Source organism: Capra hircus, chromosome 10 (assembly GCF_001704415.2).
Source record: "Capra hircus breed San Clemente chromosome 10, ASM170441v1, whole genome shotgun sequence".
NCBI classification, from domain to species: domain Eukaryota; kingdom Metazoa; phylum Chordata; class Mammalia; order Artiodactyla; family Bovidae; genus Capra; species Capra hircus.
In genome coordinates this window covers 50,587,895-50,659,983 of record NC_030817.1, presented here as the reverse complement: position 1 = coordinate 50,659,983, position 72,089 = coordinate 50,587,895, and the positions used below count along the sequence as shown (strand labels likewise).

The window sequence follows — 72,089 nt, the reverse complement described above, 5'->3', positions numbered from 1 at the left end:
GAAGGTACTGGAGCAGGAAATGGTAAGCAACTCGAGTATCCTTGCCTGGAGAACCCCACGGACATGGGGATCCTGGTAGGCTACCAGAGGTCCATGCGGTTGCAAAGAGTCAGGCACGACTGAGTGCACACACACACACACACTGGAAGGTTTCCTATGTCCTTCAGATCACACGAGAGAACCAACAGCCTCTATTGCCTACATAGAAGGCTGACCTTAAACAGAAAATGACGTCTTCTCCCCTTATAATTTACCTATGTAGTGGAAAGACACTGCTATAATGAGAATAAGTACAGGATCTAGACAGAAGGCCAGGAGAGCAGAGGGTCATATAGGCTGTGTCAGGAGGAAGAGCAAGCGGGGTCCTGTGCTCCACTCACCAAGACTTGGCTGGACTGCAGAGCTGCATCCACACGGACTCTCAGCAGCCCTGGTTCTGGCGCTTGTGTACTGCGTAACCACGATTTCACAACTTTACCTCAAACTCTACCTCCTTCCCTTCAAAATGTGGTTGAGAATAACGCCTTCAGAGAACTGAATGAGTTAACAGATACATGCTTTCGGAGCAGACATTATTATTTTTATTAGCATGTGAAGATACTTTAAAAGGGCCTCAATGCCCAAGGGCTGTGTTCTGTTTATGTACTATCAGGAAGAGATTCAGAATTGCATGTTAGAAATGCCCTAAATCCACGGCTAAAAGAGAGCCGACCCGGGAGGGGAGAGCAGTCAGAAGAACATGATTTGCTACAGGATATAAAAGTTACATTTTTCAACACAGAATCAAACAGAATCTCTTCTCCTCATCTTTCCGCCTTAATTTTTTAGGGCTGTATCCAAAGGACTGAGGCGAAAGAACAAGTTTGACAAGCCAAATTCCACAAGTGCATCTGAGGGATGAAGTGGTGATGGGGTGGAGGAAGGAAGGTGGCCAGAGGCTTTAAGAAGGTTGTGAGGCTCAGGCTGACTTTGGAAAGACAGGAAAACACGCTTGACGAGGGAAATAGCAGAGGAAAAGCCTGGAGGTAGCAAACTCTGGGGGTGCTGCCTAGTTGGACAGATAAAAGAGGGGCAAGTCTTGAGTTGGCTGATAGTGGTGGGCAGAGATCTGTACAGAGAAGAACTTGACTTTCTTCAGGGGCTTTCCAGCACCTGTGCTCTGAACCATCCTCCCAGAGAGAACAGGGATTGACAGAGAAGCTGGAGCCTCTGCGAGATTCTGACCTGAAATACCCAGATCTGTGCTCTGAGGAGGACAGGAGTCTTCTTCAAAACCCATATGGTTCTCACCTACAATTCTGAAAACCAGTCAGTGGGAGCATTTCTATTATAGGGGAGGTATCAAGTAAGAATTCATCAATTTTAGGGCATTTTCTCTAAGGAAAAGTGGGATATTGTCCCACGACTTCAGTCAAAAAGGATATTGAGAAATCAGTGCTCAGGAACGGCCCACAGGTCCAAGACGTCATATTAAACAAAGAACTTAGCGTATCTTATTAGCAAATGTTTTATATTGATTATATGTTAAAATGATAGTTTTGAATATATTAGGATAATAAAAATTTTTTATTTCACCTAGTCTTTTTTGGAGTACTTATTAAAAATGTGGTTACTAGAAAATTTAACATTATAAGTATGATCTATGACAGTCAAAAGATGGAAACAACCCAAATGTCCATGGATAGATGAGTGGATAAGCAAACTGTGATGCTACTGTGTATAAAATAGATAACTAATGAGACCATATTGTATAGCTTGGGGGAGTACAATCTTGTTTGTAGGACATATATTAACTGTAAAAATACATTCCAATATACATTAGGTGCAGATCAATACTGTTTGATTCCACTTACATGAGGTTTGTAGAATAGCCAAATTCATGGAATCAGAAAGCACATTGGTAGATGCCAGGGTTGGGGAGGGGGGGAAGGGAAAACTAGTGTTTAATAGGGACAAGGTTTCAGTTTAAGAAGGTGAAAAATTCAGACGAATGATGGTGAGAGTTGCACAGCAAGGAGAATGTAGTTAGTGCCACAGAACTAGACAGGTAAGGATGGTTAAAATAATACTTTCTATTATATGACTTTTACCACAATAGAAAAACATTATAAAAAGTGGTGTGTATGTGCAATGGAATGTCATACAGCCTTTTAAAACAAGGAAATACTGACACACTGCCACATGGAGGCACCTTGCCGTAGTGAAATAGGCCAATCGTAAAAGGATAAATACCATGTGATTTCACTTACACAAAGCACTCAGAGTGGTCAAATTCCCAGGGACAGCGCAACAGTGGCTGCCATGTGCTGAGGGAGAGGGCAGGGGGAGTTATTGTGTAATGGGCTTGTTTCAGTTTGGAAAGATAAAGTTCTGGAAATGGATGGGAGTGGTGATGGTTGTACACTTCAATATGGTTAAAATGGCGAGTTTTATGTAATGTATATCTTGCTGCTGTTGTTTGTTGGTGTCACTGAGTCACATCTGACTCTTTGCGACCCCATGGGCTATAGCCCGCCAGGCTCCTCTGTCCATGGGATTTCCCAGGCAAGAATACTGGAGTGGGTCGCTACAAGGCAAAACAGGAAAAGGAAAATATAAAGAATACAGTAAACTGAAAGGACTTTTAGTGAGTTCCAAGAATAAAGGAAATCGTCAGTAAATTAAATCTTTAGTTTTCAAGTCAATTAAAATGTTATTTCACTGTTTCTTAGACTTCAGCTCAAGAATCTTTCTACATTTAAGGGAGTCTCTCACTGATACGAAGCAGGGTGTTCTCCATGGTCCAGGCAGGAATCCCAAGGTTTGGTCTGCCTCTGGAGGCATCGGTGAGGCAGGGAAACCTGGATGTGACTGAATGAGTGGTGATCCCCATCTGAGGTTGGGGGAGGGGTGCTCTGCTGCCAACTGCGAGGGGTATTAAGAGAAAGAGGTGAGAAGCAGGAAGGTTGTCCTGTGGGACACATTCCCTACAGGGCTCTCGGGACTCCAGACAGGGAAAGGAGTTGGGGCTTCTAGAAGGAAGAAGCTGTTGTCAAGAGCAACTGTATGACATTTAGCAACAGCAGGGTCACTCTGAGGCCCGGGTGAAAATGGAGCATGGAGGAGGGGAGAGGTGTCTTCTCCGTAGCCTTGGGCACACAGACAAACGCTGGTGAAAGCAGCTGGGGAGCAGAGCCTCCTTGGCACAGAAGCTGGCATTGCCACCAGCAGCAGCGACTAGCAGGCAGTAGAGGGAGGACCAGGGCAAGAGCCACATGGTGACTAAACACAGACCGTTGGTTTGCGGCCCGTGGGGGGTTTCTCTGTAAGTCACAGAAATATTTGGAGAGGCTTTGAGGGAGGCTGAAGCCCTCCTATCAGCATGTAGGGGAGCAGGAACAGGAACTCAAGAGTTATTTACATGAATATGACTAAATTTTTACCCAGACTGGTGAGGCCTGGGAGAGAGGTTATATTACATGTGAGCTGCAAGGGTGCCCCAAATTCACTCTTGAGGGAAAATACCCCCACAAAGGTACAGAGAATAGCTTGGTAAAATAAAGTTCCCTGAACAAACAAAAATCCAAAGGCAGAATGATTTAATTCAGTTTGAAAGACTATAATGAATAACAAGGAAGAAATCCACTATCCAGAGGGGATTCTCCTGAGAAAAGGCTCCAAAGCAAGAAACTGTGAGTACTTTCCCCAGGAAGAGATGAAGGTGGACTTGAACATTTTCTAAAGTAGTTAGACCACAGGTGCCCTGCACGGACCACGGACAGTAGAACCGAAGACACCCGCTTCGTCTAGCACTAGAGCAGCTGATCCCCCCAAACCCATGAGCTCTGGCCCAACTTGAAAAATTATCAGGAACAACCATATTGCAAATAATGCAAATACAGAACAAGCACTTAGTTGAGGACTGGAAGCAAAAGTATATGCTTGGAGTTACACGATTATAGAACCAAAGGAACTCCCTCCATTCCTCTCCCCATATTCTCCTCACTCTTGCACAGGAGGAGATACAGCTTGAACCAGACTTCGAGACACTGACTGGATCGTGTTTGCTAGAGACCTCATTCCTGTGTGTCAGGAGGGCATTGCACCTGACTCAGCCCTTCCTGACTTGCTCCCAGGAGAAGTTAAAATGAAAGTCACTCAGCCGGGTCTGACTCTTTGTGAAAAGTTAAACAGGGGCTTTTCCCAGCATGAGAAGAAGTCTTATGTTTAAACTTTTCCTCTTCTGCTTGGGGCATTACTATTCGTTTGGTCTCCTAATAATGTACAGAAAATTAATGAATGCAAGTAATTATTAAAAGCAATAAATCAAGATAAGTTTTGAGGGCACTACTGTTTGGGGGCATTAATATCCTCTTTGTGATTATCATTATGGCCCTTAACAGACGTAAACTGAAAGTCCCCAAATTGAATGTTTGCCTCATGAGATGCTTCCAGATGAAAGAGAAAAGCAAGGTGGTCAGAAGGAATTCAGACACTCTGTTCATCCTAGAGAAGGATAACAGCCAAAACGTCCGTGTATCATTGATACCCACTGACGCCTATTATGTTGGCCCCACAAAATCATGAAGGCTTTCGGAATCATTAAAGAAAGCTTGGGACATGTCTAGTTTATTTGTTTAGTGTTAAGTGTATTTCCTTGTATTTGAATTCTTTGTGAATTTGTAATCTGTCTGTGGTAACTGGGTTATTCAAGGATGGAATCTTCACATTAAGCCAACCAAACCAGATAAACTTTGATTTTGACCCAGACCACCTGAGCTTTCATGTCCAGCTGCAAAGTCCTCCCTGTTCCTGAATTCCCGAGGCCCAGTCACGCGATTCAAGGGTGGGTCCTCCTAACAGACTTCGTCAACATGTAGATCAAATAAGAGCAAAGCCAGTTCCATGGATAGCGTGGGTGTACATCAAAGCCCTTTGGGAAAACCAGGGCAACAGCACATTGGTTTCTCCAAGTGGGATTCATGGCCCAGCTGCAGCAGACCTGCTTCATATGCACAGCTGGTATCTACCATGTACTGGGGAGGAATGCAAGAGCCCACCCACCCCTCGTAGGAGTCTGTTATTTTACTTTTTTAAAAGCTCCTCTACTTAAAATAATTTGACCTCCCAAAGTGTTCAAAAATAGTACAAAGAATTCCCGTACACTCTTCATCCAGATTCCCCAAATGTTAATATCTTATCTAACCATAGTAAAATGATCAAATAAGAAAATTAACACTGCTGCAAGACTTATGTACACTACTGACCTCGTTCAAATTTCATCGGTTATCCCAAAGATGACAATTTCATCATAGGTCCAAGATCTAATCCTGGGTCACACATCACAATCAGCTGTCATGCTTCCTTAGTCTGGTGGACCCTGTGATTGTCTCCTCACTTTCTTGCTCTGGGGCCTCAAGGCAAGTGAACATTCCCCCTGCACAGGGCATCAACAGCAAAAGGTCTGTCTCAGAGCCTGGCAGGGCAAGTGCTGAAGGGAGAGAGTCCTCATGTGCAGTGGGTGGTTAGGATACCCTTGCCAACGGACATCAAAGGAGAAGATTGATTTCCACTAAACACTCCTATCGCCACACCGTGCGGCAGCAAAATTCCATCAGTGGACCCTGTGGAGTGTGGTGAGTCTGGGGGAAATCGTTAGGATTTTCATTCTCCTGGCTTTCACAATTCTTTCAGAATATATAACTACTTTTCCTTTTTTTTGGTCAAATAAGTTGGATTTACCACAGAGAAATTACTCACCCTTTAGCAAAGCTGTTTAAAGAATAAAGATTGCTTTTCTCCAATATTTCCTCAATCATAGTCAGAATATAATTGTGCCAAAAATTTATACTCTCCCTTCACACTTATATACACACACATACATGCATACAGTCTTCTGAATGCATCTTTTATTATTTTTCGTATTTATTTATGTATCTGGCTGCACCAGATCTCAGCTGTGGTACACAGGATTGTTAATCTTCTTTGTAGCGTGCAGGGTCTTTAGTTGCAGCATATGAACTCATAGTTGGGGCATATGGGATCTAGTTCCCTGACCAGGGATCAGATCTGGGCTCCCTGCACTGGGAGCGCAGAGTCTTAGCCACGGACCACCAGGGAAGTCCCTGAATGCATATTAATGTTTCGGTTATCATAAAAAGGCAACATGACAGAGTAGTTCAATGGCACATTCTGGAACCAGACAGTCTGAGTTGAAAACCCAGCTCTGTCCCTTACCAGCTCTGCAACCTCAGTTCTCATCAAGCAGGGATAATAATAGTGTAGATATATAGTCAGTTAGAAGGAATGCATGTTTGCAAAGCATTTAGAACAGTTTCTGGGATATATTAGCACTACATGGGTGCTTGTTAAACACATTTTTCAAAAAAGAGGCCAATGAGACTACTTTAACAAATTAGCACCCTTTGTATTTACATGCTACTAAATAAATCTTCCTGAAATGTAGATGGATCATATCACTTGCCTCATTTAGGCTCTATGGTTGTTGGTAGTGGTCTAAACTGGCAGTTCCCAGATGGCGTCCAGTGTACAGATGTGTGTTATGTGTACGTGTGTTCTGCACGCACATTTTTTTCACTTGTTTTGAGGTCAACATTTAAAATGAGAGATTTCACAGAAAGTGAATTTCTGATGTTTCTCAAAAGTTCATTCTTACCCAAATGGAAGTTCTATTGCCCCAGATAAGCAACTGCAAGTGGAGCTCAAGAGGCAGATCCCTTTAGGGAGGGGCTGGAAGGTACAGTCAGCCACAGTCCCCACCACTCCCTAAAGTCTCCCTGATGCTGAAGTGGCAGTGACTTGCCAAATATGATCCCATGTGCACAATTGTTTTTCACAGAGTGAAGAAATAGATCTTTTTACCTCTATAAAGAGTAGAGTAAAGAGTTTAAAAGGGCCACACATAAAGAAAAACATGAGAATATATAGTTCTTTTCAGTAAGACCGTTTTTCTTACACATTTTATAAGCAAACTGTGTCAGAGTCAACAGAGCATAACCAAAGATGCCATTTCTTACACTGGACTGCTTCACTCTCTTGCTTCATTCATTGTGGCACGGTCAGAGCAGGTATTCAAATTGGTGACCCCTGATCCATAGAATATATCACCAATATCTGGCATAGTATTTCAGGCCTTTCACGACTTCATCCCTGTGACTCCCTTCAAGTTCACCTCCCAGTGCACGCATATCCTATATTCAGCAATTTTGAACTTTTTGGTAATGTGACTCCATGTCTTTTATTTTCCATTGATGTGTTACAAAAGGAACATCTAGCTACAAAATAGAAATTTTTAGTCTGGTGCTAGACCTTAAATCGCTGGTATTAATCAGTATTACTCAGCCCAAAATATCCATAAAAAAAAGGGACAACATTTGGTTTAATCACATAACCAAAGCCATCTTGATGATAAATCAAAGCTAGATCATCAAGAACCAAAAGTACCTACAAATCTTCAAGCATAATTCATCCTGACTACAATATAATAAAAACATGCATAAGGAGTGCAAATACAATCCCATGTGCCACACAGCAATTTAATCAACTGACATAGACTATTATGAATTGAAAAATATATGTGGCAGTATATATTTTGAATAGTATCAGTAACATGCTGACATTTCCTCCTGGAGGATCAGACTGTGTATATATTACCAGAATCATCTTAACCCAAACAAAATTGATCCTGGTTTAGGAAAGATCTTTGCTTGGTGGAGAGTTCAGAATAAGTGGAGAGAGTGCTGAAAAGAATTTTTTACATAATGATATCTGTGGGAACAAGAGGATGATTACTAATGCTGTTATCCACATGTCAGGCCCTTCAGGCAATGGAAGAGGCCCCCAAATCAGGGAGGGGAAGGCCAAAGGAGGGGTTTTTCATCTAGACCTTGGCAGCTTGTTAGCTTAGCAAAATGACAGAGGATGATGAGATCTGTGGAAGCTTTATTCAAAGTATGTATGTATTGATGGACATATATTATTTTTAAATTCTTTTATTTGGATGTGGAAACTGAGTCCCTGAGAGTGTGACTTGCCTGAAAACCAACAGCTGGTAACTCTTATATCTGAACTCCAAGGGCTCTGATAACTAACCCACAATTGCTTCCTCTTTTGCCCTACAGTAAAAGATGACATTTCAAAACTTCAATGTTTTACTAATTTTTTCTCATATCTTAAAACCTATTTCAGTGCTAGAAGTCTCTGCTTCCTTCTTGCTTGGATGACAGATGATACAGACATAACTTTCATACATCTCACATATGTAAATAATTATCCTCATCTATTGAGTGGCTCCTATGTGCCTATCACTGTATACACGTTGTCTTATTTAATTCTCACAATACTATGAGGTAAATACTATCTTCATTTTACAAGTAAGAAAACAGGTTTAGAGTAGTAAAATAATTATGTCCATGGGACTTAATAAGTAGTGAAACCATAATTTTTCCAGTTTTTCTGGCTCCAAAATCTGTGCTCCTCACATGGCACTGAAGTGCCTCTCCAGATGAGAGCATAAATAATCATGACTCTTCATTGATATGTTCAGGCCAGGCTCTAGGCTAGATGCTTTCCTCCGGCTCTCAAACGATTGTTACCACAGTGGTAGGAGACACACATTATTGCCTGTTTACATGTAGGGAACAGACCTCCTGCCTGAGAGAAGTTGACTTGCCAAGGTCCAGCGTCTACATGTGAACAAGGGTCTGTCAGGGTCCAAAGCCAGGCTTCCCCCTAGAAGTGCTCCAAGCCTTCGATGGAACATTCCAAACATAGCAAGTAAGTTGTCTAGACAAGTAGCTCTGTCTCAAACTTGACTGCATTTAGAATAAGCTGGTCAGCTTTTAGAGTTCCACCACCGATATTGTTTTTTAACTATTTCTCTATTTTTGATTGTGCTGGGTCTTGGTGGCTGTGCATGGGCTTTCTCTAGTTGCCGTGAGTGGGGGCTACTCTAGTTGCATTGCGTGGGCTCCTCATTGTGGTGGCTTCTCTTGTTGTGGGGCACAGGCTCTGGGCGTATGGGCTTCAGCATGCGGCTCAATAGTTGCTGTGTGCAGACTCCAGGGTGCACGTGCTTCAGTAGTTGTGGCACACGGGCTTAGTTGCTCCAAGGTACGTGGGATCTTCCCAGACCAGGGAAGATCCCTGTGTCCCTGCATCAGCAGGAAGATTCCTATCTCCTATACCACCAAGGAAGTCACTCATATTGTTTAATGGGTACAGAATTTCTGCTCAGGATGATGAAAAAGTTGTGGAAATTGAAAATAACAATGATTATTCAGCCTCTAGGTCTCAGCTTCGACATCTCTTTCATTCAAGTCCTTCCTGGCCTTCCCCCTCTATCTGCTTCCCTGAGCTCTAGTTAGGGACCAGCCATGCCCCCACACTATGGTGGCAGTTAGCACGCTGAACTGCAGCCACCAACACTCAACTCTTTCTTTGGGGCCAGGAACTGACTTTCATTCCCAACTGAATCTTGGGCCCTGATCTAGTGCCTGAAACAGACAGGGTACTCAACATAAGTTCACTAAATTGTTCAAATTCTGAGCTTCCAAGGTCCTGAGGAGGCATGATAACGGATCTTACCTGAGGTTGGTTGGCTGCCCTAACCCTGTCCACCAGCCTCCATCAGTGAATCCCATAAGGAAAAAGAAGGGAAACTTTGGTCTCTGGGGCTTGGACAAGCAGCTGTATTCTACCCATAGCCATTTTCGCCTATACCTGAGTCACTCCCCTGCTCAAACACATCAGGAACAAAGCTCCTCAAACAATAAACTCCATCCTTCGTCCCCTAGATCAGGTCCCCATCCCCATCAACTTGTCCCCTACACATTTCTGCAGACTTTGCCCACTATTCCTTTCCTATCCCGCACAGTCCATTTTGCCTATAAACAGTCCAGCAGCTTCCTAGCTGCCCAGCCTTCCAGTGCAGTGCCTTCCCATTGCCCCAGCTCGCGCTGCAGAAGTCCAGCCTTTCTTATTCCTCATCCCTGTGTTACCTCCTCACGCGATCCTCTGGGATTCTCCAGGCCAGGAACACCAGCTCCTCCCTACTTGCCTCTCTCACGTTAGTGTTCATTTCTATCTGCCTTATACTTCTCTGTATATCTTTCTTGTCTCCTACTAGACCCTGGGTGGGGAAAAGCTTTAGCTGCTTCACAGGATGGAGCCTTGCACATGGCAGGCTCTAAGATATGTATATTGAATTAACTCGTTAACTAGGTGAGCAAGCTAAATAGTAGGAGTATAGACTGTGAGGAGGGAGTACATAACATAACAATCACAGCTACCATCATGCCTTCTATTTGTGGAGACTTCACACCTTACACAGCACTTTGACCAAGTTTAGGTCAGGCGGTTCTCATAAACATCTTTAGGGCCAACAGGGTAAATTCTATTCTCCCTAATTTACAGGCTGGGAATAATTCTCTAGGGGGCTCAGTGATTTGCCCAACGTCCCACAACTGGACAGGATAGGACTGGGATTGCAACCAGGTCTTCTAAATTAAAATCTCACCCTGTTTCATTAAACCATGTCGCATAAATAATGACATTTGGGTCCACACTTACCTTTTTAGTGAAAAAGAAAAACTACAAGTATACTTTTCACAATTTCCAATTTAAGCTAGCAGGAGGGCTCAAGGGCAGAAGGTGGCCCTCACTGTGGGGTCTCTTGGCCCCAGCATCTTGGTCTGACTAAGCCTTTCTTTTCTGCCACTGGCACTGCCAGTCCTGGCTCTGGGCCGGGAAGCACGCCAGCTGGGTAATTGTCCCACTCTGGACAGGATTAGCCCTCTGTCTCACACTTCCCCCAGAGCCTGCGTAAGACAGGGGTTTTTTTTGTTTGGTTTTTTGTTTGTTTTTTTTTTTTTTTTTTTTTTTGCACTGTCTGTTTTCTACTCCACTTACCAAAAAAAAAAAAAAAAAAAAGTCCTGTTTTTGCTTAATTTTAATCCTGGAAATGAAGAAATACAGACTGTTTTTGGTTTCTAATCAAAAAGGCTGTAGGAGTTCAAATCAACTGAAACCTACTAGAAATCTAGCATTTCCTTCCATCAGTAATCCAAACAGCCCGAGTCTGCTCTCCCTGGCTTGCATGCTGAGGCTCCAGATCCAGCTCACCTTCCAAGGCTCTGGTGAATTTATTCAGACCCTCCCATCACCACTCTCCTTCTTCTAGGAAGCCTACTTCCTTCTGAAGACAACGGAGTGAGGCAACATTGCCCATCTGGGAACCCACTGGGCCTCTGAGAAGCCCCAAGGGCCTTCTCTACTGTAAATGAGCACCAAAGTTGTCCTCCCAGGACCACCCACAGTTAGGGGAAGGCAAGTGAGATATACTCCTCATGCAAAATTTAATGGAAGCACCAAGACAAAGTCAGTCATCAAGACATATAATACTTAAATGCAATATCAAAAAATCAAAATTAAGGGAAAAAATCCATGAGGAATAAAATATCAAATTTTAAAATAAAAACAGGAAGAGGATTCGTAATTTTTCTTTTGCCTCAGGCTTCAGTATGATTTCACTAGGCACTAATACTGATCTTATCATTTTTAAAAATATATTTATTTATACTTGGCTGCACTGGGTCTTACTTGCAGTTCGTAGGATCTTTAGTTGCGGCATGTGGGATCTAGTTCCCTGCTGCTGCTACTGCTACTAAGTCACTTCAGTCGTGTACGACTCTGTGCGACCCCATAGATGGCAGCCCACCAGGCTCCTCCGTCCCTGCGATTCTCCAGGCAAGAACACTGGAGTGGGTTGCCATTTCCTTCTCTGATGCATGAAAGTGAAAAGTGAAAGGGAAGTCGCTCAGTTGTGTCCAACTCTTCACAACCCCATGTACTGCAGCCCACCAGGCTCCTCTGTCCATGGGATTTTCCAGGCTAGAGTACTGCAGTGGGGTGCCATTGCCTTCTCCCTAGTTCCCTGACTAGGGATCAAACCCAGGTCTCAGTACTGGAAACGCAAAGTCTTAGCCCCTCGACCACCAGAATCAGAAAGTTCCAGTACTGTTCTTGACTTTATTAAAAGGTTTAATATTTTGTGCAGTGTGAATCATTTGCATTAACTTTTATTTTTTAGTATTGTATTAAAATCTCAGATGGTAAAGAATCTGCCTGCAGTGCAGGAGACTAAGGTTCAATCCCTGGGTCAGGAAGAGCCCCTGGAGAAGGGAATGGTGACCTACTCCAATATTCTTGCCTGGAGAATTCCTTGGACAGGGGTCGCAAAGAGTCAGACACAACTGAGCAACTAACACTTTCACTTTCTTTCAAAATCATATGTTGAATACTGTGGGTTTGGGTACCCCCCTAAATCTTGTGCACAAGGCAAGTGCCCCACCTGCCTCACCCTGATCCCAGCCCAAGGCCTTCCTGTACAAGAGTCAAGTGACTTGTGTTACAGGTCAAGGCTCTGATCATTACAGAAAACCTGCAAAGCCACCTCTTCCTACAGCTTACCCAGGAGCCACTTCTATAGCATTTCTTACCATGGTCATTTGGTCTCAAGGTCAATGCTTCTAAATATTGACTGCATGTTAGAATCACTTGGGAAGGGTGTGTGTGTGTGTGTGTGTGTGTGTGTGTGTGTGTGTGTGTGTGTGTGTGTGTGTTTAATGCTAACAGGGGCTTCCCAGGTGACGCTAGTAGTAAAGAATCTGCCTGCCAATGCAGGAGACACTAGAGATTCAGGTTCGATAGCTGGGTCAGGAAGATCCCCTGGAGAAGAAAATGGCAATCCACTCCAGATTCTTGCCTGGAAAATCCCATGAACAGAGGAGCCTGGTGGGCTACAGTCCATGGAGTTACAATGAGTCAGACACAACTGAGCAAATGAACACACACACAATGCTCATTAAATCAGAATCTCTGGGAATGGAACCTAACATCAGCCAGATGACTAAGCATCTCAGTTTGCCCAGAACAAAAGCGTTCCCTGAGGCCTGAGACTGGGGACAGTGTTAGACCTGGAACAGTCCCTGGAAAACTGGGACAACTGGTCAACGTCATTATTTCCTTCTCGGATGATCCCAGTGTGCCAGATGATTGAAAACCACTGAACAAATACTCCTAATGACAAGGAGCTCACTGTCTGAAGACAGTAGCTGAGTTCTCAAACCTTGGGCATGATCTAGTCCCACCAACAAAAACAGAGACTCTGATGGAATTGGCAGGAAACCACTGCAGATTGAAGTCTCAGGAGACAGCTGTGAGGACAGAAACAAGGGAAGCATATATTCCAAGAACCAGCCTAGTGTGGAGTCAAGTTTGGCAGCAGAATTATGTCCTGTGAAGGAAAAGGGGACATGCATGTAGGTAACAGAGACATTCCCACCTCTTCACAGTACTGACACAGCTCAAGTCACACCTGGGGGTGGGGTAGGCAGGCATGCAGGAGGGAGAGGGAGGGCAAGTCAGTTTATAGAATAAATGTCATAAGCAAAACCCTGGGTTGATATCCACATCCAAATAGTACTTGGCCACAAACTCCAATCATCCCTTTTTTCCTGAAAACTCTTATTCTTTGACCTCATTGTCGTTGTCTGTGGTCGCAATCAGAGGGTTAATTGAATACAATGAAAGATAAATTCGAGGAGACAGCAGTAAATTAAATTAGGGGAAAACATTCCCACGGTTTTGATTTACTTCACAGGAAGAAGCAAAATATTGGACATCTTCTATTATTTCACTCTTGCCTGGAGGGTAAATGCTGGATAAACTTGCAGAAAATTCTAAAAAGGTTGCTGTAATCCCTATCCATCTCTGGGATGATGTTTTCTTTAACAAGAATGAAAAGTTGTCTTTAAAATGCAAATGTACCCTTGGTAAATCTTTCAAGGACCTACTTTGAGGCCAAAAGATCTCACCTCTCTGTGTCTGGGGCTTCTGAAAGGCATTGCAAAAGGGGGCATTGGTTTTATTTTTTTAATCAGGAAAGTTGTTTTGAAAACTAACCTGCTTCCGCTGTGGCATAGGGATGTTTGCTGTACTGCTGACATCTACTGAGGGTCTGTGAAATAGCATTTCTCCAAATGAAGGAAATTCAAGCTCCTCTTGAGAAAGCTCTGTCTCTAACAGGTAATGCCATCTGCAGCACATCAGGGGCCTTCGAGCAAGCACTCATCGATTTCCATGGAAGGTCAGAATCCTGGAACACTTACCCAGGCAGCTTGTAAAAAGAGAACAGAGCCATAGCCTTTGTGAGGATCGTGGTTCCTGTCTCAGAGGTCTCTGCAGAAGAAAAGGAACCAGCCATTCTAAGCGCTGAAACACACACACGCACACAGGTGCTGATACCAATTCTCACAGTTACTCCTCACAACGGCCCTTCCAGGTTAGTATTCTTGACCACATTGTTTCAGATGTGAAAACTAAAATTCAAAAACAGTGTATGGCTTGCCTAAAACTACACAGCTAACAAGCAGCAAAACAGAAATGGACCCTGGCTCCATCCCTGTGCCCTTGTCGGTCCATATTTCCTGTCCCTTTAGACAGGGGTCCCCAACCTCCAGGATCTAATGCCTGATGATCTGAGGTGAAGCTGATGTAATAAGAGAAATAAAGTACACAATAAATGTAATGTGCTTGAATCATCCCGTAACCACTACTGCACTCCCATCTATAGAAAAATTACCTTCCAGGAAACCAGTCCCTGGTGCCAAAAAGGTTGAGAACCCTGCCTTAAGAGAATGACACTGTAGATCCAAATCAGACCCTTGAACTCCCAACCCTAGGAAATATGTTTGTTCCACTTCATTCCCAGGAGATGCCTATGCATCTATGAAAGAAAATAAGACAATAACTAAGCAACTTACACTCTGTAGTAAAATCATTTTAGGCTGTCCCTCCAAATTATTATTTTGTTAATGACAAAGATATGCAACTAAAAAATGACCTATAAACAATAACCTTTGAGAAGATCTGAGTCAGATGGCTATTATATTTGGAATATTAAGAGACTGTGGGGGTCTTTTTCCCCTTTACTCTTATTTCCTTCTCCCATGTGACATTATTAGAAAGTTCCTTTTGTTCATTAACCATATCTCTTTCCCCACCTCTGAGTATACGCTTTGGAAATAAGCTTATGTCTCTGCAGGTGGATCCCAAACAATCAAGCACATCTTTCCACACTTAGCAGCATCTGTTTGGCAACATTAGAAGCCATCAGTCTAAATGCAAAGCCATTTTTGATATCTCACATCCTGTTCAGTTTTCTGCAGCATGATAGCTTAAATAAGAGGAGGCAGGTGTCAAAGGATGAAAGGTTTTACTTGTTTATTAAAAATCATGATATTGAGAATTTTTGTTGATTAGTTGCCAATGGGATAGAGAGTGGCTGGGGTAAAAATACTATTTCTACCAATTAGGTTGGTAAGTTTTCTTTTGGAAAGTTGGGTTTCAAAAGACTATAGAGAGTAGATAGAAGGCTCAGTAAGGAATTATTTTTTCGTTTATTGGCATTAACTATTTTGGGTAACAGGTAATGCATGTACATTGTCTATATTTCAAAAGATACATAAGGCTCTACAGTGAAAACAAGTCCTGCTCTGGGCCTAACCATCCAGCTTACCTTCCTGAATGCAGTCTTGCCAAGCGTTTGTATATCCCTCCAGATACAGTCTATGCTTACATAGATACAGGTGTTCTTAATATTTAAACTGTATATAGCATGCTCGGCACACTCTTTTCCACCTCGCTCTTTTCTCTAAACAATATATCTTAGAGATCCTTCCATCAGTAAGCAGAGTTTAAACAAATTGGACAGCCCACCGTGATTCGGAGGGGACCCAGTAACTTTTTTTTTCTCTTTGTAGCAGTGAGTCTTTGTTGCTGTGTGGGCTTTCTTTTGTTGCATTGAGAGGTGGGTACTCTCTAGGTGTGGTGTGCCTAGACTTCTCACTGCAGTGGCTTCTTTTGTTGCAGAGCTAGGGTGTGTGGGCTTTAGTAGTTGCAGCTCATGGGTTTAGTTGCCCTGTGGCCATGTGGAACCTTTCCAGACCAGGGACTGAACCCATGTCCTCTGAACTGGCAGGCAGATTCTTAACCACCAGATGACCAGGGAAATCCAAGTCAACTCTTTTTTAAGTCTTTATAACTTGGTTGCCAAAGTGACTGTTCATCCTGGGGATTAAAAGATCTTTTTCTCTTTTGAGGCACCACTAAGCTTTGGCTGGAATCCTCTGGAATTTTTCCCATCCAAGGTTTCTAATTCTATCTTAATTTATTAGACTGGACAATACATTTCTGTTGTACAGTGTACATTTCCATTTAATTTTCTTCTTCAGTGAACTTGAGAACACCTGTGAATCAACCACTCGGTAATGAAATTTAGTTCAAAATAGAATTGTAAGAGATTTTTTAATGTTCTAAAAGCCTGTGACATTCTCTTGGGGTGAAGCAGGTGCTATGGAAAGAGGATTGAGAATGGGCACTTGGCAGGCAGGGCCTGGGGGCATTCTGCAGACATTCACACATCACTATATTCCTAAGATTTTGAATATCCAGGCTTTAGTTCCTCTCTACTAGCCTATGGAGTCCATGTGAGAAAGATTACTGACACTTTATAAATTTAAAAGAAAAATATATGAAATACATGTACACAGAAATCAACATTTCCTTTCAGAGAAGCTTTGTCTCTATTGCATCCTCCAGGGATTCACAAGCAGTACACTCAGCCCTGTACCCACGATCTAGCCCTACTCTTGCTGCCAAGTCTCTGTGGCCTTAGCCAGGTCCCAGAAAGTCCAGGTCTGGTATGCTGACGGCTTCCAGGTCACCTTGCCTCAACTCCACCACATCTCCACAGCCCAAATTCTTCCAAGAAAACGGCACCGACACCCTACATTTTCATCAGCCTAAATTTTATTGTCATGAGCACATTTTTTCCCCTTAGAGCTGCTAAGGAAAGGCATCACTCTGCATATGGCCAGGTTATTTTTAACCATTTGCAAGTCTGGGGAGCAACTTCTCTCCCCACTTCAACATGAGCCAGCCTACTGGAAAACAGACTCTCAGGAAATAGACTTCAACTTTAAAGTTCATTAAGATCCAGAAAGTGTTGAAGATCCCTTCAAAATACAATTCAATGCTCTATTCGCAAAGTCTTTCAGGTGCTTTTGTTCCAGGAATACCAAGTGGAAGAGGCAAATCCTGACCTCTGAACTTAACCAGCCAGTGTTCCTATATAACAGCACCCAATATGCTGGTCATGGAGATTGGAAGTGAGCAGCAACCCTGCTTAGGGGGTCTCTGGGTTAAAAGCACACACAATGTTTCTACCAAACCAATTCAGATGCCCTTGAAAGGATGTCAAAATATATTGCATAATCCCCAAAATACTCCTCCAAAGATGCACCCAAGGAAAGTTTCAGACTGGCCTGTGTTCCATAAAGATCAGGTCAGCTCAGATTAACATTAACATTTCATAGAGTCTAATAACAAAATGCTCTACGCACACACAAAAAAAATGTTGTCTATCAAAAGTACATGAAACAAAGACTTGCAAATATTAAGACCAGATGTCGGAAATAGTGGAGAAAGCATTTACTTACAGCATACCCAGTGAGATATAGAAAAACATATTCACTATTGAGTGAATATAGCTTTCACTGAGTGTTTTTCTCAAATAGTGACCAGTACAAAGCAATTTGTGCTTAAAAATTTAATCCCCAAAAGGAGGTTTTTGGGGTTTTTATCCAGTTCTCGTCAGGAAGCTCTTTTAGCATTAAGCCATAATAGCTCAATAAATAAACAAAGTCACCTTTTCTTGTCCCATGTTCGAAATGTCAAGTGCTAGAGGAGGGCAAACAGTTCACCTTCTCTCAAGTACCCATCGATTTAAATTATAATTAATCCCCTGGTGACAACCCAAGGGATGGTGGGGCATGTAAGCACGTCAGTCCCTGGAGAGGTGTTCCTGTCTCCCTTAAAGAAAGATCCCATTAAGAGAGGCTAGCATGCACACAAACACGCACGCATATAACCAGGGCTTGGCGGCTGGGATTTTCTTTGGGGAGTTGACTGACTTCCCCATTAACCCTCTAGAAGGGCAAAGGGGAGAAGGGATCTGGGCAGAGGGATGTTTACAAATGCCAAAGCAATACTGGGCAAAGTGGCTCAGCCCCAGAGAAACTCTGGGACCACTGACACTACCATGCCCTGAACCCAGCCCAGCCCAGGGAGAGATGACCAGCCAAAAAGGCACTTCATCTTGGAGTGGAGCTTGGAGCCCCAGGTTTCCAATTTCCTGGCTATTGTCAATCTGTATAGTGGACTCCATATTATCTACACTTAAGAGACTTTTAATTTCCTTTCTTAATAATAAAAGTCTGTCTGAGGTGGTTATAAATTGTGTACTTATCAACCTCTGGGACTTGGGCTGAGGGCAGTGTGAATGGAGTGCAGGTTAGGGAGGAAGAAGGGGGTGGGAAGAGCCTCTGGGTTCCTTTTGCAGAAATCTGTTCTTCCTCCGGGGCCTCGAGCTTCCTCGCTCTGGCTGGTCTCAGGAACAGAGCTGTCGGAGGAGGAGCAATGCCTCAGCACTCCAGGCCACCTCAACACTCACTGAGACTGACTAAAGACCAGACAAGAAGGAAATAACCTGTTCCTGGAAGGAAAATCTGGAGGGGCAGGGGGTGTGCTGCTAAGCAGTGGGGTTTGTCCGGCAAGACTGGCTCTCAGCTGGAGCTCGGTCAGCAAACCACAGCCCAGGGCCAAATCAGGCCCACCTCCTGCTCTTACTTGTTGTTGTTCAGTCGCTCAGTTGTGTCCGACTCTTTGCGATCTCATGGACTGCAGCACGCCAGGCTTCCCTTTCCCTCACTATTTCCCTGAGTTTACTCAAACTCATATCCATTGAGTCGATGATGCCAGTCAACATCTCATCCTCTGTCGCGCCCTTCTCCTCCTGCCTTCAGTCTTTCCCAGCATCAGGGTCTTTTCCAATGTGTCAGTTCTTTGCATCAGGTGGCCAAAGTATTGAAGCTTCATCTTCAGCATCAGTCCTTCCAATGAATATTCAGGACTGATTTCCTTTACAATTGACTGGTTTGATTTCCTTGCAGTCCAAGGGACTCTCAAGAGTCTTTCCCAACACCACAGTTCAAGAGCATCAATTTTTGGCACCCAGCCTCTTGTATGGTCCAACTGTCACACCCATACATGACTACTGGAAAAACCATAGGTTTGACTAGATGGACCTTTTTTATCTGAACACAACCACCTATTAGCTCTGGCTGCTTTCTTGAGACAACAGCAGAGCTGATGATTTGAGAGCTGAGCTGTAGGTACATGGCCCACCTAAAATAGCTAGTATTTGACCTCGTGCAAGAAAGAGTTGCCAGCCACTGATCAGAGAGGGTACAAATGACAGCTAAGAAGTTGTTCCTGTAATCCGCATAGGAGATGACATGTTTTCATGTTAAATGCTGCCTACTTGCTTGAAAGAAGGGTAGTATATTTAGGGGGAGTCTATCAGGAACTAAATTTTTAGGGCTTCTTAAGTCTGTGATCCAAGCACAGGTGACAGAGAGGTCACTGGGAGCTGAGGGAGCTGGGGACATTACTTGCAGGTTCAGGGAACTGAACTGGGTCTGATAGATGGGCAAGAGCAGCATAGCCAGGGAAGCCTGGTGTCTCAGGTAGGGGTGTCATCATGGGAAACAGAGACCAAATCCTCAAGGCCAAGGGGGAGGCCTCTGCAGAGCAAAGGGCCTTTATGACTTGGAAGCAGTAAAAAGGAATAACAACAGCAGCTTCTACTCAGTGCTTATTGTCATTTTGCCTACATTATCTCATTCTCTCCTTATAACTCTATAAGGTAGGTATTATTATTCTCCCTTTTTTACAGATGAGGAAACTAAGACCTGGGAAGATTAAGCAGTTTTCCAGAGGTCTACAGCAATTAAGTAGCAGAGCTGAGGGACTTCCCTGGTGGCTAAGTGGTAAAGACTCTGTACTCCCAACACAGGGGTTATGGATTCAATCCCTGGTCCAGGAACTGAGATGCTGCATGGTGCAATCAAAAAAAAAAAAAAAAAAGTTAGCTCTCAACACTATTGCTGTTACCACCATGCCCTAAATCTCTGCTTCCTTCTGAGATTCTGTAATGATGTCATCATGTGATGTACTGGACCTGCTCCTCTCTGGCATTGATTTCAACCACAAAGTCACCTTAAAAAAAAAAAAAAAAAAAAACAGAGCTGAAATTCCAGCCCGGTGAGCCCAATCCCAGAGCCCATGCACTAACCACTGTGCAGAAATGAGGCTACAGAGAAAGGATGGGGCACCTGAGTGAAAAAAAAAAAAAAAATATATATATATATATATATACACACACACACACACACACATGTTTTTTCTTTTGAGAATTGGAATAAACTGGTAACAGTTGTAGTTTGGGGCAATTGGCTAGCTGGTGATGGAGAGAAATTAACAATCTAGGAGACAGAGAGAAGATAGTTACAGTGATCTAGGTGTGAATGATGTGGGATTGAAGCAAGAGGATGACGGTAGGGATGGGGAGAAGAGTCACCAGCAGCTGAGACTGAGGTCCTCCTCATCAGGCAACATCAGGTGATAGTGGCCATGCAGAGCACCCTGCACACCTGTCTCTACTAGGGATCCCCTCTCTACTACAGATCCTGTCTCTACTAGGGATCCCCTCTGTACTAGGGATCCCCTCTCTACTATAGATCCTGTCTCTACTAGGATCCCCCTCTGTACTAGGGATCCCCTCTCTACTACAGATCCTGTCTCTACGAGTGATCCCCTCTGTACTAGGGATCCCCTCTCCACTAAGGATCTCGTCTCTACTAGGCATTCCCTGAATTGTTGATGCATTTCTTCCTTACTGAGACCCAGTGCCTTAATTCTACTGGTGATTTTCTTTCTTTTTTTAATATCTTACATTTTTTATTGGAGTATAGTTGCTTTACCATGTTGCGTTTCCGTTGTACAGCAAAGTGAATCAGCTACGCCTACACATATATCCCCTCTTTTTTGGATTTCCTTCGCATTTAGGTCACCACAGAGCACTGAGTCGAGTTCCCTGTGCTGCACAGTAGGTTCTCATTAGTTGTCTATTTTATCTGTCAGTTCAGTTCAGTCTCTCAGTCGTGTCCGACTCTTGATGACCCCATGGACTGCAACACGCCAGGCTTCCCTGTCCATCACCAACTCCCAGAGCCTGCTCAAACATAGTAGTGTGTATATGTCAGTCTCAGTCTCCCAGTTAATCCCACCACCACCCTCGGAGATTTTCTGCCCCAAGCCTGAGCATGCTGCTGGATGCACAATAGGCCTGGCACCCCACTCCAGTACTCTTGCCTGGAAAATCCATGGACGGAAGAGCCTGGTAGGCTGTGGTCCATGGAGTCGCTAAGAGTCAGACACGACTGAGCAACTTGACTTTTGCTTTTTACTTTCATGCATTGGAGAAGGAAATGGCAACCCACTCCAGTACTCTTGCCTGGAGAATCCCAGGGACGGTGGAGCCTGGTGAGCTGCCGTCTATGGGGTCGCACAGAGTTGGACACGACTGAAGTGGCTTAGCAGCAGCGGCAGCAGACTTTTAATAACTGACTCCAAAGCTCCTAGCCGAGCACTCTTGAAAGCCTGGCAGGAGCCCTGATTGAAATGAACGCACTGTGAGGCACCTGCACGTCTTGAAGGGAGTGAGCAGGTGGAGAGGGGCACTCCGGGTACACAGAGGCTGGGGGCTGCAGGGCGTGAGATGTCCTGTCAGCGGGTGGAAATGCAGTCTGGGGCACAGGCCAGGGCCGTGGCTGCAAGAGTTGACTTGTATGTCATCTGCAGAGAGGTGCTAATGAAAGCATGAGAGCAGACGAGCCGGCAGAGAGGGGCAGGGTGAAGAGAAGGGCTGGGCTGAAAGCGGCCATTGTTGGCGGGCAAGGTAAGGAGCGGTGCCCGTGGAGGAGCAGCCCCAGAGGTAAGAGGAGAAGAGTGAGGTCAGGTTGAGGGGCGCCCCTTTCTTCAGGAGCTGACAGACACCCTTATCAGCTGGTGCAGGAATTACCTCAGCCAGCAGGCCCCAGGCTTCCCACCCTGAGATCTTCCTGCAAAAAAATTATCCTTTAGGTGATAACAAAAATGTCCACACAAAGATGAGGTTGAGTAGTCTCAGCACAATTTCAGAGGGCTCAGCAAGTCTACTTCTTGCCTGAAGAGGCCTGTAGCCCCTCCATTGAACCCTTACCTTAAGACTCAGGTTCCGTTCAAACAAGTGGCCCCTCCCAAGAAGAACACTTTCAATTGGCCATATCTGGGGATTTACAAAGGCTCTTCAGATAGGTTTTGGTACCATGTTCAAAGGCAAAGTAACAGGTCACAAAGGCACAACTCAAAGAGATAGGACAAGCAAATGAGCAGATGAATGTCACACATCTCATCATTTTCCCAAAGCACCATCATGCCACTATTTTCCACATTTTTCTTATTGTTTATTTATTGATTGACTGGGCAACATAGCAACAATAAACTCAATCAGGCCATGCATGCATGCTAAGTCGCTTCAGTCGTGTCCAACTCTTTGCAACCCTATGGACCGTAGCCCATCAGGCTCCTCTGTCCATGGGATTCTCCAGGCAAGAATGCTGGAGTGGGTTGTCATTTCCTCCTCCAGGGGATCTTCCAACCCTAGGATCAAACCCACATTTGATCGTGTCTCCTGCATTGGCAGGTAGGCTCTTTACCACTAGAGCCACCTGGGAAGCCCCAGCAGTGTAATTCAAAATGCCAGATCCACAGTCTACATTTGGTTAAGGCTTTTCACCTCGTCTGTGTCATAGGAAATGCAGCCTTGGCTGGAGGCGAGCTTGCAAATACCCCCCAATACTCTCAGGGTGCACAGCTCAGTGCTAGGAGTCATAGGAGGATGAACTGCTGGTCAAGGGCTTGCAGAGCTGAGCCTTCAGTTTGAGAGGTGAGATCTCTGAAGTGTTGGAGAATCAAGGAAGTGGGGTCCCGGACAATGTGGTAGAGGCAGCACATTTCAAGTCAGATCCTGGAGGCTGCAGGGTCTCTGGGAGAGGGAGACGGGCCTCCAGGTGGTGGCGCAGAGGTAGAGAGCAGTCTGGGGGTACTGAGGGGGAGAGGACAGCTGACTGCAGGGCCCTGGCTGGTCCCAGGCTGTGGAAGGCCTTGAGCGTCAGACAGAAAGATAAGGCTTTGGATGGAATAGAACTTGAGCTGCAGAGAGAAGTACCTGGGCCCCCAGCAGAAGGCGCATGAAACAGAAAAGAGAATATGAAGCAGTATTCAGCCCCAGCTCTGCAGCTGGCAGACTCTGGGATCTGGACCTGCTCCTTAGCCTCCTCAGTTTCCTCACTTTTAAAATCAGGATAATTATAGTACCAATTTCAAGTTGGTAAGAAGAAAAATGAGTGAGATAATATATATCAAGTACTTAGCACAGGGCTTCTCACATACTGAAAGTTCAATCAAAGTTATCTGAATTTTGAAACTACTGTTTATTAGTAGGAATATTAGGGAGAGGGAGCTTCCTTAGGAACTGAGCCCATTGGGCTCGACCTGAAGGTTACAGAACTGATAAACCATATCAAAAATCTACCAGACAAAGCCAATGCTCACTTTGCCCTTTGCACCCTGCAACTGGGCTGGTCCGCTTAGGTAAATGGGTCTGTACATTCCAGGAGCATAGCCTGAGTGTAACTGGGACCCACAGCAGAGAGGTATCACATAAGAACAAGGAGAAATGGTCCAAACTTCTGGCAGGTGGGGGCAGAGTGGACCTTGACAGGGAGTAGATATCGTAGGAAGCACAGTGCATATAGCCAGTAGAACAGATGGGAAATTTCTGTACATCTGCAGGGAAATAGTTTGGTAGCTACATTCTATCCTGCCTGACTGGAAGCTCCTTGAGGACAGGAACCCACCCTCCTCACTCACTGCAGCATCCTCAGGCGAGGCACCCAGCCAGAGCTCCAGGATCCTTCAGCAGAGGGCTTTGTTGAATTTCACCACCATCTCCCAGCCTTTCTAGCTCTGGCTGCCAAGGATGGCTCACGCCTCCTCCATGGTCACACACTCAGGCCTCAGGCAGCCTTACATAGTGGCATGAAGTCAAGATCCAGGGTCTCCATACTCTGGCCTAAGACATTTGGAGGCAGAAGAAACTGTTCTCTGCAGGAGAAAGGGTTGCGGTACTGTCACACCTGATCACTTTCATTTAATGTTGTTAATCACACTAATAAGAAGAACCAATATTTCCTGTGCTCCTAATAGTACTGATCACTGCCCTAAATGCTTTGTATGGGTCATATTATTTCATCTTTGCAAAATCCATGTTACAAAATACAGAAGACTGAGTAACTTGCCCCAGGTCCCCCAGTCAGCCAAAACCCAGTGGGGACTTCTGATCCAGGAACCTATGCCCTCTAGCGGCAGGACCCTGGGCCCTGGGAAGTGGGTCAGTGACAGGCACAGCTGAGACAGATAGGCAGGTCCTAGGGGGTGTGACCTTTGCAGTGTCTGTGTCGAAAAAGCAGGGGACATGGGGACCCAGTGAGTAGTAACCCCAGAGCCTCCCTGCACACACTACTCCCTCACAGTTTTGCCCCAGTTTTGTTCTAGAAGTTGGCACCTCTCAGAGAGCTTTGGGGGCTGTGAAGGTTAAACGAAGGTTCTTGCAGGTCCACCTGCTTTCACTGGGATTTTTCTCAGTATTAGGAAAACTCAGGGCTGACATTTAAATATTAAATGCCCAAGGGCAATTTTCAAGGTTTGAAAACCTGAAGGATTAATCCCAGAAGAAAAATAGCCATCCTGGTGACAATATGAAAATCTACAGTTAAGGTCATTTCCTAAACTTCCTGTGATTCAGGATGGGAAAGAAAATGGTTCAAGTATGCTTGATGTCCATCTACAGAATGCTTTTTTTTTCCTGTAAAGATGAGACAAGACGTGGTGCATATATACAATGGAATATCACTCAGCCATTAAAAAGAATGAAATAATGCCATTTGCAGCAACACGGATGCACCTAATGATAGTCACACTGAGTGAAGTAAGTCAGACAGAGAAGGGGAGATATTGTATGGCACTCTTTATAGGAGGAATCTAAAATGATACAAATGAACTTATTTACAAAACAGAAACAGACTCACAGACTGAGAAAATGAATTAATGATTGCCAAGGGGGAAGAATGGAGGAAAGGAATAGTTAGGGAGTTTGGGATGGACATGTACACACTGCTGTATTTAAAATGGACAACCAACAAGGTCCTACTGAATAGCCCATGGAACTCTGCTCAGTTTTATGGGGCAGCCTGGATAGGAGTGGAGTTTGGGGAGAATGGATACATGTATTTGTATGGCTGAGTCCCTTTGCTGTTTACCTGAAACTATCACAACATTGTTAATCAGCTATTCTCTAATATAAAATTAAAAGATAATATATTTCAGGTTTCAACTTTCACATCAAAAATACTAGAGTCCTCTCCTGGACTACATTTGGCCTTTGCTTCTGCCTGTCAGACCCCCTTTCATTCCCCACCTCCCTGCACTTCACATATAATTCCTGGTGTTATAGGAAATGACATCAATATGGAGGTAATATACATATGCTTTCAATATGTCATCTATCCGTGTTACATTTGGGGAGCATTTAGCAGGAAGAACAACAAAATTGGAACCTTGAATTCTGGAGAAATTTAAACTGTTGGAAACATAGCAAGTCGGAGCTCGCTAAGCCACATACACAAACCATCCATAAACTGACCTTCAGAGTAGAGCTCAGACGTCTGCAGGTCAAAATGAGGGGCTGAGCACACTGATCAGAGCACTTCTCACCCAGACAAGAAGGAAAGACTGCAAGAAGTACAGGCGTGTGCATCTCTACGGCAAAGAATAGAAAGTTCCCTCTCACTGCTGCAATTCTTAGAGAATTAGGCTCGCGCGCTCTCTTTTTTTTGTTGTTGTTTTTGCATTAGACTTGACAGAAGAACATCTGAGTGAAAAACTTGTAAGTTTGTATTTTACTTAGTGGTTCCTTCAAAGACAGAAGAAGGGAGAGACCCTGGGGCTATTTCAGTTTTTCAAACTGCTAAAGAAATTGTACGTACTTTTTTTTCCCTTTGTTTCTAACTAGAATTATATCAACTCTTTGGGTGAACACAGATTATCACAGATTAACTGGGGAAGTTGGTGGTTAATATCTCTAGGTTGATAACTAAGCCAGTCCCCACCAAGGAGATAAAGTTTGCTTCTGAAGAAAATTTTTGAAATCGTGAGGTCTCTGAGGGGGAAACGAGTAACAGAGCCATGGCTGACCAAGAGACTGGGAACCACTAGGTGAACCAGTATCAGTCTGGCCAGGCTCCAGCCTTTAATATGGAGTAAATAAAGATTTTTCACTCTTTTCAGATCAACTTTTATTTTAATGATTTTCCAAGTATATTCTATATCCCTGGAACCTTGCTCAAAAGTTGTGCATAGAATCCCTTGTTTTGCAATCTAGCTGCTAGAAAGAACCAAAGACGTAGATTTGGAAGTAAAATATATTTAATTGAATTGCCTTTTGTTTTGACAGATGTTTTATACAGTACTTTGTCTGTTAAGAACAAGATGTTCCAATAAATATTGGATAAGTGGGAGAGAAAATTTACTACAAGGCCATAAATCAATTGGCAAGAGGTCATAAACTGCAAGATTGGTGCTCAAAGCATTTATTAGATTATCAGAATCTAAGATTGATCTGTAGCTTTATCTACCTTCCCCTATCCATCATTTTTATGGGACATGAAAAAGAGTTATAAAGGACAAATTGCATTTAAAAAAATTATAATACAGGTTTTAGACAAAGCAGTGCCAGGATATGGAACTAGATTAAAATAAGTGATAAATCAAGAAAGATCTCCAAAATAGAAATATTTCTGTCACTTGCTAGGACGTAAGTGCCAGCTTAGTAGGGAATGAAATATTAAGATAAGAGAAATCATGGAAGTTTTAAAATACAAAGGAGTCTAGAGATTGTCTCATCTGATACCTATCACTTTACAAACAAAGAAATGAAGATCCACGAGGTTAAGGGACGTCTGCAATAGCACAGCCAGTTTGTAGCATTAAAGACCTTATTTCTGCTAAAGATAACGCAGAAAGTTTTGTGATTGTTCTTCCTTTTTGGAAGAATCTAATTTAGTAACAGAGAGTACATAAATTTAAGATATTTACCATGAACTTCTTGAGGACAGGAAAGGATTCTTTTTTTTTTTTTCTAACTACACATTTCCTCAATATTTGCCTATAGACTTCAAAGTCTGGAAGACTCTTCATACCGAAACTGTGTTTCACTCTCACTGTGTGCTGGCGGTCCCACAGGCCCAACCATAGGCCTGGTCCCAGCCTCCACATGCTGTGGATGAGGCGAGGGAGACATTTATCTAGCAACTGGGGATGGGAAACGCACTCTGTTACTTGGGTGATCTGAGGCCTGTTTCCTTTTGGGCCAGGCAGGAAGGGCTCCTTCCTTCTCAAGAGGCGGGTCATACTAGAGGGAGGCAAGTGAGGCCCTGGGTGTGCAACTTAAGGAGGCACTCACTCTCAGAGTCATGCCAGTTCAGGGGCAGTCCTTATAGGCCCCTGAATAGTGAGCGCCTTCTTAAATCATATGTCCTAGAGCCTGGCTCACCAGGAAGAGGAGATTTGCTAAAGCAAAGGACAGTTGGAAGCCTAAAAGGGGAGAGGGCAAGGAGGACAAGACCGCCCAGCTTCCTAAGTGCCTCCATGTTCCCCCCTTTCCAACCCACACCCAGGAGACACAGTGCTGAGGAGACTCAAAGGTGAATACGACAAGGGCTCAGTCCTGGAGATGCTTTCAGACAAATCAAGGAAGCAGACATGCAGTGTCTCACAGCACAGAGTGGATTTCACTCTATTCATTAGTCTCAAGCAAAATGCTGTGGGGACACAGAAGAAAAAGTGTGGAAGATGAATTGAAAAAAGTCACTGTGAAACATGAGTTTGCTATTTATAAAAGGAGAAGGAGAGGAGATGGGAATATCAGATTCTGCCCAGCCACTGGGTTCTACTATGGCAGGGGAGAGGTGGGCTGGCAATGCCAAGGGAGCCTGGGGAATGCAGAAGGCGTGAAGCCTAAGCTGCTTCCAAACAGAAGGTTCTACCAACCTTGAATGTGCTGCAAAGTGGAGCTCTGAATCTAGGGTTCCCACATGAAATGCAAGACCCTCCAGTAAATTTGAATATCAAAGAATCAACAAATAATTTATTAATATAAGTATGTCACAAATAGGGAATATTAGGACTAAAAAAACTTGCTTGCCTGGAATTCAAATTTAATTAGGTTTCCCATTTTCATATATATATATATATAATATGTATATTATTTGCTAAATCTGGCTACCTTATTTGAATAGAGCTGATGACAAAGTAAATAGAGTGGAAGGAATGGAGGGTGATTAAGGAAGGGGCCTGACGGGCTTTACCGGAGGTCCAGGCTATCCCACTGCAGGGAAATTCTCTGCTCTAAAAGGAAAAGTGGTAGAAAGAATCCTAGAACTGGAGGAGAGTTCAGAACAGTGGTTCTCAATCCAGGACACACATTAGAATGTCCCAAGAGAGCTCTTAAAAACCATCACTGCCTGAGTCCAACCTCAGAGACTCTGATTTAATTGGTTTCAGTGTGGTCTAGGTATTAACATTTTTTAAAGCTCCCTGGGTGGTTCTAATGTCAAACAGGGTTGAGAACCACTGCTTTGGAGACCACTAAGTCCTGTCCTCTGAGGCAGAGGGTCAGACAGAGCTGGGTTTAAGATTCAACTTTATCACTTCCTGGCTGTGATCTAAACTATGCCTGTTTCCCCCTTAGGCAGGGAGAATAACTGTTTGTACATTATAAGGTTATTGTATAGATTATTGCAGACTTCCAGTTAAACATGCAGGTTGAGTGCATGCATTTAAATCTATTCTATTCTGAAGCCCTACTGAAATGATAGTAGAAGAATAAAAATTTTATACCAACCCACATATCCACCCACCTACTAGAGTAGAAAGCTGGTTTGTAAGTGTCTGCAGATGGGGAGAAACTAATAAAAAGCAAGCCAAGTTACACCACAGAACCCCAAAAAGTTTCAGACAGGGTGCTCTGCAAGTCGATCTAAGAGCTAGGCTAACAGCCAGAGGACTCATTAATCATGTGCATAGGAGGTAGACAGACCCCCAAACCCCTTCCCCCAACACTTGCATGTGGTGGTCACCCCTCTAGAGAGAGAAATCAGAGAGGGATAGTTTCAAGGACACTCGATGGACACTGAAGGACACTCGTGGATACATAGTGAAAGTGGGAGGTGGCATTTAATTAAAACAGGGGGATGGAGTGAAAATGGCAGGCTGAACAGTGAGAGCCCCATTCTGTCCCTGCATACTGGCAGCTAGGGGTTCACCCAAAAGACAGGAGACTTTCTAAAGAACTTGACCAGCACAAGAGGAGGATAGGTGCTGACATTAAGGGACCTCCCAAAGAAAGGCTGGGTGCCCCCATCACTCAAGGCCTACACGCAGGTCCTCCCCTTACTTTTTGTTAACTCACTAGAGATCCAAGATAGAAGAGATCAGAAGAGAGCCTCTAACATGCTAGAGAGATCAAAAGCGAATAAGGGGGGAAATGAGCACTTGACAGAAACAGATAATTCAAGGAGCAGAATAAAACAGAAGAGAAACCGATAATGAATATGAATAAGAACACAACAATAACCCAAAAGATCCAATATCTAATAGTTCTATAATGAAGATTTCCCAGAAATCAAGACATACTTTTCTGTATTGAACAAATCCAACCAGTATAGCAACACTTGCCACACCTACACACACACACACACACACACACACACACACACACAAAATCAAAGGGGAGAAATCATGAATTCAGATGAATTCCAAGTTCATCATGGAATTTCAATACCCTAGGGACTTTAAAAAGCCTAATGTTGAGAGAAGGGGAGAGAGAGAGCACACACAAGAGCAAGAAAGAGAAGTCATATACAAAGGATTTGAGATCCGAGTGAAACTAAAAAGCAGTAAAGTCGTTAATATCTTCAAATCCTAAGGAAAATGTTCTTCTGCTTAGAATTCTATATCCTACCAAACTATGAATCAAGAGTGAGGTTTGCATAAAATCATCAAACTTGCAAGGTATCAAATTCTGCTCTTTTGCCGCTTCCTTATTGGATGGAATATGTGTTTTATCAAAACTTGAGAAAAAAAATAGAGAAGACAAAGACATGGGATCCAGAAAACAGATCACATATAAGAGTGAGGTAAAAAGAATTCCAGGATAAGAGAGAAGGTAAGGCTCAGGATGACAGCATGTGGCAGACCAAGACACCAGTCAGCCCAGAGTGGAGCGGCACAGGGCACTCTAGCAGGGAACATTCCAAATGAAAGCGGACTGAAGTTTACTTAATTTGTGTGACAATATGGAGAAGAGCTTAATGCTTCTGTTGGGAAATCTGAGACTCCTTTTTCTAGGCAGATAGAAAATCAAGCAATCAAATAAAGTGGGCATGAATTTCAAAGCAAATTCATGTCATATAGCAAATGACATGGAATCTTAGAATATTTTGGAAGCATTGTTGATATAAAATACTGTTTACATTCATTACAATGTAAACATTGAATATTTAGCTAAAAATGGGGAGGATCAGAGGAGCAGAAATGTGACAGGGTGGATGGGTAAAGGAGCTGAACCACACCCTTTAATCCATAGATAGTGTGTATTTTATTTATTTTTGATAGTGTGTATTTTAAAAATTAAATAATAATATCATAAGCTTCTGATTTAGAAATCTGGAGAGAAACAAGTGAGAAGCAGCTAAAGTAGTGGCTTTAGGAATGAGATAGGATTGGGAAGGGGCAAACCCTCTAGTTGTATTTTACTTTTTATATTATATACATGTATTTCTTTAATGTAGCTCCTCATACAGTGCTGCTATCATCACATCCTAGATTGAAAACTGGACAATAGAGATGTTGTGGCTTGCCTAAAACTTCCTCTTCCCCAAATAACCAGAAGCAAAACTGCTGCTGCTGCTGCTAAGTCGCTTCAGTCGTGTCCGACTCTGTGTGACCCCATAGATGGCAGCCCATCAGGCTCTACCGTCCCTGGGATTCTCCAGGCAAGAACACTGGAGTGGGTTGCCATTTCCTTCTCCAAGGCATGAAAGTGAAAAGTGAAAGTGAAGTTGCTCAGTCGTGTCCGACTCTTAGCGACCCCATGGACTGCAGCCTACCAGGCTCCCCCATCCATGGGATTTTCCAGGCAAGAGTACTGGAGTGGGGTACCATTGCCTTCTCCAAGAAGCAAAACTAGAACCTCTTTATTTAAACCATTTTTGAAGGGCATCCTCTGTGCCAGACTCAGGGATGAGCTACTCCCAGTCCATGAGTTTGTAGTCTGGTCAGGTTGGGAAGGAACAAGTGTGTGCACAACAATTCTTGGTAAGTGCCACATTACAAGCTTCCAATAGCGATGAAACCAGCCTCTACGCAAGATGACCCTCTCCATGTTGCAATCTTCATGCCAGTTATTGTTTTTCGGTCACGAAGTCATGTCTGACTCTTTTCGACCCCGTGGACTGCAGTATACCAGGCTTCCCTGTCCTTCAGTGTCTCCCAGAGTTTGCTTAAATTCATGGCCATTGAGTCAGTGATGCTATATAACCATCTCATTCTCTGCCGTCCTCTTCTCTTTTTGCCTTCAGTCTTTCCCGGTATCAGTCTTTTCCGAGTCACCTCTTCACATCAGGTGGCCTAAGTATTGGAGTTTCAGCTTCAGCATTAGTCCTTCCAGTGGATATTCAGGGTTGATTTCCTTTAGCATTGACTGGTTTGATCTCCTTGAAGTCCAAGGGAATCTCAAGATTCTTCGCCAGCACCACAATTCGAAAGCATCCATTCTTTGGCACTTAGCCTTCTTTATGGCTCAGTTTTCACAGCTTTACATGACTACCGGAAAAACCATAGCCTTGACTATATGGATCTTTGTCTGCAATTTGATGCCTTTGCTTTTTAATACTGCCTAGCTTTGTCATAGTTTTTCTTTCGAGGAGCAAACATCTTCTAATTTCATGGCTGCAGTCACTGTCTGCAATAATTTTGGAGCCCAAGAAAATAAAACCTGTCACTGCTTCTAATTTTTCCCCTTCTTCTTGCCATGAAGTGATGGGACTGGATACCATGATCTTCGTTTTTTGAATGTTGAGTTTTAAGCCAGCTTTTTCACTCTATTTCACCCTCATCAGGAGGCTCTTTAGTTCCTCTTCACTTTCTGCCACTAGAGTGGTATCATCTGCATATCTGAGGTTGTTGATATTTCTCCCTGCCATCTTGATTCCAGCTTGTGATTTATCCAGCCCAGCATTTCACATGATGTACTCTGCCAGATTGGGTCATACATTTTGAGGGCTATCCACCATGGATGCTCAATTTTAATACATGAGAGTGTTAGGCTCTGGAGGTAATATATGTACTTCATCACATTTTTCTTTTTTTTTATTTTCAACTTTTAGAGGAAAGCCTGTAGTCATGTGATAAAATGTACTGCAGCAGTCAGTAGGATTATTTGAGCAGCTTAGGTCATGGATTCTAGCTATTTTTTTACATCAGTCAATTTATTCTTTGAGTTCTGCTTTGTTGAAGCACTATCAACAAGCGTCTGGTCCCTTCCTAATTCACAGACAAATAAGAATTGAAGAACTTTGGTCAAAAAGCCTAGGGAGTCCCTCCTTCACTACCGCTGGTGTCTCCTCTGGAGCTGGGCATGCTGCACAAGCTCACAGAACGGCAGTGCTGAGGGCTGTAACAGAGTCTTTCCTGAAAATAAAAGAATAAAAAGACCAAGCTCCGCCGGGTTCTGATTTAATAGTATCTGGCAAGCTAGCTATATTATTTTTGAACACACAGACATAAATTTGAGATGAATAATAAAACTGAAGTATAACATGGACAAAGGAAATATAAAATTCACCTAATCTTCAAAAGAAATTCTATACTTGAATAATTAACTATGCTCTATTTATAAAACTAGAATAATTGAAAACAGGATTTTCAGTTGATTCATATAGCCTCTGAAATATTTATTATTGCAAGTCGAAAAGATCTGTCTGGGGTTTGTCACTGAAAATGTCTAAACTCAGTGTCCAGATGTTTATTTAAGTTGCTCCCACAGAGTTCTAATGTCAATAACAGGGGTTATCAGAGAGCATCGCTGTGTATCTTCCTTGACTAATATTCTCATTTCTTCTGCATCTTTGATGTTTTCTTTCATTAAGATTCCTGGCCCACATCCACAAAAATCTGCTGGGCTTGCATTAAAAATTAGTCTGCAGACTTGACATATGATGATGCCCTAGTCTCCACAAAGATAATATTTATCAGCAGTTATCATTTTGGCATTACAATCAGCAGCGTAGAGTCAATTTCAGAGAATAAAAAGGAATACAGAATCCAGATTTTAGAATGCCTAACTTGCAGATTCCAACTTCCTGCCTGTTCTTTTTTCCCTAATGTTAGATAAGGCAAAATGAGAACAAGCAATGGGATTTCTCACCACGAATCCATGTGCATTCATTCCATTTCTCTCCTTCAGCCTCTCTTACCCTGTCTTCTTTTGAAAAACTAAAGTGAGATGACTTTAAAATAAAGGAAAACAGACCCTCTGTCAAAACTCACTTCCTATAGTTTCTGCAGAAAAAGACACCTGGGAGAACATTTTAAAGACAGATGACAACCTTCCTCTTCATGAGAAAGTGGCAAAAGACAAAATGAGTCTGTTCTTGAGCTGATCAGATTGGGATTCTATTTTTAATCAGCTGTACAAAAGAAACAAGTTTTAGAAGTACCTCCTTCCCAAAACTAACTGAATTTTCCTCAAATTGTTAAAGTACCTAGAACTCAAAGAAAGGAGACATGAGTAAATGAAGTTTGTTTGAATATTCAAAAAAAAAAATCTTTGCATCTAAAGCCTTGTTCAAGCTTATGGTGGAAGCTGCTGGGCAGATTAAAAGCAGCATGAAATTAACACTACTTACCCACGGCTGTTCACTGTATCAATTTAAAGAATTAAATCTGATTTGAACTCCAATACAATGTAAAGAAAAAAAATTGGCACTGGTGTGAAAAAACCACTAATGATGCTAGACAGTGCCCTCTGGAAATCACTCCTGGGAACTGTGGACAGATTAATTAGAAGGTCTTATCTGTGGGAAAAATCTCCATCTACATTGTAATCACAAGATTCATAAACTCATGAAATGCAACCCGAGAGGTAACTTCCTAGCACAAAGTAGGCGCTCAATAAATGTTTATTGGCTTTTCAATGAACATCTAGTCTAAACTTTCTATATTAATAGGTATTAACATAAAATTGGATCTCCAGGCAAACACATTTGGGAAATGCTGAGTTAGATAAAGCTAAACAGGCTTTGCACTCTTGGATCCATCAAAGCCTTTAACAGGCTAAGGTGATTTTGAATTCCTAGGGGAGAGTGAATGAGGAAGGGGGGCATGATGCTGTACCTCCCAAACTCATCTTACCACCAAATTGCCTTTTTCTCAGAAGCTCTGTTTTAAGAGACACATTTTTAAAAGACAACCACAATCCTATGATTTCATTTTAGAAACTGGACAATTCACATCTCCAGCAGTTAAGTGACTGGGCCAAGTGCTCGAGTCATTAACAGCAAAGCAGGAACTTTCTCCCCGCCCCCCACCATTCTCATCTCCACCTCTCCCTCTCCCTGCCACCCAATGTATCTTGATTTAAGAGCCTAGAACACTTCCTCCGAGCTCTTTCACTGCTTTCCTGCTCAGACATTTGTTTTTGCTTTTATTGGAGCCCCAAGAGGACACCTTTATAAACCCGAAAGTTGAGATAATGCAGCATTACCTGGTGACGTGCCACAATAGCTTTAGCAAGATGTGGTCTCTTTTGAGAGATGAACATAAAGGGAGCAGTTATCACTTTTTTTGGAGGGAAGAATAAGTAGAATTTATGCTTCCATCACGCTTCTCACATAGGTAATTGTTAGCATTCCCCACTAGACTGTTAATTGCAAGAGGTCAAGAAATTAGTGCTACAGTCTGCCAGTGCCTAGGAGCCTCTAGGTGCTTGTGAACATGAGCTGAATAAATGAAGGATGGGAGAGGGACTTCGCTGGTGATCCAGTGGTTAAGATTCTACTCTTCCAATACAGGGGGTGCAGGTTCGATCCCTGGTCAGGGAACTAAGTTCCCACATGCCACTCACTGCAGCAAAGAATGAAGGAAGGAAAGAGTGACGAAAGGGAGAAAGCAACTAGCTCTGTCTTAGAGAACTTCCCACTCTTGGAAAGAATGACTTAACATCCCTCTACCCACCAGCACCAAAAGACACCAAGAGAAAAGGATGTCCAAAGGAGATCCAGACAGGAACCAAGAGGCTGCCAGGGGAGGCCAGGCAGAACGGTCCCCAGGGAGCCTCTCAGGATGCAGTTCACCTCTAGGGTTTCACAAGATGAGTTACCAAAGCAGTACAGCCAGTAACTGCTGACCCTTTGATCAAAGTTAGCAAACTAGCTTTGTGTCTTATGTTGTCCATACTTTTAAAGCATAGAATTTAGTTTGGGGAGGGGGCTACATAACAGGGATGTACATCTGATGCACCAAAAGTGAACAGTAAGAGTAATCTGTGGCAAGTCACCTTGGTGGGAAGCTGACTTTGCCTGAAAATCTGGAAATGGGCAAGGACTGTACTTAGACCATTCCTCCGTGTATCATTCAGGTCAAGCCCTCTAGTGGTGGAAGTCCACAACATGGTTCTTAAAGGGCCTCCTAGGTGGGAAGGATTGCTTCTGGAAATTTCTGGATGGCCACTGTCCCTTCCTAGTCCCAGACTGTGTCAATGTGAATTTTCCCTCAGATTTTTGAATGAAGAAAAAAGCACGTTTTAACATGAATAATTTGCACAATGCTTCTTCTGTATGTAAATTCTTCTGGAAAGAAAGGCATGAGTCCAATCTCCAGAGCTCTTCCATTTGGGTGCTGGACATGCCAAGCCAAAATTCTTGAAAAATAGATGTGGTTAAGAGCATTTAAACAATCTGTATATCATCTATGCTGTTCTCATTTAAGGGGCCAATATTAAGGGTAAAAACTTAATTTTTCTTCTTAAAAATCAGTTTCACACAAAGGGAGCAGTAACACTGAGAGACACACACCCCTGAACTCAACCCAGGTATGCGTGTTTCTGGGACGCAGAGAGGGAGCAGTTCCATGGGAAGGAATGTGGCAGGACCCCCTGATGAAAAAGCCCATCTGGGAGCTGGGAAATCTGGATTCAATTCTTGGCTCCGTCTCTAGCTCACCACATAATTAAGAGGGCAAATCGGTAATCTCTCTGTCCTTCACTTTGTCCTCTTTAAAATGATAGTGTCTGGCCTCTCCCCACATCTCAGGAATGCCTTGTCAGCAGATGCTGGGAGTAGAGCCTGTGGAGCCAATTAGCTGTAGGCAGCGGGGCCCTGTGCCCAGCCCCAGCAGCCCCTCCTGCCCCTGCCTGTCTCACAAATTAATGTCTTTGGTCACACAGAGTCTGCCTGTGAGAGTGTGAATGAATTTCAGACCACTCAGAGCTCTTCCTTTCAGATGACAAGGTAAAATAACATTTCATTTGTGAAGCACGGATCTGGTTTCACTGTATAAAAATAATATTCCTGTCATGAAAAGAAGACCTGATTAGGCACATGCAGGGAAGGGACCTATTCCAGAAAGAGGGGTGTTCTAGGTTTTGATCTAGCAGCTGTGACCTTGGATGCACCCCCTATAATAAGAGTTACTGTTTCCTGGGTGCTTACAATATGCTGGGAAGCATATAAGTATAAACTCATGTATAAGCATTTTTGGCATATATAGAGTACGTGCTCAATAAATGTTGTTAGCTACTGGTACTAATGGGACTTCCCAAGTGGCTCAGAGCTAAAGAGTCCGCCTGCCAATGCAGGAGACACAGTAGATGCAGGTTTGATCCCTGAGTTGGGAAGATCTCCCCGGGAAAGGAAATGACAACCCACTCCAGTATTCTGACCTGGAAAATTCCATGGACAGAGGAGCCTGATGGGTTAGAGTCCATGGGGGTCACAAAGAGTCAGACACAACTTGGCAATTAAACAACAAGAGCAACTAGTACTAGCATCTAATTTTGTATCCAAGCAACCTTATGGGATAGGTCTTATGGTTATTCCCATTATGGAGATGGGAAAACTGAGGGATAGAAGAGCAACTGCTATAATGCCTTGTCCAAATCATTTTCAGGAATGAGCAGTGCATTCCTCAGGCTGCTGGGAGTGCTTTCAGACTAGGGCCTCTAAGAGGACTATGCCTGCTGCAGAAAAGGGGCTCACTCAAGGCCAGGCTCCTTTCTAGGGGCAGCCCACATCTGGTGGCTGACCATGCATGGCAATGAGGTCTGGCCTCCAGTATTCATTTCTTAGTGCTGCCATAACAAATTACTACAAACTCAGTGGCTTAAAACAGTGGGAGTTCATTCTCTCACAGTTCTGGAGGCGGGAATCAAGGTGTTAGCAGGCTGGTTTGTGCGGCATGCTCTGAGGGCATCTGTTCCAGCCTCTCTCCTAGCTCCTGCTGGCAATGCCAGTTTGCCTCGGCTTGTAGGTGCCTTTCTCTCCAATCTTGATCTCTGTTTTCACCTGGCCTTCTCCCCTGTGTGTCTGAGTGCTGAATCTCCCTCTCTTTTCCCTTATGAGGATGCTGGTCATTGGATTTAGGGCCCCAAATGCAGGATGACCTCATCTCAAGAACCTTAATTGCATTTGCAAATCAGGTCACAGGTTCTGAGGGACAGAACATGGATATATCTTTTTGCGGCCACTTTTCATTCAATCCTCTAGACCCTGCATAGGGAAACTGCTCTTCAGGGTCACCCAAGCACCCAGCAAGGTCACCTGAACCTTTGGTGAGACTTCAGCACCTCCCAGCTTCTCCCCACAACTCACCCTGTGTCCTTCTCATCCCTTCCACAGGTGCTTCTTTCAGGAAGCTGCCTAATTGATGTCCTGCCCACGAATCACCTCAGTGTCAGCAACAATAGTGTTCGTTTCAAAGTCTCCCCAAACTTCTATCTGACTCGTATTTTTAATTCCTTTAAATTTGACTCCAATTCTGCATTGTTCCATGAATTTCTCTGTTGTTATTCAGTTGCTAAGTCGTGTCCAGCTCTCTGCAGCCCCATAAAGATGCCACACACCAGGCTTCCCTGTCCTTTATGATCTCCCCAGAGTTTGCTCAGACTCATGTCCATTGAGTCAATAATGCTATCCAACCCTCTTATCCTCTGTCACCCCCTTCTCCTCCTACCTTAAATCTTTCCCAACATCAGAGTCGTTTCCAACACGTTGGCTCATCAGGTGGCCAAAGTATTGGAGCTTCAGCTTCAGCATCAGTCCTTCCAATGACTATTCATGGTTGGTTTCCTCTAGGATTGACTGGTATGATCTTCCTGCTGTCCTAGGGACTCTCAAGAGTCTTCTCCAGCACCACAGTTTGAAAGCATCGATTCTTTGGCACTCAGCCTTCTTTATGGTCCAACTCTCATGAGTTCTTCTGGCCAGATATTAACCACCTTCTCACAGTTTCTCTGACGTTCTGAATTCTCCTGCCTCCTGGACTTTTCTAATGCTGCATCTAACCATCTCCCCATCCGGCCAGTCCCCACCCCACCCAAGGGTCAAAGCCTAGTTCAAACTGCCTCCTTCACAGAGTCTTCCTGGCCCTCCTGTCTGAAAGGTCCTTGGTATCTCCCTTAGCCCTATATAGTTTGTTGTGTCTTTTTAAACATGTTTATTTATTTGGCTGCGCTGGGGTCTCAGTTGTGGCACACGGGATCTTATAGTTGCAGCACGCAAACCCTTATTTGCAGCATATGTAATCTATAATAGTTCCCCAGTCAGGGATTGAACCCAGGCCCCCTACATGGGGAGTGCAGAGTCTTAGCCGCTGGACCATCAAGGAAGTCCCAGCCCTGTATAATTTGGATGAGAATTATTCATGCACGTGTCAGTTCTAAAGATCTCTGAGGGCAGAATTTGAGTCCAGTTAGAGGCTGCTGCCTGTCAGGCCTGGCCCTCCCCTGCTCTTCGGTGCTTCCCACATTTCTGTCACTGGTCCTTTCTCTTCCTGCTCTGCACTCTCTCTGGGCATAGAATCTGTGGGTTCTAACAACCCTGTCTATATGGAAGGGCCTCATCCTTGGCCTCCAGGACAACCAATTTCCCAAGGATGAAGCTTGCTTTGCAGCGGCCCACGGACATGTCTGCAAGGAACCCCACAGGGACAACTCCAAGCTGAGTGTTTATCTTATCATTCCTTCACTTCTGGTCTCTTCCTGGACCAGTTTCACCGGCCCCAACCTTAAGAACCATAATGCAACAGAACAACTCCAATCACTGAAGGAAAGTCTAGTTCTTTTTGAATGGTGCTGCCTCTTAATGTGTGAAGTTAGGATTACTTCTGAGGGCAGAGGGTAAAACCATGCCCCCTGGGAGGGCTCAGCTTGGCAGCCTGGCTCTTCTGTTCTCTTCTGCAAGGCAGTGACTCAGAGAGTGGAGGACAGGTATTTGTGTGGAACACATCTCTCCTCAGAGAGGCAGGCTGGATGCAGGAAGAAGAGCTAACAGTTGTTGTAAACTTAGGACTATCTCATCCTCACCATAAGCCTCTGACTATGACAATATTCCTATTAATCTCCCTTTTCAGACAAAGAGGCTTACAGCTGTTAAGCAGCATTGTAAGTGGCAAGTCTGACCTGCTGGCTCAGGCTGGTGTTGAAGTGCCACACAGCCCTCCGGGGAGGTGGTGGCTTTAAAAGGTAGGATTCAAGACCTGGACAGGAACGAACCATGAAAGACTGTTGCCTGGGCTGTGCTTATGTTCTTTGCCCCCATTCCCCACTGTCATTGTCATCTCCTCTTATTAAGGAAAATGTCTGTGAAAGGCACAGCCTGTCGCAGCTCTGATGTCAAGACCTAGGGAAGGGTCCACCCTGGCGGTGTAAGGCTTGGTGTCAGGATCTCACTTCTACCCCCATCCTCAACAGTCCCCCAGGAATGCAGGGCACTGGGCGTCTGGAATCCCAGCAAACAGAGCGCACAGGCGGGGCAGCATGGGAAACTGAAAAGGGCACTTAGAGAAAAACAGAAACAGGCCTTTACAGTGCGTGACCTTGAGAAAGTCTCTCCCTTGCTGACCCTCCGTTTCCTTCTCTGGAAAACGCTGGAATGATCATACTTACCTCCCAGGACATCGATGAGAAGCAAGTGAGACCACAGATGTGAAGCCCAGACCTAAACAACACGTGACCCTGGAGTGTTGGCATCAGGATCACACGCAGGAGCAAGGGGGCCCTCAGGCTTGTGCAGAGGGTGGCTCCAAGCCTCCTGCTTCCACCTCCATCTGCTCATTTTCTCCTCTCACTTCATTCATTTGCTCTCTCATTCAGTTACAAGATATTACTGAGTGCCCACTGTGTCTGGTATGATTCTGAGTCCCTGGAGAGATAGCAATAAACCAAACAAATGAAAATCCCTGCCCTCATACTCCAGTGGGATGAATCAGGCCATTAGCACACAGGAACACACACAATTCTATGGAGGAAAGAAAAAGCAACTAAGGGGGGTCAATTCATACTCATTGGCTTCCCTGATCAGGAGACATTTGGGGAGATACACATAGAAAATGAGGAGCCAGGCCCATTAGTGCCGAGGCAGAGAGAGGAGCTGTGTGAAGGCCCTTAGGTAGAAGTGCTATGCACACTTTAGGGCACCAGCAAGGAGGCCTGAGTGCCCCTGTCAGTTACTGAGGGTGGGGTCATGTGCAGCTGTGTAGGTTACCAAAAGGAATTTTGCTTCTTTTCTGAGTTGGGAGCCACTGGAGAAGGCATGGGGCAGAAAAATGACTTGATCTGATGATGACTTTAAAAACTCATTCTGGCTGCTGTATTGCGACACCTCTGTGACATGGACAAGGGTAGAAGCAGGGACAAAAGGTAGGAGACCCCACAACAATCAGGCAAAGGAGCACGCTACCTCCCTGGACCGCCAAGTCCTACTTTCCTCAAGATTTCTGTTATAAGACATGCATCTGGGGAGATGCTGACCCATTCCACCTCCCTCGTTTTGTTCTTCAGTTTGTTGATGTGGTGTATCAGAGTGTTTGGTTTGCAGATATTGAAAAATCCTTGCATCCCTGGTTTGAATCCCATTTGACCATGGTGTATGATCTTTTTCATGTGTGTTGGATTCAGATTTCTAGTGTTTTGTTGAGGACTTTTGGATCTATGTTCATCAGTGATATTGGTCTGTAGTTTCCCTTTTTTGTGATTTTGATCAGGGTGATGGTGGCCTCATGGAATGAGTTTGGAAGTTTTTCTTCCTCTGCAGTTTTTTGGAACAGTTTCAGAATGATAGGTGTTAACTCTTCTCTAAACGTTTGATAGAATTCACCGGTGAAGCTGTTGGATCCTGGACTTTTGTTTGTTGCCAACTCCTTCATTTTTGCCTTTCAGTTCAGTTCAGTCGCTCGGTCATGTCCGACGCTTTGCGACCCCATGAATTGCAGCACGCCAGGCCTCCCTGTCCATCACCAACTCTCAGAGTTCACTCAAACTCACGTTCATTGAGTCAGTGATGTCATCCAGCCATCTCATCCTCTGTCAGCCCCTTCTCCTCCTGCCCCCAATCCCTCCCAGCAGCAGAGTCTTTTCCAAGGAGTCAACTCTTCGCATGAGGTGGCCAAAGTACTGGAGTTTCAGCTTTAGCATCATTCCTTCCAAAGAAATCCCAGGGCTGATCTCCTTCAGAATGGGCTGGTTGGATCTCCTTGCAGTCCAAGGGACTCTTAAGAGTCTTCTCCAACACCACAATTCAAAAGCATCAATTCTTCGGCGCTCAGCCTTCTTCACAGTCCAACCCTCACATCCATACATGACCACTGGAAAAACCATAGCCTTGACTAGACAGACCTTAGTAGGGAAAGTAATGTCTCTGCTTTTGAATATGCTATCCAGGTTGGTCATAACTTTTCTTCTAAGGAGTAAGCGTCTTTTAATTTCATGGCTACAGTCACCATCTGCAGTGATTTTGGAGCCCCCCAAAATAAAGTCTGACATTGTTTCCACTGTTTCCCCATCTATTTGACACGAAGTGATGGGACCGGATGCCATGATCTTCGTTTTCTGAATGTTGAGCTTTAAGCCAACTTTTTCACTTTCCTCTTTCACTTTCATCAAGAGGCTTTTTAGCTCCTCTTCACTTTCTGCCATAAGGGTGGTATCATCTGCATATCTGAGGTTATTGATATTTCTCTCGGCAATCTTGATTCCAGCTTGTGTGTCTTCCAGTCCAGTGTGTCTCATGATGTACTCTGCATATAAGTGAAATAAGCAGGGTGACAATATACAGCCTTGACGTACTCCTTTTCCTATTTGGAACCAGTCTGTTGTTCCATGTCCAGTTCTAACTGTTGCTTCCTGACCTGCAAATGAGGTTAGTTAGCATCACCAACTCAATGGACATGAACATGAGCAAACTCCAGGAAATAGTGAAAGTCAGGGAAGCCTGGCATGTTTCAGCCCATGGGGTAGTAAAGAGTCAGACAAAATTTAGTGACTCAACAGCAACAACCTCATTTTAGAAACTGGAACACTCAAAAAGACCCAGAAAGTTAAGCAGCTTGGCCAAAAATATTCATTGTGTTAAGAGCAAAACTACCACCACCACCAATGTATTCTGATTCCTCACCTGAGAGTCCAGGACTCACCCAGAGCACTCCTGTTGCAGCAGAATATGAGTGTGCAATTCAGAGCTGCAGAAAAGAGCTTGGGGGTCCTGATGTATCAACAGGCTGTAAAACAGCAAGGCAGGATGAGACCACCAAAGGAGTGAGCATAGGCAGGAAAGAGATTCAAGGAGAGAACCTTGAGCATTTCAGTGTTTCTTGACTCATGCTGAATTAGCAACATGAAGGCCCCTGGTAGCTTCAACAAGTCTTTTTGGGAGAACTTTGTGAGTAGACCCTTGATTGGAGTGGGTTCACGAGAAAATGGGAGGAGAGGAGTTGAAGACAGTGAAAGACCCCACTCTTCCAATTTACACTTCCTGCTGCCCCTTAACTCTTCTGGCCTCCCTTCCATCCTGTCTTTCTCCATTTTCCTTTTCCTCTCTTCCTTTCCTCAAAACGTGCCTGTTTCATCTCCCATTCCCTGAAGTTCTACTTTCCTCCAAGAAAAAGCCAATAAATGGAGAGATCAATTAGTGAGTTTATTGACATTTTGCTATCTTCAAGATGATGTATATTCTAACATAGAACTCTGACAGATAGACAGATTTTTGCACTAGAGGAAACCATGGCAGCTAGATTGGAGGAGGGAAAAAACACGGAAGCATGAACCCCAACCATCATTATCCAATAGCTACGTTTGACCTGCACAATTTGCGGATCTGAAATTTTCCATTTTGAAATAAACTTTCATACTGAGAAAATGGCACAGAACATTAAGGTCATTGTCGAGAGCATTGCTAGTCCAGAGATATATCAAGACCTACCATGAGTCTCCACCAGTTGTGAAGTATGCTAGGTACTATGTTACTGTAACAAAGTTCCAAAGTCAAAATGGTTTCCTTTAGTTCGTAAATTATCTGAGGAACCCCCATACTAATGAGGATCTCAGTGTGTTGTCTTCAGAGAGGATAAAGGCCAAGTGGAGTTACTTCTTGAACACTGAGACCGGCACATAACCCGCAGCCATCTAGACTTCCTCTCTGGATAAGACCAAGCAGTGGGTGCTATGAAGAGCAAGGCCAACCACACCACTGGACAGCAAACTAAACCATTATTTTGTATGATTAAAAAGCCAGGTGCAAGGGGCCATCTGAGAAATGATGATTAGCAACAAGACTAACAAAACCAGAGACTTGACCAATCAAGGAGGACTCTCTCCTCCATTCTATATCTGACCACTTCGTTGAAGGTATTGGTCACAGAGATGGCTCGGCAGCACATAAGGGAGGTACAGACAGCCTGCCTGCCAAAGGACTGAAGGGCCCGATGATTTAGGAAGCTCTGAGAATTCCTCCTCGTCCCCAGAGAGTCAGAGAGAATCAAGAAGTGCAAAATTAAGCTGACTCCTTGCTGTAGTCACACTTTATTAATATCTTAATTCAAATAGAATTTAAGGGAGAAGGAGATTAAATGGGTTAATGGAATAAAAAGTTACAAACAAACTTATAAATAAACCATAGGAATGTAATATACAGCATGGTGACTATAGTTAATAATACTGTATTGCATATTTGAAAGGTCCTTAAAAAGTTAATCCTCAAAATTCTCATAGTACACGAAAAACTTTTTGCAATCGTTTACAGAAATTGATGTTGTATGTGTGTCCACGTGTGTGCTGTCATGTCTAACTCTTTGCGACCCCATGGACTATAGCCCACCAGGCTCCTCTGTCCATGAAATTTTCCAGGCAAGAATACTGAAGGGGTTGCCGTTTCCTTCTCTGGGGGATCTTCCTTACACAGGGATCAAACCTGCATCTCCTGCATTGGCAGGCGGATTCTTAATCAGCTGAGCCACTGGGGAAGCCTGAGATGGATGTTAATTAGACTTAATGTGGTAATCCTTTGACCATGTATACAAATATTGAGTCATTGTTCATTTGTTAAGTCATGTCCAACTCTTTGCAACCCCATGGACTGCAGCATTCCAGGTTTCCCCGTCCTTCACTATCTCCTGGAGTCTGCTCAAACTCATGAGCATTGAGTCAATGATATCCAACCATCTCATCCTCTGTTTCTCCCTTCTCCTTCTGCTCTCAATCCTTCCCAGCATCAGGGTCTTTTCCAATGAGTTGGCTCTTCACATCAGGTGGCCAAAGTATTAGAGTTTCAGCATCAGTCCTTCTAGTGAATATTCAGGGTTGATTTCCTTTAGGATTGACTGGTTTGATCTTCTTGCTGTCCAAGGGACTTTGGACATTGCTATATGCCTGAAACTAATTTCATGTTATGTTAATTATACCTCAATTTTTAAAAAAGAAGAATTCTCAAAGAAGGTTCATCTGCTTCACAGAAGCCATTTGACTTCCTAGCATTTTTATTAATGATGTTGATTAACCAGCAATGACAGTCAAACCCCAAACTGAGATTTCACAGAGGGACTGGTGAGAGGTTTGATGAGCCAGTGAAAGTCAACCTTCTGATGACTAAAAGAAGAAGAGTGTGAGAGTGGAGACATTCAGAACAGACCAAATTACACAATGAAAAGGGAAAATAGGATAACCCTTATAAATAATGTTAAGTAAATTATCTATTTTTAGTTTATTTTTTATATATTATCCATTTTATTTCAAGAAAATTATTGTCATTGAGAATAGTTGCCATAGTTAAGACTTCAGTAAAGAAATTAAAGACGCCTACAATTTTAGAAAATACATTTCTGGCATTGTGCTTTTTCTATAATTTTACACAAATGTGCTAAGAAATTAACTATAAGCAGACTCCACACTGGGTTTCCCAGGTGGTACTGGTGGAAAAGAACCTGCCTGCCAATGCAGGAGACACAAGAGACATGGGTTCAATCCCTGGGTCGGGAAGATCCCCTATAGTAAGAAATGGTAACCCACTTCAGTATTCTTACCTGGAAAATCCCATGGACAGAGGAGTCCGGTGGGCTACAGTCTATAGGCTTGCAAAGAGTCGGACACGATTGAAGCAACTTAGCATGCAAGGCACGGACTCCACATTAAGCAGACAGCATGGGTAGTGCAGAAAGGATTAGTTCTGTCAAAAGCACCTGCACAACCATAGGCAACTCTCCACGCTTCTCTGTGCCTCGATTTCCCGTTATGAGATGTGGAAAAATAATGCCTAATTTTTGTTCCTTCCTTCCTTAAGAAACTAAAGATGTTAATTTGTGATAAGATTTGCCTTCTATTGCCAGTCACAGTTTGCTAATGTGCTTCATTTTAACCCTGCTAAGTATAGCTGAGATGGTTCAGATGTTAAAGAATCCGCCTGCAATGCAGGAGACCTGGGTTAGATCTGTGGGTCAGGAAGATCCCCTGGAGGAGGGCATGGCATCCCACTGCAGTGTTCTTGCCTAGAGAGTCCGTCCCCATGGACAAAGGAGTCTGGGGGGTTTACAGCCCATTGTATCACAAAGAAGTAGACATGACTGAGTGACTAAGCACACACATTGAAGGGAAGAAATCTTTATTTAAAAATCTAAGTAATCAATAGAAGATATACTTTCATTTTTACAACACAAGCACTGGAAGGGCTATTTAACTCCATACAAATATATGTGGTACTGATTGAGAGAATTGCTGTATTTACTAGCAATATTTTCAGACAGAGTTTATAAGCACCAAGCTGAGTCTCCATCTTTCAAAGAGCTTTTTTGTATACTCCAAGGACCTGATTTACAACTCTCATTCTTTTGCTTTAATAATGTGAAGTTTTTCCATACGAAACTGGGTCTCTCCTTAGCTCAATGTCCTAATTTCCCCTTGTCAAAATAGCTTTTTAGGGAGTCTCTATTGTTTTCAGTTAATTTTAACACTAAATTAAAAGCTTCATATGGTGGTGATTTTAAAACATTTTGCTTCAGATGCCAAAAGGAACCTCCTAAACTACTTCAGTCATAATTGTTACCATCGTTACAATAAGGTTTTCATATAGACTCCCTTTTAGACCTCAAAGTGTTCTATAAAGACCACACTTTGAAATTTTGTTCTCTCAAAACATACCCCATACATTAGATAAGGGGTCACTGACCTCATCTTACAGACTAAATAGTCAGAAGAGGACAGAACTTCCCACTGGATTCAAAGGAAATAGTGGCATTTAAATCCTAAATCTAATAATCTAATGCTATTCCAGTGGCTTAGCCTCTTTCTGGCCTTTTTTTAATTCCAAGTTTTCTAAAATCATCTGGGAAGTAATAGATCATATTTAATTGTTCAGGCTTTTATGCTGTGCTTTCAGAATCGCTTCTGATTTGTGGTCTGGCTCTAGTTCAGTATTATCCAACACGAGGTTGATTTCATCAGCCCTGTATCAAAGCTTCCTCACTTTAGCCAGAAATTAAAATAATAGCTGTGAGTTTCCCCTCCCTGTCATACAGCCAGTCAATAATGCCATTTGCCGTATTTTGTAGATGACTCTATAGGCTCCTCATAAAAGCGGGATATGGAACTCTCATTTATTTAGCATAGGCATGCTCAACTTCTCCTACACAAAGCATAATCTTTTCTTTTTAAAAACTTTACTTCCTTTTAGTGTTATAAATTGTCACGAAGCCTGCAAAGGGTCACCTGCCAGGTTTACCTGGTCCTCTAAATAAAGCCCATGATATCTGATGTCATTTTCTCTTACATCTTTTCCTTGATAAAGGTTTATGAACCAACTACCAATGAGGAGGAAAGGATCAAGATACCATCAGTGGCCAAAATGGTCACACAGTGATAAGATGCTTAAACATAACACATTCCAAATGCAAAAATTATCAGAAGGAAAAAATCTCTTTTGTAGTTTAAGTTATAGAGACAGGACAAATACCCCTAGAGTAACCTAAGCTCTTGCTTAGCATTAGCACTTTTTAAAGCCCATACATAACCTTGATTTGTGGTATTCATGTGCAAGGCCATGTGCTCCAGCGCCCAGAAATTTTGAGCACCGGGTTCTTTTCTTGGCTGCCTCTGAGTGCCCTTGAGAAAATGACTTCAACATCCCTGTTACAGGAAACAGAGATAATCCCACAAGCTATCTACCTCCCCCTTGACTCAACAGCTCCTGGCTCCCCAGAGAATGTGATATGGATCAGAGCCAGGTCCTATGAAAATGAAAATTACCCTATAGCTGACTATTATATAATGTGATTAATCCTCCTAACCTCTTCCCCAGAGTAAGTAAAGCCCCAAACTTTAGCACTTAACTTTCTTCTCTTAACATAATCCCTTGAAAATCGAAGGTAAGAGTTCATGACAACAGACTCACTTAATTTTTCCTGGTTTAAACCGAACTTTGATATCTTTTAAAAAAATTCTTTCTTGCAAAACTACACAATACTTTAGGTATTCACACTATAAAAAAATCTTGTGAATTTTCTATTTAACTCGTATAGACTAAAAGTAATGACCTAGTTGAAAGAGTGATTTAGTTTATGAATGGCAAAGGTTCAGATCTCCTGAGTCTCAAAATACAGAAATAAAAATATCAGAATATCAAGCATTTTTCAAAAACGAATGGAGATTTGTACTACCAGCGAGATTTGCACTATGTTGCTTCCTTTTATGTAACATGGCAAGCTGATTCTAAAATTTAAATATAAAAATGATCTAATTGTAAATTATCTTTCGGTAATAATTACAAAAAGCAAAAAGAAACAAGGAAATAAGTTGCTTTGTTTCTCTTTACAAATAAATAAAATTTAAAATGCAAAGGCCCAAAAACAGTCAAGCCTCTCCCGAACCTGATGATAGACTCTACACCAGACTTATCATAAAGCTATCACAGATAAAGTGGCATAATATTAGCACAAACACATTAATGGGCTGTAGAAACGGAGAGGACCCAGAGAGGATCACAGAAATATACTCTGTGTGTGGCACAGACTGGTGCTTACCGCATGGCAGGAGGGCACTGCACAGTGCCAGATCAGTGGCTACACAGAAGGACCCTTCCTCACACAGTCACAGGTACCTCCCACAGGAAGTCAAGCATAACACAGTAAGAAAGGCAAAATTAAAAAGCATTATTTAAATGAAAAGATTTTTAAAGATAGTATTTTCATGAATTCAGAGTAGGAAAACATTCCTTAAGAAAAGATACAAAGGACACTAGACATAAAAGATGAATATATTTGTCATTAAAATGAAGAATTTTTATTCATCAAAAAACCATGAAGACAATGAAAAGTAACCAGAGGAGAGGATATTTACAACAAACTCAATAACCATTAGTACGAAGAATGTATACAAATCAATGAGTAAGATGGCTGACACACACACAACAGAGACAGGTTTTGAATGGGCACTTATCAAAAGAAGAAATCCAGTGACCAGTAAACATGTGGAAGATGCTCAAAGGCTGTTTCTAATTAGAGAAGTGCAAATAAAAGCACAGTGACTGTCTCTATAAAAACATAACACACTAAAATTAAAGTCTGGCAACATCAAGTGTTGAACTGGAACTCTCATACACAGTGAGGGATGAAGGGAAGGATAATAAATGTTAAAGATATACCTATCTCATAATCCAGCAGTTCAACTCCTAGGTAAATACGCTACAGAAATGTTTATGTGCAAAACATGTTCATTGCAGCATTGCTTGTAATAGCCCTGAATGGAAAACATCATAGAGGTGCCCATCTCAGTAAAATGAAGTGGTACTAATGAAATGGCATATCACACAGTAATGAAAATGAGTAAATCACACTGACACACAGCGTGCATTGTGTAAGTGTTTAGTGAAAGGCACTAGACACAACATACAGTGTGATTCCAGGTTTTTAAGTCGAAAGTAGGAAAAACAAACAATATTGTTGTACACATAACAAGTAAAACCATTTTTTAAGAGAAGTATTGCCATAAGTCAGGCTAGTAGTTTCCTCTGGGGGACAAAGGGGAGGCTGGAAGGAACACACAGGGAGATTTTGGAGTGCTGGCAGTGGCTTTTGAGCCTCTGGTTTGTGATTACATAGCTGTTTGCTTCATCTATTAAACTGCGCACCTGTTTTATGTACTTCTTGTACATTTCACAAGATTTAAAAGAATGAGGAAGAACTCATACTACCAAACATACCACTGACTAGAATCATACTTATTTAAATAGCGTGGAAAAACTAGAAGGCCTAGGTCCAAGACACACACAGGAATTTAATATTCTATACCAGTACAATGCAGATTTTTTAAAAAACTAAATCTCACCTCATACAATATTTCCAAGTTTGAGATGGATTAAAAATTTCCTTCTGAATTAAAGGTAAGTATAAAAGTGAAATTTTTTAAGGTACTAAAAGAAAATAAGGATCAATCTGTACCCATCCTTGGGGTAGGGAAAGCACGCCCTAGCACGCCTGCACAGGCTTCCCAGGTGGCACTAGCGGTAAAGAATCCACCCACCAACACAAGAGACATGAGACTCAGGTCCAGTGCCTGGGTCAGGAAAATCCCCTGGAGTAGGAAATGGCAACCCACCCCAGTATTCTTCCCTGGGAAATCCAGGGGTGGAGCAGCCTGGCGGGCTGCCGTTCATGGAGTCACAAAGAGCTGGACACAGCTGAGCACACACACATACACACAGCACACCTGCAAAGGCAGACCCTAAGAAAAGAACTACACAGAAACACCACCAACTATATTACAAGGCAAGTCACGTGTTGAAAACAGTAATAACACGTGGCAAAATGGACATCTTAATTCATAAAGTAACATAAACCAGTAAAATTGGCAAACTCGCCAAGGGAATATAGGAAAGATATGAAGAAGCAATGCTCAAAACAATGAATGAAAATGGTCAATAAACATGACAAGACTCTCAAATCTTCATTTATAGTCAAAGAAACACATTTTAAAGGAAGCCCTTTTCTGGAATTATTGGCAAATATTTTGAATAGCAACTTGCAATTCTGATAGTTTTATATTGCTAGTGGGAACGTTAAGGAAAACAGCCTTTGTGGGGAGTGATGAGTATCAAGTCTCAAAAATTTACTTTCACCTAGCAATTCCTTCTAGAAAGGTACCATTTGGAAATAAGTCACCTTTTTACAGATGTGATATAAGATGTTGATTGTATCATTTCAATGTGCATTATAATGAACACATCGTGAAACAAATTGATGTTAAAAGTTATGGCACACCCATAAAATGGAATATTATGCAGCTATCTAAAAATGTGAAATATTTAGCATGTGGAAATGTTAATGGTATATAGAGCAGAATATTAACCAGTGTACGACTGCATTATTGAAAATATAAATGTATAGCCATGCATAGAAAAGTATGCATATGTCCTTGTAGCCAAATATTAACAGAGGCCTTCTCTGGGTGGTGGGATTACAGGGGACTGCATGCATGTGCATGGGAGCCCTCCCATGATGTTTTCCAGGAATAACGTTTATTTATTCTGGCGACTCAGACGGTAAAGAATCTGCCTGCAATGCAGGAGACCCAGGTTCAATCCCTGGGTTGGAAATATACCCTGGAGAAGGAAATGGCAACCCTTGCCAGTATTCTTGCCTGGAGAATTTCATGGTCAGAGGAGCCTGGCGGGCTACAGTCCTCAAGGTCACAGAGAGTCGGACATAACTGAATGACTATTTTAATAAAGAAGGAGCATCAAATAACTTTAGGATGTGAAATCATTTATAATTAGTTTTAAAAACTAAAAATAACGAAACTGTGCAGGATAGTCCTACATTTGCTTTTTGAGGGGAGGAAAGCAAAAGGGCGATAAAGTTACTCCCACCTACACCTCCCTAAATGCATTCTAATTCAAATTTCAGGTATGAAAAGCCTCCTTCAAAGCTAAGTTACATTTAATTAAGCAGCAGTAAAACATCACCATTAGCATTTTCAGGTTGCTCTAATTAATATTTTATTCTTTCAACACTGCTTAAAGGCACCAACATGTTAGACAAAACTTTGACAACATATTTGTTAATTTCTCTCGAGACAACCATATAATCCTTTGAAATTATACATGAAATTGAGATTTCTGCAGCCTACATAAGTCTCTTTTGGGGTGGGGGCAGGGAAGCAATATATATTGACAACAAACCAATTGTGGCTTTGGAAATTTTTTTGGTTGTCTTATCAAATTGAACCTATCATCTGTTAGAACAAAGAAGCCAAGTCAGGCCAAGCCTAACAACAGATAGGGCTTCTCCAGCAGCTCAGCAGTCAAGAATCTGCTTGCAATGCAGGAGATGCAGGAGCCACAGGTTCAATCCCTGGGTCAGAAGGATCCCCTAGAGAAGGAAATGGCAACCCACACCAGTAATCTTGCCTGGAAAATCCCGTAGGCAGAAGACCCTGGCAGGCTATAGTCCATGGGGTCGCAAAAAGCTGGACACAACTGAGCGACTAAACCACCAACAGCTATTCCCTTCACAAACATCAATCACCTTAAGGCTTTTCCTGTTCCTCATGTTACTCCATGACCAGGCAAATCTGGTCATCTAGAGAGACCACCCACCCTCTAGAATTAACTAAAAGTACCGCATATTCCTTATCAGAAGAAAGAAAACATATTTCCTAAGGGAAGACAGAAAGAAACAAATATTTAAGCATTTTCTTTGAGTGTCTTCCTTGGTATTTAACGTCCAATACTGTAATAGCCCCCATGCAAACATGCACAAAATTCTCTAGGCTTCTTCCTTTGTTATTCAAAAAAAGAGGGAATTATATCTTCATAATTCATTTTAGGTGATAACTGGGACAACTAAATAATTCACTAAGACATGTAATAAACATTATTTGGTAGAGGTAAGTATAAAGAAAAAAGCAGTTTAATCACCTGCTTTCATTTGGCTTAGAGAAAAAAATGTGCTTACTATATATTAAAATATCAGACCAACACAGGACATACTGCCAAAATTTAATATAGTGTCATTAACACAATATTCAAATATTCAACTTTTCAAGGACATGAAAATTATCATCTGAAAGTGGGCTCGTTTTATAGTTTCCTTAGCGTAACTTTACAGGATTCTTTCTCTCAACAATGTCTGACACTGATCTTGATACTTGTTAGGCAGTCTGATGTAAGATAATGAGATCTCAACAGGCAGAGATTTGGGAGATGATCTGAACGTCCATCTTCAGAGTTCATCCTCGGAGGACTGATCATCATCTTCGTCCCTTACTTCTCGGTATTTCCTTGAAGACTCCCCTTCTGGATTATAGCTCTGCATTTTAATATTTAGTCTTTCAGCTAGCTTCTGGGCTGCGAGCTTGGCTTGTATCTCCTTTAAGACAAAAAAGCAAAAAGTTAGACACTCATACCTTTTCCCTACAATTTTTCAAGGGGAAGTCACTGGAACAGAACCAGTTTCACTGGAAGGGCATGCCCCTTTATTTCTGGGCTCTGTACCGCCCTCTGAGAGAATAGACACAGTCATCACAGGGCAGGGCTGGAGAGAGCTACCAGCCTGCTACAGTGGCGATGACAGACTTCCACTGATAAACAGTGTGCACTGAGATATCCGACTTCTATGCAAGAAACTGAGCAATCAGCTTGGCACTGCGACAGTTATACACAGGAAACTACTTTCCAGCATGTGGGCATGTGCACGTACATAGACAACCCTGAAGAGCAATCTGAGCCATCAACGTCAAAAGCCACCAGCGCTGTACTGACCCTCCAACTGGAAGAGTCTTCTTTCCTGGATTAGATTATGGCTTCTAGGCTCGAGAGTGACATTTCGGCGCCACAGTGAAAAATCAAAGAATACTAAAAACTGATTATCCCTCACCAAATTAACTCCCATGAAAATTACTATGCAATAAAAAGCCTAAGTGAATCTTAAACAGCGGCAATGTGCTTGCAGACGCCCAGTGACGGTGTCACTGACTGACTGGCAAGCCGCATGCTCATTCCTCATCTGGCTCACTTTTCTCAGGCTGCCCCCAACCCACTCGAACTCATTTATGTCCCTCCTTCAGGCCACGGGTAGTACAGGTAGGTGGGACTGAAGTGGAATTATTACTGCTCTGCCAAGGAAACCAACTCCAAACTGAACGGTTTAACTCAACCTAAAAATAACTTCAGACAGGCATTTAGGGTCAAACAAGGTAAGAAGCAATTCCTCAACCCTTAGTTACAACTAGGCAATAACTTGAATGAACTGAGAGGATGAAAACTAGCTTTTAAAAACGAGTGTCTTGAAAATCCATGCCAACCTAGCTTTTGCAAAAACCAAAGGCCTAGAGTAAATTCTGACTCATGTAAGCAGCGTCCAACATGCAGACAGGAACAAGCCATGCTCTAAATACCTCGTAACTCTGCTTCTGCTGTCTCTGAAGTGCCAGCGACTCCTCTATGGAGAGCAGCTGTGTCGGCAGGTGGTGCAGCGGCAGAAGCCGGGCCGCCGTGATGTCATCAAGATGCTTCCTGTCCCTTCGCCGCCTCTCCTCTGAGGAGACGGGAGACCCTCTCCTCTGACAAGCACTCGAAGAATCACGGGGCTGTGAAGGTAATCTGCAGGAAGCAACCCTTATGTTACACCACCTTTTCACAGACACACATTTGTAGCATTCAACGAAAGTGGTCTTCAACCTTGGCAGCTAACTGTTCTACAAAGGTAATAGTAAGGCCTTTACCACTATTTACATGCATAGATAAAACGTTCCTTTTAAACATAGTTATCTCAAAAACAAATATTTAAATTGGCACCTTTTTTGGTAATTTGACAATGCATTCCTCTAACAGATAGCTACACTCATTGCCTCTCCCCTCTCTCTTCAAATAGTAGAGTGGGTTGTCATTTCCTCCCAGGGGGCTCTTCCCCACCCAGGGATCGAACCCTCATCTCCCACGTCTCCCGCATTGGCAGGCAGATTCTTTACTACTGAGCCACCTGGGAAGCCCCCTCAAAAGCTTATACTCGAGCTGAAGCCTATTCTCATTCAAAAACGCCTGCGAAGGGGCTTACTATCTAGCAGAGGGAATTAAATTTGTGAACAGTTTCAGTGTAATGTAGTATCATGGGTACTATGGCACAGGCCCACTGGAACACAGACAAGGGAATGGCCTGTTGTAATGGGAGACAGGATGGCTGGCAGAAACACTTCAAAAAGAGTGCAATCTGAGGAGTCTTGGAATAATAAGGATTCAGCATGTAAATGATAGGATCTCTGATGGCATTTCACCAGAGTAAGGACTGACAGGGCTGCAGCTCACAGGAAGCATGGGAGCCGGAGAGTACAGAAAAGGCTGGGGCAGCAGCCTGGGTGCAGGGCACATGGAAGACTTCTGGTCTGCACAACAGGTTCAGGTTTGTATTCTACAAATTGCACTCTGGCAGCAGTGGACAGGATGGACTGGCAGAATTAAGACTAGGCCAGGACAGAAAACAACTACGGGCCAGGACAGGGATGAGCATCTTCACTTTGACAGGAGAAAAGATGAACATAAGGATGATTAGACGAAGGTCCAGGAAATACACTGAGGCCCCATGGCTGGCAGAGATGGAAAGGAGGGGAAGAAAGAAGGTGCTGGCACTACTGGCTTAGGGAATACGGGACAAAGTAGTCTGGGAAGAAGTGAGTTCTACTCTGTACAGGACAAATCTTAGGTGCACAGATCACCCCCATGTGGCCGGGTTTCATAGGTAACTGACTCTGCAAATCTGAAGTTCTGGGTAGACTAGGGCTAGAAGAGATGAGGCAGCCTCCCGCATCAGAAGAGCCGGAAGAGCATGCAAGAGGCAGCCAAGGGACACCTGCATCCCCCGCCACTTCCAACTGTCTACTACCTGGCTCCCCAAAGCCCAGCCTCTTCTGATGAGTGCACCTGTCTCTATGGCTCACAAACTTCCCCTGGGAACCTTCACGGATACTCCCTTCCTCTCCTCCCACTTCCAGCTAAAGGACCACAATACAGAATCAGGGTCAGTGTACTCTCTGTTGTATGTATTGACTAGATGAGGCTTCTGGTTTTCTGCCTCCTTCGAAGTGAGGAGAGATACCTCACCACACACAAGATGAGTAATTACTTAATCAAAGAACTTTTTATTCCCAACTAAAAATTAATTCTGGTTTTCTGCTGCTAAGTCACTTCAGTCGTGTCCAACTCTGTGCGACCCCATAGACGGCAGCCCACCAGGCTCCCGTGTCCCTGGGATTCTCCAGGCAAGAACACTGGAGTGGGTTGCCATTTCCTTCTCCAATGCATGAAAGTGAAAGGAGCTGAGTTGTATCCGACCCTCAGCGACCCCATGGACTGCAGCCTTCCAGGCTCCTCCATCCATGGGATTTACCAGGCAAGAGTAGGGTGCCATTGCCTTCTCCACTGGTTTTCTACTCAAAACTATTTGTTCTGGTTTTCTATGCAGAACAAATAGTTCTGAGGTTTAAAAAAATGAATAGTGAGATACAATTGAACTTTAAAGTTTCTATAATAATAAAAAAAATTGGTTTAGGTACTTGTAAGTACAAGCTTTCAGTTCTTCAAAGAAAAGCAGTAGTGGGTAAACCTTGTATCTGTTGTTTAGCTGCTAAGTTGTGTCAGACACTTTGCAACCACATGGACCGCAGCCTGCCGGGCTCCTCTGTTCATGAGATTTCCCAGGCAAGAATACTGGAATGGGTTGCCATTTCCTTCTTTAGGGGATCTTCCTGACCCAGGGACCGAACCTGTGTCTCCTGCATTGGCAGGTGGATTCTTTACCACTAAGTCACCAGGGAAGCTCCCTGTATCTGATATTAATGTCTTATAAAACTACTCCCTGATAAGAGTGTTATAACTGCACATAAATAAATAATACTTTTTGAAGAGATTTTTTTTCTGAAGATCTCAGAAACAAAACTATGACAAGGAACTTAGAAGTACAGTTCACTTGCCCCTCCTGCCCAAACTTGTTTTGCTTTTTTAACCCTTTCTCAGCTCCCTTCCTCCTGAAATGATTATATACTTTAACGTTCTTCCAAGTGTGTAAGCCTCGAGTCCTTACCTAGACCCGAGGAACAGAATCTTTACTCGTGTGTCGTCACAGCACCTACTGCTTACATACAGTGAGCACACAAATATTTTTTACTGAGAAAGGCCGTCGGTTCCTACAATTGTTTTCCTCTTAGCTTATAGTCTAGTTAAGAGGAGGAGCTATGTACAAGAATATGGTTCTGGAAACAATTATAATAAATTCTCTAATTCTATGTTTTATATAAAATTTTGCCTAAGTATCCTGAAGTTTAATGTTCCATCTGCTACTGAAAACCTTTTCAATTACTTGGCTAAAAAAAGAAAGCATTTTCCAGCCGGAATCCTCCACTCCAGCCATGTTCATTTTACTGCTTCTACAATACACTCATTCCCAAGTACAAGCAGTTCTCATACCAAGTCCACTGAACTTAATGCAGTCTCCCAGTTTTGGGAGTTTAACAAATATCATGCTCCTGTAACAAGCCTGTTTCTAATGGTACTTACACATTGGTTTTAAATTTATGTGGCGGGGGCATGGGATTTTTGGCTCGCGTTTCCAGCACTTCCATGTAATGAGGCTTCTTCTGGGGCCTACTCCAGAGGCCAGCCAAGTTCCCAGGACTCTGGTTTCCTTCTGAGTGGTGTTCAGTGGGATCTGCAATTGTGATCCTTTGTAATCTATCAATGAACAGGTTGTCTGAGCTGCCAGGATGATCCTCCACTTGACCTAAGGCACAATGCTGAGGGAGACCCTCACTAGCTTCAGATGAGGAAGGCGCTGGGGCTCTGCTGCTAGAAGGTGGGTGCTTGCTCACTGTGTGTTCAGCCTCAGTTGCCTCAGCATCACCTCCACGAGTCGGATGTGCCAGTCCCTGTTGTCGTGAGGTTGTCTGAGATGATGTGATGTTAGCTACAGAGGAACAGCCAGGAACAGGTGATGAAGTATCAAGTATCTGGTCAGAATTCTGGGCCTTATCTCTGTCCCCATCAACAACTGCAATCGCTTTTTGCCTCTCCTTACAGTCTAAGCTAACAGGATAAAAGAGTTCACTTCTTCCTCTAACTTCTTCACGTTCTGCAATGGCAGCTTTCAGTTTGGTGACAGCGTCTGAGATCTTTTTACCTTTGTCGGGCAATTTGCAAATGAATTTTCTACAAAAGGAAAAGAATAGGTATACGTTACATAGAGCCATGTTTTTAAACTTGAGATATACAAAGTAGTATTCTCAAAGGGAGAAAAATCGACCGTTAAGTCAAAAAACTGATTTCCAGCTGCCCCAGAAATAAGAGAATCATTACCCAAATACCCCTCAAAACAAGGGACTACAGGATGATTAGGGACTATGTCTTGTTTGTCTCATCTATTAACAATTAGAATTTCTGCAAAAGTATTTTAAGCATGATATTAATATAAGACATGCCCCAAATCAGTTTTTAAAAGTGTGATTTCCAAGACCTTCCTGGTGAGGGGAGGTGGATGGATCTGCAAGGTCAAAACTATTTATAATAACTAAGGTACTATTTGTCATTTTCACTCTCTTTTCTTACCATGAATACAGGGGAGTTCAGAGGCCACATGATATGGATGATAGCATTGTTCTGATGGCTAATAGAATGCGTTTTTGTATTCTTGTGTTTTAAAGATTCTCACTTGTAACTCCTAAGACAATGATAACTATCAGTCGATATAACACACATACAGCAAGAGCTCTTCAAAATGTTCAGTAAGTCTTCAGAGTTAAAGCAGTCCTGAGGCTAAAAAGTTAACTCACTCATTCTCACAGTCAAAATAGTTGTCTCTACCAGGAAATCCCCAAGTGATCATTTGCCACTTTGGCTAAGTGGCAAAAGTTCTTTTTCTGATTTCCTTTTCTTTGGCCATACAATAAATGTGGAGGGAAGGTTACAGCTCACACCCTCTATTCTTTATGACACTACCTTCATTCTCCTAATTCTATTAACATTCCTCCCAGTTGAGAGGTCTGTATTTTCCCAACGTTCTCTTCTCTCTCCAGCCTCATGACCACTTCTCCAGCTTTTAATCAAATGTAATTAACTTTTCCATTAACTAAGCTCCAGTAAGTAAAATCAGTGTCAGACTATTACCCTCCTCCAGTTTTCCCACTTTTATTAATGGTGCTCCATACAGGTTGGAAACTTCAGCCATCTCTGTCAACCATATATTCAAATGATCCTAAGCCTGATCTAGTCTCCCCAATCCCACAGCTACCCTTCTAGTTCACTTTTTTAGAATCCCCTTATTGGGGAACTTCTCTGAAAATACCTCCTAGTCTCTTCTGCCTCTTATTCCTTCAAATTATCCTGCACCAAACTGCTAAAATAAGCTTCCTAAAAAATCATTATTTTTACACCTATCCTCTGCTAAAATCCATTAAGTCTAATTTAACAGCTAAGTGTGAATCAAACTTACTTTGCCTAAGAAGCCACTCTTTTACCCTACTCTTCCCACTTCCTACAGTTCCTGTAAAAAAATGGGATCTAGAGATGAAACTTACTAGGTGTTTGGGGCACTATTTGGGGGAAAGGGAGCGAAAGGATTGGGGATACAGACCCTCCCCTTGGAGGGCCGACACAGGCACTGAGTAAATAAAATCAACGAGGAGCTGATGAGTAGCCGAAACGCTGGAGAGCCAGAAACACGGGCGCCCGGCGCCCGGGCTGTACGCGGTAGTTCTGTGACTGTAGGCCGGCCACTAGCCCGTGGGCCTGGAACGGACCTAAGACAAGGTGACCTTCCAGGAAAGAGATCGGAATGGGGGCGGGGAGGGGCGCGTCCCCGGGTGCCGAACGCGAGGAACCCTGCGGTGACTTCGCGGGACCCAAGCTTACACGTTGCGCAAAAGTCTCTCCTGGCGCTTCAACATTTCCCGTAGCTCCGCCAAACTCCGCTGCCCCAAGTCCTCGGGAGTTTGGGGCTCGAAGCCGCGGGGCAGCGAGGACATTCTGCGGGGGCTGAGGCTGGCGAGGCGGTGGGCACTCGGCGTCCTCGGCAGCACCCGTGGCTGGCGCCAGATCCGCGGCCGGCGGGGACTCCGGCGAACGAGCGGGAGTCGCCATTTTCCCGGAAGAACAGGTCTTCTTCTAGCCGAATCGAGCTTTATTGAAACGCCGGAAACAAACACGGACAGAGTGGAGGGAGTGGCAGCCGGGGCGGGAATCGCGGGGTGACGTCACGCGCCGGCGGGGCGCGCTTTCTAATTGCGTATTTTTCACCTGTGCCTTGGGTCTCGGCTTGAGTATTCAGAAAAAGTGAGTTCCTGGGGCCCTGTCCTGAAGGAGTCTGCTGAGTGCGGGAGGAGAGCAGACATTAATCAGTTAACAAATGGAAGAATTGTAAGACGGCTATGGGCACCAAGGAAGGAATAACGAAGAAGTGAAAGACACGTGGAAACAGGAGTGATGAATTGGTTAACCATTAGTGAAGTTGGAGTATGTACCGGGCACGTGAAGCCCTGGCCTATGGCGTGGCCTTCCTAGTTCTGGGTTTAGTGAAGACCTCAAACATTAATGTTGGAAGGATCATTCAGAACCATCAAGCGTTTCTTAAGGCGGCTTTGTGGCATTTGAAGCAAGACTTTTCCTCGTTTTCAGGACTGCCTCAGGTATTGCAAGATACTTGGTGTCTATTTGATGTCTGGGTTTCTGCTCTCTAGTTGGTTTGGCATTCCTGAATCCTCCTAACAATACAAAACGCACCCCGCCCCCCGCCGCCCCAACACACACACTCCTGAGTCCTTGTAACAGTACAAAATGCATGTCCCCACCACACACACACACACACACACACACACACACACACGATTTCAAAGGCCCACAAGAGGTGATGATAGTAGGAGGTGCTGCACAACAAACGGAGAACCTCTTTTTCACAATTACCCGTTTTGCCCTTGGAAAAACAAAGGCACAAAAACTTAAGTTTTCCCAGGGCACAAAACTAGTAAGTGAGAACATCATTGCTGTAGACACAAATGCCCAGGTGGTCTTTCTGCCACCCCAATTCAAAAATCTTGCAAAGAGCAAGAAAGTTTTTTAGGCTGTTGAGGAAAGCAGTGTAACTGCTAACTCTTCAGTGTAACACCTAACTCTTCTCTATAGTTCAGGTAAGAAAGCTGGATCCCAAAGAAAAAAGTAGGAAGCATGCTATAGTCTTAACAGACATCAGTTGTGAGGTTTGAAAGACCCTATAACCTCCAACCCCAGTCTCTCCCTTCTTTGATACGGAAAATTTACATTTGCTAGTCCTTTGTAAGGTGCTGTAACAAACAATTCCCTCCCAATCAGAGGGAAGCTCTAGATAAAATATGAGGCTATTTCAGGAAGTACAGCTGAAACTGTGTCTGTATCCTTACAATCTAGTCCATTCTGATCAGTTTAACATATCAAAAGTCTCAACATAAACTCTGCTTTGAAACAAGGATTTCAGTAACCTGCTCCATATCTTTCTAAGTGAGAAATACTCAAGAAAGGCCCTTGTCAGGTATTTGTCCTGTGGCAAGCTCCCCCAAGGCCTTCCTCACTCTAGCCTTCTCCCTCTGTTCCTGGACGGGACCTGAAGGCCTTTATTCCCTCCCCACCTTCTCACCCCCATCCCCCACCCCGGTGATAATAAGCCCTTTCTTCCGGCCTGGGCCACAGGCACCCTCCAAGCAAGGATGCTTTCTCTCAAGCCTCAGAATTTTGCCCCCAGCTGTTTTCCTTTTGTGGAAGGCTGTCCCTTTTCCCCTAGCCCATTTTAAATCTTAGTTTAAGTCTCACCTCCTTCCGGAGCCTTCCTAGAGTATTCCAACCCAAATTGCACTCTGAGCATAACTATTGTGCTTAGAACGTACTGTGCTCCTCCAGGTGTGTTGTGCGTGGTGATTTCTAACAAGCTGTGAAGTTAGGGAATTCTCTCAAGGAGCTGTATTTTTGCTTTTCTGTCTCCCCTAAGGCAGGTAGTAGATACTAATTGATAGAATCTCCCTCTCTCATAATTTTTTCCCTGTCTTTCCCTTATATTCACCTTCTTAATGAAATACCCTTCTATATATTGCAGATCTTAAGCTTTTAATATAAACGTTGACCATAATTTTCAGTGGTATGGGATAGAATCTTTTACACAACATAGTTTAGGATTTCAAGTTACTATAATACAAATCTGAATTCCTCACAACGGGTGCACCAACTATCTAGTTCTTTAATCAGTAACCAAGAGGCTTAGCAAGTGAAAAGATTTTTTTTTTTTTTTTGGCTGTACTGGGTTTTTGCTGCCCAAGCTTTTCTGTAGTTGCTGTGAGCAGGGCCTGCTCTCTAGTTGCAGTGTGTGGGCCTCTCATTGCAGTGGCTTCTCTTGTTGCCAAACATGGACTCTAGGGCTCACAGCGTTCAGTAGTTGTGACACGTGGGCTCAGTAGCTGTGGTTCTAGAGCCCAGGCTCAAGAGTTGTGGTGCATGGGCTTAGTTGCTCCACAGCATATGGGGTCTTCCCAGATCAGGAATCAAACCCGTGTTTCCTGCATGGGCAGGTAGATTCTTCACCATGAGTCATCAGAGAAGCCCCACAAGTGAATAAATTCGTCTAACATTATTCTACATGTTTCAGTGAAGTTATTTTTTGGTTGAGATTAACATTCAAATCATTGGACTTTGAGTAAATCCAGTCACCCCCTAAAATGTGCATAGACCTCATCAATCAGCTGAAGCCCTTTAGAGAGCAAAGATTGACCGCCCTTCTCACCCACCCACCACACAGGAATTTTGCCAGCAGAAAGCCTCCAGACTTGAACTGTAAGTTCCTGGTTCTCTAACTTGATGGTCTACCCTGCAGTGATAATTACCTGAGCCAGTTCCTTAAAATGAATCTCTCTCTGATAATGGCTGGTACACAGATCACACACCCTACTGGATCTTTTTCTCTGATGACCCCTAACTAATGTTGTTCAGTTGCTAAATTGTGTCTGACTCATTGCGACCCCGTGGACTGCAGCACGCCAGGCTTCCCTGTCTTTCACTATCTCCCAGAATTTGCTCAGATTCGTCTCCATTGAGTTGGTAATGCTATCTATTTCATCCTCTGCCACCCTCTTCTTTTGCCTTCAGTCTTGACGCCTGACTAATACAAAGCCTAGTAGCATCAATCTGTTAGGAAAATCTAGTAACCTGACCAGGGATCAAACTCAGGGCCTCTGCATTAGGAGAACAGAGTCTTAGCCACTGAACCACCAGGGAAGTCCCTTGATGGGTCAGTCTTGCTAGCTGCCTCATCTGTGCCTCAGCACAGAACTTAACAAACAACTGACAGCAGCCTTGCCAGTTAGGGAAGAGAAAGCAAGGGACGGAACAGGCAATTGGAATTGGGTATGAGAAAAAGAGTGAGAAAAGGAAAGAGGAAGAAACTGGTAGAGAGGGAGACAAAAAACTGGAAGGGGTAACAAGGAGAATCAGTTTCTCTCCACAGATATCAGAAATAGAAGGTGTCATAGGAAGCTTTATGCTGAGGAATTCACCCACAAATTCATCGCTCTTCCAGCTCTAAAATTTTTATACTTCTACAGAATGTCACGTTTCCCCCCTTTGCATTTCACTGTGATCCCACTGCAACAAAAGGTTTTCCTCAGCTACCCAAGAGTTTAGGCTGTAAAGTACATGTACTCCACACTACAGGTAAAGTCTTACATGAGTTATCCAAACTGTTTGAAACAAGGAACCAAATTTTCAGCTCATATCTCTCTCTTTATCAGCAAATAGTAATTTAAAGCCATTTTCCAGGACTGTGGTTCCCCAGTGACAGACTGTGGAACTATTAAAATTAATCCTGACAGAAGATCCTTGCTGCTTTCTCTAAGCACATTCAGGCCGTTGGTTTATGAACAGGATGAACAGACGGCCCATCCCAGAGGGCTTGAGGGAGGAAGCATGTTAAAATGGCTGCCTCCATCTTTGTTTGCTCAGCTGCTTGGAAAAACTAAGACAGAGGGAAATGGGATTAATCAAGGGGGCAGTTGCCCATGGAAAAAAAATAGGAAGACTCTGGTGAGAAATCCCAGTCAAATAAGGTTCAAGTCAAAGGAAAAGAACACTTTTCTCTTCAGACTTTCACACAGTTGAGTGTTGTTTGGTGACAAATTTCTCATTTCGGGCCACCACAGTGTTTTATGATATTTCTGTTAGCATGGAAAGAGATAATTCAGGAAAAAAAAAATTATTGGTGCACTAAAGTTCCAAGTGATTTTACTTTGTAATTAGCAACATTAATGAAGATTATTGGTTAGATATGTGACTGATGGTGATTAACACCTCTCTGTGAATTTTATTTTTATGTCTATTTAGATCCTTTGCCCACTTTTAAAAAATGCTTGTTTGTTTATTTATTTGTCTTTTTGGCTGCACTGGGTCTTCATTGCTGCAAGCAGGTTTTCTCTAGTTGCATTGCGTGGGTACTGACTTCTAGTCTCATTGGTGACTTCTCTTGTTGCCCAGCACAGGCTCTAGGCACTCAGGCTTCCATAGTTGTGGTACATGGGCTTAGCTACCCCGTGGCATGTGGAATCTTCCCAGACCAGGGATTGAACCAGTGTCTCTGCATTGGCAGGTGGATTCTTAAGCACTAGACCACCAGGTAGGACCAGGGAAGTCCTTCTATGATTTTTCATATGAATAAACTCATAAACCAGAAAAAAACAACTTCTTGAAAGAAAGCATGTACTCACTGCTATATTTAAAACAGATGACCAACAAGGACCTACTGGATCACACAGTTCCATGTGCTGACATGGAACTCTGCTCAATGTATGTGACAGCCTGGATAGAAGGGGAGTTTGGGGAAGAATGGATACATGTGTATGTATGGCTGAGTCCTTTTGCTCTCCACCTGAAACTGTCACATTTGTTTATTAGCTGTACCCTCAATACAAAATAAAAGGTTTAAACCTGCAAAAAAATTATGTTGAGATAATCATATGATTTTACTCCTATATTCTTTCAATATGGTAAGTTTTTATTAATTTTTAAATATTAAACCATCTGGAAAAAAAAAAGCAAGCATGTGCTGCTATGTGTTATAGAATATACAGACATTGTAGCTGAGGCCCCTCCTCTCCCATTAGAAGAAAGACTTTTTTTTTAACTTACATTTTATTGAAGGATAGTTGACCTACAGTGTTGTGTTAATTTCTGCTGTACAGCAAAGTGATTCAGTTATGCATATATATACTTTTCTATATTCTTTTTCATTATGATTTATCACAGGATCTTTAATATAGTTCCCGGTGCTGTAATATAGAACCTTATTGTTTATCCATCCTATATACTGGTTTGCATCTGCTAATCCCACTCCATCTACCCACTCCCTCCCACCCTATCCCACCTCTGGCAACCAGAAGTCTGTTCTCTTTGTTCAAGTCTTACTTCACTTCCCCTCTGCTGACTTACTTCACTTCCCTTTAATGGACTGGCTAAAATTCCACTGATAAGAGAATCACTAGGTTAACAAGGCTCTTCCTTTGAGATGGTAGATATTTCTAGAAGGGTTGTGGCCTATCAGTCATTTACACTTGAGTGTGAGTTTGCTCCAAATGGCTGGCTCACAAAAGGCTAGCTGATGTGATGATCTGCACTAAAAAGTGGGCTTTGTTAGAAGAGAAAGGGAGAAAATAGAATTTTGAGGCTTTGGAGCGGAAGAGTAGGCCAGAGAGAGTTTTACAACAGAGAGAGCTGAGGTGGCAGAAAGACCGCAGAAGACCACCTTTTCACAACTGGGCGAATATGTAGGGTAGGCAAAACGGAAGCATATTAAAACCAAAGTTTGGTTAGAATCGATTCAGATTCTGTGCTGAAGGGCAGATCCTTCTATACTTACGTGGGTCTTGTCACCCAAGATTCTTGGTAAAACATCCAGTGTGTTGTTTAAGGAAGGTAATTTGCAAAGTCACTAAAGGGTGAGATTTAATAATTTTCTTCCAAGTGTGATAGGAGAGGGACCTGAGAGGTGGAGGGAAAGAAGAGCCAGGTCTCTACTGCAGTGCCAGCACACCGTTTATGTCTCACTCTTTGGAATCCAATGTGCGTTGGAGGCCATGAAACAAAGAAACCAATGCTCAGCAGCAAAATGGATTTAGAGAAAACTACCCACCCCTCTCCTCTGGTGAGACCCTGGCCAGAGTCAAGTGTCTGGTCACCTTTAATTTTCTGTTTTGCATAAAGAAGAATACTGCTCTGAAAAGTTTCAGCAAGGGGGAATAGGAGAAAAGGAAGAAGGGAGGCCCACATAGCATAGAATCGGGAGAATGACCGAGGGGAAAAAGTCCTCCTTGATTTTCTGCAAAATTTGGAGGAGAGAATAGTCAAGCGTAGTATATGGACAGTAAAGGTGATCCAGATCAGAGAAGTGAAGTAAAGGGATATTGGTGAAACTTGTTGATCCGCAACGATGATTTTGGGAAGAGAGGGTCTGTGTACCACCAACTTTGTATCCAGTTAATTTTCCTAGGCCTCAGTTTTCTCCCATTTAAAATGAGGGTATTGAACCAGATGAACTCCAAGGTGCCTTTCAGTGCTTAAATTATAGGTTTCTAGGATGATGGATGTTATAATACATTCTTTGGCAACATCTGCATCTATTTAAGCTCATAAATGTTGAAAAGAAATATTTGGTATGCAGGAAACCAGGAAGCAGGTAGCTCCCTTTAAATAAATAGTCATCCAACATTGATGAAATTTAGGGTTTTATCAGCCTTTGCTGGACTCCCTAGGTTGCCCATATCTTATGGGACTGGATCATGTTTTCCATCACCTAGAATTCTTGGGCTTAATTTAATTTTTATATCTAATGGATGACAGCTCTGAGTAATTTAAGATTGTTTATAAGGTTAAAAAAAAAAACCTGAAGTTGTCAAAATAGCAGAAGACAGACAAACTTATAATGAATGATGTGGGAGGAACATCACTTCATGCTGACTAGAGAAAAAAAGTGGTTTAAAGGAATAAGTTTTTTCTTTATAATGCACAGAAAGAAAAACATTAGAAAATGTAAATAAAAGGTTGCAAATTGTGGGGTTTTGGCCACATCGCATCTATAGACGGAGCTTCCGTGGTAGCGCTAGTGGTAAAGAGCCTGCCTGCCTGCCTGCCAGTGTAGGAGACATAAGAGATGTGAGTTTGATCCCTAGTTCGGGAAGATCCCCTAGAGGAGGGCATGGCAGTTCACTCCAGTAGTCTTGCCTGGAGAATCCCATGGACAGAGGAGCCATAGGGTCCCAGAGTCAAACATAACTGAAGCAACTTAGCATACATGCAGTCTACAGATGAGTTTGTTTGGCAGCACAGAGTTTTTCAAAATTACAAATTTGAGTGACTTTAAGATGGACATGTGCTAGTGATCCTGATGAGCATCCTTCCTGCTCCTCCCCACCACCAGCCACTCACCCCCACAGACCCTTGCCACCTTGATGCAAACTTCCCGGGCACCAGGACATTTGAGTTTGGTGTGTGAAAAAATAAGTATAAATGAAATTTTAGGCCTTTTCTTTTCTGAGAGGCTGCAATTACAGTCAGTCCTCCACATATGTGGGTTCCACATCCACAGATTCAGCAAACCTCAGAGCCAAAATGGGACTTCTCTGGTGGCTCAGTGGTAAAGAATCTGCCTGCAGTACAGGAGATGCAGGAGTCATGGGTTCAATCCCTGGATTGGGAAGATCCCCTGGAGAAGGAAATGGCAACCCACTCCAGTATTCTTGCCTGGAGAATCTCATGGACAGAGGAGCCTGGCAGACTACAGTTCATGGGGTCACAAAAGGTCGGACACAACTAAGCAACTAAACCACCACCACCATGGACCCAAAATACTCAGAAGAAGAAAAAAGAAAAGGAAAAAAAATCCTGGAAAATTCCAAAAAAGCAAAACTTGAATTTGCCTGTGTACTGGCAACTATTTAAAAAGCATTTATATTATATTAGGTATTATAAATAATCTTGATGATTTAAATTATATGAGAGGACAAGTTTATGCAAATACTGTACCATTTTATATAAGGGCTTGAGCATGTGTGGATTTTGATATCTGTGGGAATGAAGAGCCTGGAACCAGTTCCCCCACTTTTGATACTGAGGGATGAGTGTAATACCATGGAAACTCCCTAGATCACTAGTAGATCACTTCCTAGGGATCACTTGTTATAGGAAGGTGTTCTTCACTTCTAAATCTGTTTTCCTAAAGATCATCTGTGTTTTAAGAATTCCTACAGGAAATTCCTTGGCAGTTCAGTGGGTAGGACTCTGGGCTTCCACTGCAGGGCACAGAGGTTCAGTCCCTGGTCAGGGAATTAAGATCGCTGATTTTGTAGTTAGTGTCCCTACAGGTTGTAAACTTCACTGACATTGAAAGCTGTTGGGTGTTTGTGTTTTTTTCCCTAGAATCAAATGTAAAAAGTGGATATTAATTCAAAAGAACCTCTTTTCTAGGGGAAACCAGTTTGCTTATTTTGTAGTCAGACTAATAAATGCTGTAGTCAAAGGATATAATTCTGTTATTTTGAACAATTGCTAAGAAGTTGTTTGCAAGCATCTCTAACAATATATAGGCTTTGTTTACAAAGCTTGACATATCATTTTTATCTATAGCAAAATGGATTTTAAAGGGTCAAAGAAAATGATAAATCTTTATGATCCTGTAGCATCTTTACAACTACATTTTCTATTTTAAATTCTATTTTGGGATTTTGTGACAGAAAAGGTCAACTTGAGACAGCATTTATTTCCTTCCCCCAGCCCATCAAAAATTTTGTTTAAATAAATTTGTGGGTACCATAAAGATATTTTATTTTAGGGTTGGACCACAAAATGACCAGTTAAGATTTTTCAGGCTGAATGTGCTTTGTTTAGGAGGTAGCAAGTTAAGAGGAAAGGGGAGAATTAAAATATTTGCAAGATGTCATTAATCTCCAGCAAGAGCCAAGAGTTGTTTTTTTTCCCCCTTCATTTCAGAACTAATCCAGCTTTCTGTTATTTGGCTCAGAAAAGTCTTAAATCTGTAACAAGAGAGTAACTTCCTGTTCTCAAGAGTATGGCTGCCAAAGAAAACATTTACAAGAAAAGTCCCAGGGCCAAAAAATTGCCTACTAATTATTTCTCAACCCCCTCCCACCCCAATTCAGGAAGGTGAATGCTGTAAATGCTGTATGTTAAAACTCGAAAGTATGTGTTGAAAAATTAAGAGAAAACCCGCAAGAACTGTTTGCCATTTATTTATATTTTATTGCATTCAAATTACATCAGTTTTATGGCCCTTGGGCACAAATTAATGTTTCTTATAATATTTTCTTCAGAATTCCATGAAAGTTTTTACCTATTACCTTCCCGACTGAAGAAGACAGAAGCAGCACCAGCATGGAACTCACCTAGTCTTACCAGCTCCAAGCTGGCCTGATAATCAACAGTGGGTCTTGGTTTTCTCCTTGACGATCTGTCCATTCAGTGTGTGCGTGCATGCTAAGACACTTCAGTTGTGTCTGACTCTTTGCGACCTTGTCGACTGTAGCCCACCAGGCTCCTCTGTCCATAGGATTCTCCAGGCAAGAATACTGGAGTGGGTTGCCATACTCTGCCAAACTCCAGGGGATCTTCCTGACCCAGGGATCAAACCCATGTTTCCTGTGGCTTCTGCACTGCAGGCAGATTCTTTACCACTGAGCTACTGGGGAAGCCCCGTCTATTCAGTGCAATGTCAATCAGAATCCCAACAGCCCATAGGTAGAAACTGAGAGAGAGTAAAACTCTTACGGAAACGCAAAGGACCTAGACTAGCCAAAACAACTTTGAAAAAGAACAGAGTCGAAAAGCCCATACTACCTGACTTCAAGGCTTCAGATAAAGCTACAGTAATCAAGTCAGTGTGGGACTAGTGTAAGACAGGCAACTAGATCATTATAACGGACTGTACAGAAATAGACCTGTGCACCAGTATGACCAGTTGATTTTCCACAATGGTATAAAGGCAATTCAGTGGAAAATGCATAGTCTTTTCAACAGATGGTGCGAAAACAATTCATTGGACATCCATATGCAAAAACTTCTTTGATTTATACTTCACACCATGTATTAGCAATCTAATCCTGCCTAACAAATTACATCCAGATTTAGCAGCAGTCTCCCACTGGTCTCTTTCCAGAAACTCATCTCCCGTCTTACTTTGGGGCTTGTCCTCCTCTGACAAAGTCCAGTGAGTTATTCTCAAATTTGCATATAAGAGAAAGAAGTCTATGGTTTATTTAATCCTGTTTATCCCAACATACTTCTTTTTTTGCCCTGCTTTCCTTCTACACAGTCCTACTCACAAGTAAGCCTTATTCATTAAGTCTGTAATATGTGTCCAATAAAAGGAAATCCTTGGGTCTGCAGATATTCATGGTACAACACCTCCTTCACAATAATGACTAGTACTAATAGCAGGGGTCAATGTTAGTGTCGATTGTAGGCATGTCTCTGGAAACCTCTCCTGTGCTGTTTCGCATGATGAGTCCAGCCAGCCTCTTTGGGGTGCAATTCCATTTCCTTCCTGGGCAGAGCTGCTCATGGGAGCACTGCACCCGAGAGCCACCCATGGGACTGTTGCAGTTTAGTGACAATACCAACTCCAGCCTTCCCACCCCTGTTCTGAAGTCAGACAGGTCTGGTGGTTTCAGACAATTTTTATCTCTCTTTGACTTTCCATTTCTTTACCTACAAAACGGTGGTAGTGACATTTTCTATACAGAATTGCTATGAGGATTGGAGTGGTTACATGCTACGCCTAGGTCGGTAACTCTTAGTCTCCTTTACTTTAGCCAGGGCTCTTTCTGGATACTTTCGTTTATAGATTTCTCCATGCTTGTTGAGGTGTAGAATGTTGTCCCCTCCTTTATAGAAAACTGCCCCCAAGGAGCTTACCTGTATGGTTGTTGTTGAGTTGTGTCCAACCCTTTGTGACCCCGTGGACAGGAGCACGCCAGGCCCATCTGTCCTGGACGTGATGGTCTGTCATCAGATGTGAGAGTAGAAAAGATAGGATGGAAACAAATACCCCTGGGATTCAGAGAAAGCAAAGATCGGGAGGAGACAGACTCACTGGGAACAATTTTGGAAAGGATGAAGGTCTTGGGGGTACACATCTGTGTCTCCCCAGCACCTGGCATGTGCTGGTGGAGCTGAACTGGGCCTCTGAGTCTGGATGTCCAGGAGAGCACTATGGTCTGATGTGGCCTGAAGCAGGACAGAAAGGAATCCTGGAGCAGGCTGGGAAGAAGAAGGTGCCCGGAGTAGACAGATCCACTTGGACCAGCTGGGGATCAGTCTTGGTTGCTGTGCCCTCTATTGGGAAGACCATGTCACATCCCCAAGCCCCAGACACCTCCCAAACATTGTCTCCCCAGCTAACCCTAAAAAGAACTCCCTGGGGCACATGCCACCCAAACTCAAACCTCCCATCAGACATATGGTGAATCTTTTGTCACGATGGCCAGCACTAGCTTCTGACTCACTAAGCGGCAGGCCTTCTCTGATTGCAGGATCCTGGAGGACACCAGCTCCTAAGTAAGCCCAGTCCTGTTTCCTGTCAGCTGCCCTGCACTCTCTGGACCATGGGGACGCCTGCACGCCTGCAGCTCGCACCTGCACAGGCCAGAGCTCAGGTATCCACAGGCCATATCCTGAAGGTACTTTCTGCACTGTCTGTTTTTTGGGGAGGGGTGTGGGCCTGCCTAAAGCTACCAACTTTACACATGCCTTCATTTCTCATTCCCAGTGTTGGCAAAGAGGTAGGGAAAGAATATTCTCATTCTGTTGGTGAGAGTTTCAGTGGACTCAAATCTCCAGAGGCCACATTGGACCACATGCACTGAAATACTGAAATGTACCTAACTCGTGACCCAGTGATCCCTCTTCTAGGAACTTATCAGAGGATTGCTTTAAGAAGAGTAAAGGCAATTCCAAAATGCCAACAGCTGGGGATAGGGCACGTAAACCATAGTACACGAATAAAGTAGAATCCAACTAGCTCTCAGAAACATCAGTGTAGCTCTATACACCTGTACCTGTATAGAATGCTGTAGTGTATAAGTGAAATGTGATTATCAACCATAGGTAACACTTTCCAAGTGCTCACTATGCACCCTGCACTATTCTAGGAACCCCACAGATATTAACTCATTTCATCTGCACACAGTGACAGTTGGGAAAGCACTGTCACTGATCCCATTTTACAGGGGCTCAAAGAGGTTCTGTGACTTGCTTAAGGCACACACTTGTGACTAAGCTGAGATAGTCTCAAGAGCCTATGTTCCTCAGTGCCATGATTCTACTTCT

The 72,089-nt window shown here is 43.2% G+C and overlaps 1 protein-coding gene across 1 annotated transcript; it reads right to left on the bottom strand.

Annotated features, from left to right (window-relative positions):
- POLR2M (RNA polymerase II subunit M) lies at window positions 51,683–59,860 on the bottom strand. The gene is made up of 4 exons (XM_005685856.3): window positions 59,604–59,860; window positions 57,258–57,905; window positions 54,107–54,311; window positions 51,683–53,079 (listed from the first exon to the last, which is right to left on the bottom strand). Exons 1-4 carry the CDS (start codon window positions 59,714–59,716, stop codon window positions 52,933–52,935), a joined length of 1,113 nt encoding a protein of 370 aa, XP_005685913.3. The 5' UTR covers window positions 59,717–59,860; the 3' UTR covers window positions 51,683–52,932.

Excerpts from the sequence above, each read along its gene's own strand:
- POLR2M (XM_005685856.3), bottom strand. The coding sequence starts at position 59,716 with ATGTCCTCGCTGCCCCGCGGCTTCGAGCCCCAAACTCCCGAGGACTTG. Across the intron at positions 57,906-59,603 it reads GAGAGACTTTTGCGCAACGT|AAAATTCATTTGCAAATTGC; the intron begins GTAAGCTTGGGT and ends TTCCTTTTGTAG. Across the intron at positions 54,312-57,257 it reads CATAAATTTAAAACCAATGT|ATTACCTTCACAGCCCCGTG; the intron begins GTAAGTACCATT and ends TGCTTCCTGCAG.